At 37.5% G+C, this 69,679-nt stretch overlaps 1 protein-coding gene across 1 annotated transcript; it reads right to left on the bottom strand.

Annotated features, from left to right (window-relative positions):
- Nucleotides 1-9,376: 9,376 nt before the first annotated feature.
- Nucleotides 9,377-60,619, bottom strand: LOC146596193 (cadherin-6). The gene is made up of 11 exons (XM_085304347.1): nucleotides 60,275-60,619; nucleotides 35,202-35,496; nucleotides 32,508-32,627; nucleotides 29,682-29,849; nucleotides 27,954-28,141; nucleotides 26,228-26,481; nucleotides 20,267-20,403; nucleotides 15,637-15,758; nucleotides 14,708-14,825; nucleotides 14,370-14,621; nucleotides 9,377-10,721 (listed from the first exon to the last, which is right to left on the bottom strand). The coding sequence occupies exons 1-11, from the start codon at nucleotides 60,503-60,505 to the stop codon at nucleotides 10,231-10,233; spliced, it is 2,376 nt and encodes a 791-aa protein (XP_085160473.1). The 5' UTR covers nucleotides 60,506-60,619; the 3' UTR covers nucleotides 9,377-10,230.
- Between the last annotated feature and the right edge of the window lie 9,060 nt (nucleotides 60,620-69,679).

The following is a 69,679-nucleotide window of genomic DNA, read 5'->3' as shown; positions in this document are numbered from 1 at the left end:
TGCCCTCCGCTGTGCTTGGCTTCAGTCGTCAGATAGTTAGCAAGGTACGTTGTCTTTTGGGAGTCCCATTTCACTCCTGCCCAGAATCACAGATAAAATTCTGACTGTGTAAGTGATGGTGCCCATGGGCCAGATGGTTATTTGATATCAAAACATTTGAAAGGCTCTTTCTGCAATAAAGAGCTATTGGAAGCATTTGCCGTAAAGAGAAGTACCAGTCTGTATTTTCCAGGGTATTCATAATCAATATTGTATTATAGGTTGATTAAATACTAAGATATTAGAACTGTGAATCTCCAAGTTTAATTTTGACTTTTCTCTGTTACTCTAAAACAACTGTTAAAACTGTTTAGAAAAACATTAGCAATACTAGAAAATAGCAGAATCAAAACAGCATTATAACTGTTATTTCTGAACTTGGCAAAAAGAAAATGCTTATCATTAGATTTGTAACTGGTAAATATAGGTGGGCAGAATATTAGGAAWTGTGGGCTAAATGCTTTGCCTGTTCTCCCTGTATCCAAGTAGACAGTGAAAAGCATGGAATATGCCCAGACTACTAGAGTAGTATTCAGTGTCTACAAAATGTGGGTATCTCTCAAAAAAACTGGTGGCATCCATGGGAAGCCAAATAGAAAATCAGAAATCTGCTTTCTGTATACATATGTAATGAAGGGTGTAGCCAGTGCTGAAACCATTGCTTTGATGCATTTGACCCTGTGAAGAAAAATGAGTAAGGAAGAGAATACAGGTTATGTGCTGAAGAGAAGYGGCTAATCTAGCCATAATGTGGAGCAGTAATAGGCAGTTTGTTCCTCTTGTCACTGCATTCCTCTCTTTTCTTTAGGCTTTCTGTCTTTGGTTATAGGTTAATGCCCGTCTGCACATGACTGAGAAGGGCTGGGGTTGAAGAGAGCAGCAGGAGGCAGAGAGAACTGGGGTCCTTACTCTAGTTACAAAAAGCTGGGTCATTCGAATGCYTGTACAGAGTCGAAGCAGAGATGCCTCTACCTCTGTTCCTAACAGGAATAGCAAGATACATGTGGGAGAAAAGTATATGAAGCAAGAGACGGCATAATCCTTCTACTAGCTCACCCTCTGTGGGCATTTAAAAAGCAGTATTTTAGGGAAGCTGTATCAGAGATTGGGGCAGGCAGACCCCATTTTCTCATTCTGTCACTACACTGGCTCCTACAAAAAAACTCATTCTTTCATTTATCAGAGTTCTTTCATTCAGCAGTCTTAGATGACCTATTACTAAGGTTTGGGCTTGTTAATTGGGGTGTTCCTGGTTTTGTTTTATTTTATTTTATTAAAGGAGGTTTGAGAATTTGTTCTAATAAGCTACAGCTGCAACTGGGAAGTAGATTTAGCTTACTTCCAATTAAGATAGTCAATGTGAAAAACCCAGTTGTGTCCTGTGAGAGAGAGAAATAAGTTCCCCAACTGAGTTGTAAAAGACAACCGCTTTGTCTAACAATGTAGGTAGAAGCAGATGTTTAGAAAAATATGTAAAAGTAATCAGTAGGGGATTTACTGTTTTGTTAATTAAGATGCATGCATGAGCAGACAGCCAGCAGAGTTCTGAGTTAAGAAAAAAGGCAAAATTCCAGCAAGGGGTTTGAAGCTGTATACAGTTGGCTCCTGACCTTTTTACGTGAAGGCGGAACCACCTTGCAGTTTTTTGYAACATTCAGGTCAGCAAGTAACCTTACATATGGTCTTCGTGATTTTCTTCCCCCTTGTTTGAGTAAGCCTCTTCTCTTTTCTTTAAGTAAAGATACACAGTTAGGTCTTAGTAGGCCATAAGTATCCCTTTAGTTAGTAAAATACATGGATTTGTGCGCTTTTTGGCTTGCCAAGGTTAAAAATTGCCTAATGAGTCCTAGAGCAATTCTGATAATAGGTAGTAAGTAACTGATGACTTCAGACAAGCCAGAAGTTCACTTTCTAATTTGTGGAGAATAAGGCAAGTGGGATCAGCTTTTTTGACTGTAGAGACAGAAAAGCTTGGGGACCTGATATGGGAACAGACAGCTGCTGAGAAGTTTGGTTTGTTGCTGTGACTGGTTAGGAGAAGAACAAGAAAACGTAGAGAATGGTTATTTGTTGGATAGCTAGCTATACTAGAAAACAGGGAAAGTAATGTCATACAAGATTAAAGTTAGAGGGATGAACACTGAATTCAGAGCTTTGTTGACACTTGGCCGCTCATGTAAGTGATCATTCCAGCAATTTTTGTACAAGGGTAAACCCTCAGTGAAATGTATTGCCTGTTTCTTTGATTTCCTTGTTTGAGCTGTCCTTGAAAATCGACACTGACTTGTAACACTTTTCAGAGTAAGATACTGTAGGCATTAATGGCTCATCTAGTTAATTTGTCTCTGAAAAAGTGATAACTTTGATAGTATTAATGAAAGATGAATATTGGGAGTTTTGTGATTTATGTGTAGCTTTTTTTTTGGGGGGGGGGAGGGGAGCATTTTATATGAATAAAACTGGTAAATACATGACTGAGAAATGAATGCCTAGCTGAAATTCCAGCCTTTATTTCACTCCTCTGTGTGTTTGAGGTGCTCTCTGATGTAGTAAATCAAATAAGAAGATAAGAACTATATCTGATTCCTCTCTCCTATAAGGAAAAGTGATAGTCCTTGATTTCTATTTCTGGCACTCAGACCCCCTCCCCCCCCCAGCATATGTGGAGAATTAAAGATTCAGGGCTACTTATTGGCAAGTGGCTAATAGGGATTCCTGCTGTGACTAATGTATTTGTTTAGAAGATGAAACACTAAATCTGGCATTTTGTGAGATTTTTTAGGCCTGCTCTAATACAGAAAGCAACAGAACCAAGAACAGGGTAGCTGTGCCCTCTGTGTGCTTGCACCTGCATGTGTGTGTCCTTAGTGTGCGCATGCAAAAATAAATAAATAATAAAAAGTGAATGCTTTTTAATTACTTCTCAGACCTGTGTATTTACAGCATCATGTTCAATTACTGAATGATTAAAAAAACTTTTTTCTTGACATTTTCATACGGATTTCTTCTTGAGGTCCACTAAAGATTGCATGATGCATAGGCTAATTTCTCTAATGAATGACAAAAGTTACTTTGTGGATTTAATTCATAAACTGGTTACTTTTTTTGGTTATTGGTGATTGTTTTTGACAGTACACTGCTTTGCTATGAGTTTTCCCACCTTTTTCTTTGCTGTTGTACTTAGGAAATTCCACAGATATAGATAGATACTTTATTTAGGAAATGTTAAAATGAGTAATTTTCTCTGGAGGTTGTTATCCTTATGTAAACAGATACTGCAAATGACATTTGGAATCTCCATAAGTTAACACACTCCTTAAGTGTGTCCTTTTGGAGATCATGCACTGAAAGACAAATAACTGAATGGTGATGTTATAAATTGTATGATTTTCATATGCCTCAGGGAAGGTGTTCCATATTCTTTACTTAGGCAGAGTTCCTGCTGACTTTCAGGGAAACCTCAGCTAGTCAAAACATGGCTTGTGATCATATATTAATATTGTCCTTAAAGTAAGCATTGCTAAATGATGCCTTCTCAAATTATCACTCTTTTTTAGGAGGCCTCACCAATCTTGGAACACTGATCCTAGTACTCTTACAACATTTTGGAAGCCAAGCATGGCTAAAATGGCATTTGAAAGACAGCCAATTCACATATGTGTCTTAAAGTTACTATGGGATTATTATATATACTTTTTTAAGACTCATCTTTATGTTAGCTTTGTAAATACAAACCATAGATTGAGAGAATTAGGAAAAAAAAAAAGCAAGTTAGAAAAAACAATTTATTAAGTAATATCATATAAATAACTTGTTACAAAAATCAATTTGCAAAAAGGCAAATTCACTCTATCTTTGAGAAATCGTTGTTCAAATTGGTTTCTCATTAAATTCATAAATTTCTTTCTTCCCCTCCCCCACCCCAAAAAAGCCATTACAGTGAACAAGAAGTATAAGGGAGAGAGTGCACACTTTCCATCTGACCATAACAAATTGCCCAGCCACGCTGCAAGAGAGATAATCATTCCAGCATGGATCCCTTTGTAATATATGGAAGCTTCTAGGTGTAAACCTCTTGGGTGACAGAAATCTTATCGCCCACAAATGTTCTTCTATGCTTGCTGGTGACCGGTTCCATCCGATGCTCAGACTCCTTCATAGAACAAGGGGATGGCATTGTGAGAGACTATGCGGCTGGAGTGTGCCAGCAAGTAAATCCTCCCAGGTGGTGGCATCAGTTTCAATTTATGCTTGGAAGTATTTTTAATTAAAAAAAATCAATACCGAAAAGCATTTTAAGGGTTTAAAAATCGCAATTCGCAATAGGAGTTTGCCAGATTGATTTAGCTCAGTAACACAGTTAAGATGCACATAGCATTTATTATAAGGCCTTTTTTTAAGTTTAATTTTCAAAGCAATGAAAGTAGTCACAAAATTAAAACAGTACAGTGATTTTGAAGAGCTTTTGTGTGTCAAAATCCAAGACAATTTCATGTTTTTAGTGTTGTTTCTTTGTTGTTTTTACCTGAATGCTTAATAATTCTATACATTTGTTTCTTTAATAAACACTAAGGTAATAGATCATAGAAAACTAAAAGCTTATAGAAAGTGTCTCCAGGTATATTTACATAAATAGTGCAGTCTTATAGGAAAGGTCAAAAGCCTGTTGGAGTGGAAAGGATTTCTCTGAGTGCTGGACTTGCGCCTTATTTGTCAAATCAACTTAGTGGAAGGGGAGATTTTAAAGTTTGCAGCTCAGGTCTTTTTCTCTTTTTCCCCTTCTCTTTTTAAAGAAAGAATAAGACACATGCAGAAGAAATAAGTGCAGGTTCTGTAACAACTCTTTTGAAATCTAGTAACTGTGCATAATATGACAGCTCTGTGGCTTTTAAGTGTCATGAGCCTGCCTTGTATATGACTAATTACTTTCTGCCCTAAACCCCATGCAATTAATTTTCTTCTCTTTTTCCTGAAACTCCCCATTTTCTGACTATTGAACGCCCTATAACCCCAGACATGGTTTTTAGATACCTAGTGCTGAATTTTATGAACTGTTCATGGCAAACACAATTCTGGGCTGAAGAGTGTAGTATTGTGGAACAATAGGCAGGTTCAAGATTGCATCAGCTGTGCTGAAATAAAATGGCTGAGAGGACAGACGGGCATTAAAATGTGAAAGCATCTTGCTTCCTTTCTCACGTGAATTGACTATTGTGCTTTTCCCCTCCTACCAGGGCAGTGTGTAAGGCTATAGACATTAAATATGTTTTTGTTCTTCTTCTTTCTTAAAAACAGAAATAGTCTCTTAGAAAACAATTCTTTCTAAATATTGAAAAATGCTGTAGTTTTGACATTTATTGGAGAAGGCTGCTGTTTCACAGTTCTAGAGGGGTTGAAAAGAATACTGCCTTTCACAGTTTATGAACTAGAACATACTAGTCAGAAGTAGTGTAATGAAGGGACAGGAGATGGCAGCATCCAGTGGGACAGTGGTCTTTTAAATCTAATACTTCTTATAGCAATGACATAAAGAGGGATTTTAAAACACACTCTGGTAGGAAGAGCTAGTGTGCTGGTGTCCACAGTCACCAGCTCAGAACCACTGGCCATAGTTCACTGAACACTGCTACAGAAGGCTATCAAGATAGACCTGTTGCAAAAAGTTTAACGTGCTTTAGTAATAACCATCAGAAAGTTGCACCAGTTCATCAACTGTGGAGAATTTCTTCCCTAGAGATTTGAATCAAAATAGCCTAGATTTGTTTTGTTTATTCTAAAAAAGGGGATAGTATCTTGCTCTCTATCCATGCAAAACTCCCTCTAGCTGGTCTAGGAATTCTGGAGGTGGTAGAAATGGCTCTGCACTATAGACTCTTCTCAACATGGATAAGTCTGATTTAGAAATGTATCAAGCTGCCAATGTTCATTATATTTTTTTGTTCATACTGTRCATATGCACACACATTTCTATAGCCATTTTTACCTGCTCCGCTTGCTTATAACCATACCACTTTTTATGAGATTACACAAATTCAGTTATTTTTTCTTTTCTTTCTTTAACTGAGAAATAAAAATGTTGTGCCTTGTAATGCAGCTTGCTACTTGCAAAACTTAATAATTTGAAGACTGCCTCTCTCATTCATGTTTAACAGCTGTAAAATACCTTTCTGCACAGTGAAGCAAGACCTGACAGCTAACAAAATATATAAAATCCCTTCTCTTCTTCTGGAATAAAGTGGTCACTTTGGGAGTTAGAGTGGAATAGCTATGCTAGAATCCTTAATCTATTGTAACTGTAGAGATTTTATTGTTCTGCAACAGCAAGACTGGGAATTTCACCCATGTAAACAGGCCCTCATTTCAGGCCCTCATTTCACCTTAACCCCACTGAATTCCTTGGTGTCTTTTAATAGCTCACCTGTTTTTAGATCTGATGCTTTTCCAAATTAAAAGTGAACTGCATTGCTCATCTCCGCCTGGCTTAGCTAAGTCTCTTAACATTGTTTCTTCTTTTCAGATAGATGTTGTTCAAACAGAAGCAGAATTTCTTAACACAACTTTGAAACCCACTTTATAACCCATAATCTGACACTTCTATATCTAAATGACAGTTCTAGTATTGCGTGAAAGCATTGCATAATATGCATTTCTATATTGTCTAGCACTCTGGCATGCAAAACGGTGCACAGAAATACTATAGCAAAGTTTTGTATTCACTGCAATATGGCATTTTAAGTATTTAATATGCAGTACCAATTTTATAAATTGCACTTTGTGGTACTGCCAAGAAAGAAGGAAAGTCAAAATTGAATTCTTACTGTTTGTGAGAGATACTAAATCTACCTAATTTGTGGAAGAAGAAAGAACTCAAAATCTAGGTGTGTAAATAATAATTCAGATGTGAGTTATGCATTTTCCTCTAATTTTTTGTTTGTTTTTAGAAGAACGTTTGCCATTCAGGCACCACATTTGTGATGTCATTACATAATTTATATAAAATATTTACATAACAGGCACAAGTAGCCACTCTCTATTTACTGTGTTACTCATTGGACAAGATAAAATTGGCTGTCAATTAAAAAAAAAAAAAAAAGGCAAAACTTGAGCTTGAACTGTTGCTGTCACTAATTCAGACAAAATCACTGTATGAACATAGCAAAATGGTTGAAAGGAGATCAGTGATCCACCCCCATCTTGTTATTCCACTTGACCAAGGCAAATTTACTTGCAGGTTGGTCCAGTCCTTTCAGGGTTATGGGCAGGCTCCTTGTGTGGAGGTGGGTATAGGGACTGCCTTCAGTCATGTGGCAGTGTCTCTCTCTTCCCTTTGGGCTGGGAATGGCTTGCAGGGCCGAATGCCTGGGCATCCACAGGCTTGGAAGGTCTTACAGCCATCCCCTTGCCATCACCTCCCCTCCCCATACAGATCTGTTTCCTGGGGGCTGGAGGAGGGGAAGGGAGAATTCGCTGACACTGGTCATCTCTGTTGTTCTGAGTTTGAGGCAAGTTGCTGTGGGTTCACTGTACTGCAAAGGGYGAGAAATGGCCACCTTGCAGGGAGCAGTGTGGAGCACTGAAGAGAGGCTCCTGCTTGAAAGAGCCCCCTGAAGGGCACTGTCATCTCTCCACTGACAGTGTGAGGAGACCAGCCCAAAGTGAGGGGCCTGCAGTAGGTGGTGCCAAGCATTTCCTTCTCTACCCATGTTGCTGAAAACCATATTGGAAACATCGTCTGCTTTGTGTGCCAGAACCCAGTCTCAGACAGGCTGCCTTCTGGATGCTCTGATTTCAAGGAAGCCATGGAGGGCTTGATTTTTAAAGGTGTCATCTTAAATTGCAGAGGGATCCTTAAGAGAATGCTAAGAGCCTAGGCGGATCATTGCCCTTGTGATAGGCACAGCATGCTCAGGCACCTATCTCCACTGGAATAAAGCACCCTGGAGAAACCTTAATCAGTGAGACTGGAGGCTCAGCAGCTTTCAAAACTGGGGACTCTCTGCTCTGATGACCTGTGTTACCTATGATGCTGGACAGCTATAAACCACTAGCTACTTTGCTTTAAACTTGTAATTGTGTAATGATATCCACTGCAAAGCAGTTCTTTCTGATCATGGGTGGGCATCTCAATGCAGACTGCTTGTCGTTTTAGCTGTGAGTTGGTTTGCAAAATCTGAAATTATGTTGCTGTGCTCATAAATATTTAATACTCTGGCATCCTACTACTCTCTTTGTTTAACTCTCTCTGAGTAATGAATTCCAGGGATTAATTTTTAATCCATTTTAATTTTTTGTTTATGAACTTTTTTCCTTGTATTTTATTTTTTGAGTAAATTGGAGCTCTTGTTTGGTTTTCAAACTGTTTCACTGAAGATTCTTGCAGRGGATGGAGAGGGGGAGTCAATCCATGCTTGTAATTCTAGTATGAAATACTGTTTCAAAAATTAAATGAATGAGATTATTTATGAGAGGTGTGTGAATGTGTGTATAAACACACACACACGTACGCACATATCTGCCCCTTTCCTTGGTATGGTGTCACAGGCTATGTCCCTGCTGTGGGACTCAGGAGTGCTTTTGGCTCCTGAAACTGAGTGTGCCCCATTGCTGCCCCTCAGGATTTTCTCCAAAAGGCCTCTTCTGAATGGCTGGATTTGAATAGCAGCCACTGCATGTTGTTGACAAATCAGCAGAAGTACTGGGTGGTACACAAGCTATAAAGAAAAGGTTTTGATACAAGTACTGTGGCATTCCCTTTCTCCTTACAATAGCCCAGTCAAAAATTGCTTAACTTTGCAAAGTGAATTAATATACCCATGGAGGATTTCTGTTTAAAATGCTATCTTTTGGTGAAGTATTTAATGTCCCTAGCTTTATTAAAAAGAGAATTATAGTTATAAACCCTACTGTTCAGGCCTCTAGAATGACAATTGATTCTTGTGCACTCAGGGCTTGAAATGGCGGAAAAATCCTAAAAGATGAAGAATTACATCCTAGTGCAGAATGCCAGCATCTTCTCTCTCTAAAGAATTTTGCAAACGACTCATCTAATCCTTGCAACATCCTGATGAGGTAGGCATTGTTTCCCCACTTTACAGATGGCCAAACTGGCCAGAGAGTCAGTCGGGGAGCCACCCTGGACATCCATTCAGGGCATAAAAGTATTCTTTTCCTCCTATGCAGTTACTTCTCTTGCCCCAGTGAGTGGTAGTCACCTTAAAGCAACCACTCCCCTCCTGCACATGTGAACAGGCAGAAGTAGATAGATATGAAAAGCCTGACGCCCACACCCCCAGCACAGTGGCCGGCACCACTGAACTGATGTGCAAGTGAAGCCATCCGAAGTACAAAGAAAAGCTTTTTTTCTGCTCCTTCCTCCAAGTCACGATCTGGACTTAGATTAGATGACATGCTGCATGTCACAAGGCAAGGCTGGGTTAGAACTTGGAAACTGTCTGAGAATTAGATACAGGGGCTACTGACCACAGACACATGCACTCACACAAATTTCTCCAGCAATACTAGGTCAGAAGAATATATACATAGCAGTCAATGAAATATATGTATGTGTTAATATGATTCAGTGCATTGGGGCAATGGCAAGTTCTAGAAAAACACTCAGATCTGAATGACTATTAGGCCTGTCTACCCTCCTCATGAGTAAAATGCATATTTGATGGTTTTTCTCAGCTGACTCTACTTGTGTAATAAACCTCCATTCCACCACCACTACTTTTGACTATAATACATAGGTTAAACTAGGGTACCTCATTACATAAGGATGTGCAATACACAATCAACAGAGCAGTTGTCTGAGCTGAATAATCTGAATACAAGTAAAAAGAGTAAGTGAGCTTAAACAGTAATATACTCCAATTTACAATATAAGCAGAACAAGTAAAAATATTGCTCCCCATCTGATCCTTTTTTCCCCCTTCATTCTACTGCTGTGCCTGTACGATTGACTTGGTAAACAGGTTACACTAAAAAATAATAACTTTGCCTCTTGGAAGCTCATAAAATGATACTAGAAAAAGTTTTCTGACAGTTGAGCCACACAGACTGCAGTCATTAGACAATTAGAACTGGTAGGATAGAGAACCCTTTCACAGAGCTGTGGAGAAATAGAAAGAAATAGCCACTTCACATATCTCAATGCTGTTTTTGAAAATGAAGGAAAAAAAAGGCAACAAATTAGGAGTCTTTGTCACTGTCCATTGCACCATACATATCTGCCAGCTTTTTAAATCGAGGTCCCCAGTCACTGAGGTAATCGTAGTCCTGATCTCCTTCTGTAGTCACTGACTCCAAGGAGCTGAGGGACTCCGCCACAGAACCATTACCTTCATATGCGTAGGTTGCTAACGAGTCATATGGGGGTGCAGTTGGATCTGTATCATTTTCCTTTAACCTTTGGTTAATGAAATCTCTGACATCCGTGTTATCTCGCGCTGTTGCAGTCCGCCGTGGCATGAAAAGTGTTTCTGGCACAATGTCTCTGCGTAATTTATTATCATCTATGGCTTCGGGGTTCCTCAGCGTGCCAATGTCAAATGCCTGGGTATCTTCCTCTCCGCCACCTTCATCATTATAACTGACGATGTTGTCTCTGATATCCTCTTTGGAAATAATCAAAGGCTCTTTTTTCCTTTGCCTTCTCAGTGCTGCAAACAGCACCACTGTAACTGGAAACAAAAAATAACAGAGGAAGAGAAAGGGAAAAGTTAATCCCTTGCTCTGTTAAAATCCACAAGAAGTGCGGCACCACTTAAGTTTTAAAGGATGTTCTGCAAAACTGTAAACATATACTCCAGGTTTTCAGATTGTGCCTTGTCTGCCTGTGTGTACCTTGTGAAATGAGATGGTATGGATATCCACTAGAAGAAAGGAGATGGCAAGCTTGTAAGAAGCTAAAGCAGAGTGTGATTTTTGTCAGAAGTCATTGTTTTACCTAGAGACCTGTTGCTTTGAAAACAGAGCTAGTTTCATTGCAGTTGGGAAGGGAGAAATACCTTCACCAAAATAGGTAATAACATCAGGTGTTAATTACCTTGAACCTCTGGGATGAGATGAAGCTTGTGCTATGGACAAGGTTAGTATCTACTAGGCTATCATGAAAAGTTGGCAAGGCTACATTTCAAGAACGATAAGCGTCTCCTCCTCTGAAAAGAAGTTTGGAACAGGATGGGTTCTGAGCCAGCACAAAGTACAAGTTCAGTTAGTTTTCCAGTATTTTTACAATCACCTTAAAATAGTACCCAGCTTAAATCTTAAAGACTGATAAGATACTGGTATTATTTAATCTACTAAAGACATGAGAGTTCTCAGACAGGTATTTTACGCTATATATCTACATAATATTCTATAATTGTATGTATTATATATTATTATAAAGTATATGTATACTCTAAAGTGTGTATGGATACATACATACATACATACATACATATATATATATATATCCTGAGGGTAGGAATTCGTTCTTAGGCTCTGATCCAGATTTACATATTCACAGTCAATAATGGTCCCTAATACTGTCAGAGAAGTGGGCACAGAAAGGTGGAAGGGGATATATTCAACACTTTATTACCTTTAGAAGCTAATTTCAGGCTTCTTTGGTTGGGTATTTTCTTAAATTGATTGAACTGATTGATTAAATATTTAAAAATGAATAGGGGCAAGGAGCAGGGGTGTATTACTACTTCACTTGCAACTGTGTGGAAGTCAGGATATCCCCAAAACAAAATTTTAGCCCATTGAAACTAATATTCCTTAGTTTCACTTGTCAGACTAAAAGATAAATAAATAAATAAATAAAGTTAACTTAGAGCAAGATCCTCTTTGTAGGTGAGCTTAAGCATGTTCTGGGAAAGGCTCTTGCTCTGTTTCTCTCTGCTGACTATAGAGGAAGACAGGATAAAGTAGGAGAATGCRCTCCTAATTCCTGCGGTGTCTTTGTCACAGACTAGTGTGAGAATATCTGTCGGTATGAGTTGAAAGGAAATCAGTGAAGTGATGAAACTGAAAGAATTAGGAAGGCTCGTTCAGATGGTGAAAGCCTCACTCTCTCACACTAATGATAATTTACTCATGGTGTCACCTAAAGGCCCTAATTTGAATGATGTTTCTTTATACTGCTGTACAAAAGCAAAGTAAGAGAGAAATCCTGTCTTTAAGAGCATAAAGCTGTAAGACTGTTTGGGAAGACTGGGAAAATTCTATATGAGAGAACAGAGGTATCTGAACAAAATCATGGAGAACTTGAAAACCAAAGAGTCAATTTTGAATGGGCTTCTAGAATAGAGACTGACAGAATTATCTGAGAAAGCACAGGAATGGTACAGTTTTCTTTTTACATGGAAGTTTTGCTGAAGTATCCATTAACAAAATGTTACGTAGACTATGCTAGGGTGATTCCTAAAATTGTGAGAGTCAAGGCACAATAACTGTCATTACTTAACTTTCATTAATATTTACGTCACATCCTTGATACTTAGGTTTTCTTAATTTTTGCTGAACTTGAAGACAAAAAAACCCTAGATGTTGGATATTAAAGCACATCACCTTTATTTGGTCCACTTTTAGCAATACTTGAGGCCTCCTAATAAACCACTTGGCCTACTTATACTGCAAATAAAATCAGCATTTTTCAAATAGTTTTTGTTGATACCAAACTTTAAATTTGGGATCAAGTCTACCCAGGACTATTGTTTTTCACTCAGTAGTAGTTTCACATGCAAACCCAGCAACCAGACTGAAAATAKAAAATTATATAGTAGAGTTAATTGAAAATCTGCTTATGGTGCATGACAGCGTGAGCAATAATTGACATAAAGTGCTGCTTAGCAYACAGAATCAATTATTTTCGACTGACATAAAACAGGAAGTTGTTTTAATGACAGATTGATATTAATGAGCACAGTTGTGCTAACTAGTGCAAAGCTATCTGCAGAATCAGATTTCTTTGTCTGATAAGGAATTTGATACAAAGCAGGCTTAGCACTTAGATCCATTCATACCAGTTTTGGGGAAAAAAAAAAAAAAAAAAGTAAATTAAGGGCCCTGGGGATCCTGTCTGCACTTCCTTGTGAGAATACTTTCTGAAAAAGGGATAGCATTTATCTGGGAAAGCTGTGACAATATTGCTGAAGTTGGAGAGTCACTATGTAGTCTTTAACTTGTGACTGGAGAGAAGTATTTTTTGCTAATTGTAAAGATCAAGGTGATTCTCCTCTGGTGCAGGGGGGTTGGACTAGATGATCTCCAGAGGTCCCTTCCAACCTTACTGATTCTATGGTTCTACGATTCTATGGTGATCAGTGTGTCTGAAGGAGATAGGAGTATGGCAGAAACAAGTGAAGGCACTGAGGAAACATTTTTTTCTCTTTTGCTTGACCCTACTGTTGTAAAACTGGTCTGACTCCTTTTTTCCTGGGCAGATGCTAATGGTGACTAATGAAGTCTCCTTGAGAACTGCCTACGTACAATTGTACTGTTCTCATCAGATGACTAGACTGGTTAAAGACTGAAGGGCAGGTTTCTTGTTTGTTGTATGGCACACAAGAGAGGTGGAACCTGGTTGAGAGGAATATGCAGAGAAACATTGCAAACCATCCTTATTTTTCGATTAAAAATGATGACCACCTGTAAGTGCTGTAGCCTACACATCCTTCAAACTCAGGAGATTCCATTTTTTTCGTATCCCTAAGTGCTAGAAATAGAGGACACTAGCTTTTGAGAGAGTGCTTTTATAGTCACTCCCTTTCAGTATCCATCTCCAGCAGAACAAAAGCACTGCATGCGATTCATTTCTCCTCACTGTAGACGTGGAAAGTTAATTATTTAAAGCTAAGTTATCTGACCACCTTCTGTAGTCACTGGAAATAGTCAAACACCTCCAAAGGATGATTTGTGTCATCCACCTCAGATACCAGTAAGAGCATGGGATGGATGGCTCTCTAGAGCTGACTGTCTCCATTGACTGGAGGGCAGAGCCTAGTCATCTCATCAACTTGTATCCACCACATCTGCAGTACCCGTTAGAGAAGGAAATAAAATAATATAAATGCAGAATAAGACATCTGTTATCTCTGCTTTGCTGTTGCCCTAGTCTTGGCATAATCACTTGTACCTATGGAAAATAAGTCACTGTCATCTATGAGAGTGATCATTCTTATCTGGAAGAGTTCTGTCCCTTTGTAACATTTACTTTGAGGAAAGCTAGTTTAATTTGTCTTGCAAGTATTAAGGAAAGAAACTTCCCATGTATTATTTGTGTGAAATGTTCACTTGTAATCCAGCTCTGAAAGGAACAATGTCTCTCTGCCACTTACCTAGTAGTATAATGATACAGAGAAGAATAGCAATGAGAGCCCCAGTGCTAAGACCAGTAGGATGAATCAAAGCTTCTGCATTACAGGACAGCATCTTTCCTCGATGGTCACAAGCACATACTCGAATAGTCACTGTTTCGGTGCTGCTCTGGATAGGGTAGTCATTGTCTGATATTACCACTGGCAAGAGATAGGTACTCATTTCATGCCGGTTATATCTGGTTTTTCGAGTGAAAATCCCTGCTGTGTTGTCTGGAAACACAAAACAAACATTATACGAGTACTCATCTGAGGAGCAAAAGCAAGGATGAGTTAATAAAGTCTTCCTAGAAATTCACCTCTGTTGTCCTGGAGTGTAAAGTTGGAGCTGCTGACTGCCTCGGGAGCTAAGGAGAATGAAAACTGGTGTCCACTGAAAGAGTCATCTTTATCGACGGCACTTAGTGTTTGTATCAGCTGAAAAATAATAATAATAAAAAAAAAAACATTATCTCCAGAGTTATGGGCCTTACTCTTATTTAGCTATACTAGGGTTGTAGAGTGATCTTATTGTATTAACTTCTTTCTTCCACTTTTAGGCAGTTGATGCTGCTACAGTGAGCTTAATAAAAGTGATTCATGTGCTGCTGATGCTGCTTAGGATCACCATGCTATTGTATCCCAGGCTGTCAGCTCAGTAACCTAAAGAATTTGGAGATCAGCAGGAAGATCATGTTGAATTCAAGGGAAGGCTTGGGCTGATGGCACTCCAGCGGGATAGGAAATGTTTGCATTTGACAAGGAATAGAAATAAAAGATGAGACAGTACAAGCTGTCTGTATATTTTTCCACCCAAATGCCATGTCACAGGACTTACTTGGCTGAGTCATCTAAATTATCTGCTGCTTGGAACCATTTAACAGAGGACTAGTGGAGAAAGAGTTATCTGGCAGCACATAGTTATATCACAGACAGGACTTTGTACAGACCTGTAACTCTTTTCTGAAGGAGGCAGTGGAAATGCCTGAATATAACAGAGGATCTCAAAAGGAAAATGCATCAGAGATAACAAGACACAGTACAGAAAGCAACTGTGTAAAACATAGTGTCACATTAGCTACAAGGATGTTAAGTATAATCAGATTCTGTGCAGCCACTCTCTTAATTAAATTTTGCAAAACTAACAGTTTGTTGCAGTGCAAAGTACACCTCTTGATGAGGTGATGCAAGAGTGGTACCGAAACTCGATCCATATGGAATATTTTCATAGTACAAGTAGTCAACACACCTGTTCTGCCTTCGCATTTTCACAGACGAAAGTCTCGTAAAACATAGGAAATTCTGGAGCATTGTCATTTACATCCAAAACCTTAATGAACACTGGAACACGGCTGCTTTGTTTTGGGTTATCTGAAAGGATAAAAACAGAAAGAACAGAGAATTTATTTAGCCCAGCTACTGCCTTAGTGCAGGAAAAGAAAAGGACAGAGTTCGGGGCTCATTGCCTTAAATCTTTACCTGTTCATACTCTCCATAAAAATCAGACTTTGTTGCCGTTACTCTGATTCTATGTAAACTGTTTGGCTGAAACTGGATAGGAATGAGTCCAGGGTTTATAAATTCATTTGAACATTCCAGGTATGCTTACGAATATATGCATAATATATATATAAAATAAAATAATGAAATTAGATGAAATAAATGTCTCACCCTAAATAATATGATTTGGAGAAAACAAAGATGATTGATAGCTTCTGGAACCTATCATCTTCTTGAAGTCTGAAACAGGAGGTCTGAACAGGCATGAAGGTTTATTTACCTCTCCATCTGTTATAGACAATATTCCCTGTCTCTAAAAATCTTGTGCCACATTTAAGTTACTATGACTACCATTACAATATATAAATTGTAACTGCTGTAGCTGTCATAGATCTCATCTAATCTTGTGTGGATTCATTTGGCTGATGTTCTAGAGTTGGTACTCAAAAACATTGGCTGAAGAACTGTAGAGAATCTGCAGATCCCTATATATAAACGTATTATTTCTCCCATAAGGACTATACGAGTACCAAGGGATTGAGGTTGATAAGGATATTCCTCAGCTCAAAATACGTATTAAAATATTGCCATCTTCATCTACAGACGTGGAAACAGTTAAGAATGTATCACGTTGGTATGGGTATATATCACATTCCTCTTCCTGTTGGACTAGTGGACAGATGGACTTTAGTAATAAAGATACCAAAATAAGGAAGGAAGGACAATGGGCAGCACCCTTGCCGAAGAAACATGAAGGATGAAAGAGGCAATATTAAGAGGCAAAAGATCATGTCATAAAAATCAATGACTTCTACAGTGTATAAAAGACTCATCCCAAAACCAGTTTGTCATCACGAATCAAAAGGAACCCAAGAGACATTGCCAGCACTTGATGATCAGTGTCCCTTGTCCTCCATATCACACAAAAGTGATCCTGGACAGACTGGCTAGACATACACAACATAGTGCTTCAGAAAATGTGAATGTAGGCATGTGAGAGAGTGAAATCTATGAGGGAATGGGTGTGACTGAAATCAGCTTTATTTGAAATAAATATCGTCTCCCACTTTTTATGAACTCACAYTGAGTTTTGTTATGTTAATTTCCTACGCATATTATAGTTTGCTATTACACAGCCAACTGTATTTCAAGTGAAAAAAAAAGTTGAATAAGATACAGCAGATCCATATCTCTGTGCTTCTACAAGCATTCATTATAGTCATTTGTTRAGTTAGGCTTCAGTGCAAAGCCTCTTACTGTATTTATCATATTCAATAAATTTAAAAATGCCTTCTTGAAAATTAGCACTGTATATTTGTATTATGGAACTCAGTCATTTGGACAAAATATTATACTTTAAAGCTCTGTAGTCCCACTGAAGTTAATATGATTCCATTTGGCATAGAACTCTCTAATATGAGCTGTTGGGCTAAATTCACTGAGTTTAGTTGCATGTGTGTTCATTTTATGTGTAATATCTGCATTAGCTGAATTCTGTGCTAAAACATCAATACAAATGTTAATTTTTTATAATAGGCAGAAATCAAAGGTACTCATTTGAATTTGGAGGACTCCTTGCAAGATTATTTTGTATAGGCATACCTTTCTAACAAATGCATTCAAATATTTTTCTTTCCTCTAAAAAAAAACTACAATTGTTTTCTTTGTTGCTTTTTGAACCATTAACTACATGTTTTTATTTTACTTTTTCTAGGTGCTTAAGATTCTGAAAAATTTAAAAAAGTATTGTAGCAAATAGAAATTTCATGAAAACATGTGCCCTGGGGACATGAGCCTTTTTCTTCTGATTTCATGGAAGTATAAGTAGAAATATATTCATACAACTCAAGCATTCTTCTTTTTTATTATTTTTTTTTACTTTTTTTTTCCTTTCAAACTATTTTTGTAAATGAACTGATGTAGATTTGGTGGTTTTGTTGTCCTTTAATTACTGCTAAGCTCCAACAAAAAGTTCCACCATACACAACAGATGCACAGAGCTCCTTAAATCTGTTAATCTATATAGCAGTACGTTTTCATTTTAGCTAGCAACCAATCTGAAAACTTAGAAGTTTTTTTCTGAATATGGCCTCAAAGTCTTGCCAGTGATTGATTTATCTTTATATCTTAAGGAAGGAGTATTTGTTTTTAAATACTCTCAGAATTCTCTCAGATGAATCAGCTGTAACTCTGCAGCTGTGATTTGGGAGCCCTGTGTTCTGAGTTGTATTATCAGTTTGTCTTCTGACTATGTCTGGTAAAGTGATCTAGTGTTTCACCAGGTATTTGCTTGCAACACTCAGAGGTTGATTCTTACGGCTGCTGAGGAACTTYGACTCACACTGATGAAACAGAGTCATGAGTAGTGTGTGTTTGGAAAAAAAGCCCCAGGGTGTCTACTTTAGATAATTCAAGGCAAAGCTTCAGTATTTCCAAATATTTTTTTCTGTAAAATGAAATCAACAGTAGTTATCACTGAAAGGTATTTCTATTTATGACTATCTATTTGATTACTTTTTATGTYAAAGGGAGCACCTACCTTTCTGAATGCGTGTTCTGGCTCTAGCTAGACTGGAAATTTGTTTTAGGTCATTTCAGGGATACCTGGAGTTTGATGTGATGGTATGTCACTGAGAGTGATTAATGATCAGCTGAAACTTAGTGGGATGGGGTGTAAGCTAGCCTTGCCTGAAATCAGCTAGGAGTGGTGAGTGGTAGTGTTTTTCGGTAAAGTCACTTAAGACTAAAAATTAGCCTTGCAGCCTGGATCAAACTTGTTTCAACAGTAGCTCCATTTCATCCAAGGAATTGGCTTTGGAAGGCATCTACCCCAATTAAGCCAAATTCAGTCTAGCTTCAATGAAGCACAGCCTGGGAGGTAGCTTGTTGCAGCCTGGAAGGATTCAAATTAAAGAGGAATTATAATTAAGATAAAAACCTGTGTCAGATACAGCAAGTTTAATTTAGAATGCCTTGCCACTTATAAAGTCTGTCCTCGGGAGGAGGCAAGGAATGAAATGTGTATTTCAGATAGACACTAACTTGTTTTTCAGATACTATAGGTATTTTTATAATATATAATAATTTCAGTTCCACTGAGATCAGTACAGGTGTATTTCCTAAATGTTTTTAGCATTCTTTCCTTTCCAGTTGTTTGTCTTTCCTCTCCTCCTCTCCCCAGGAACTCAGGCTGCAGTATACAAGTCTTCATCCTAGATCATTCTTTCAGAGCCGTAACAGAAATACAACCTGACTATGAGTCAAATAGAAGTCAGTGTTTGGTATGCTGAAACCATATACCAACCATAAAAAGGTAAGCTTTCAAGAGAAGGAGAAAATTATTTAAGAAACACTATTCGTGTAGGCATTAGCCCACTGTTGTTTTATGTAACTCTATCTGATTGCCTTAATCATGTTGTATTACACAAAGTAGTTCTCATTTTTAAAAGAACTTTCTACAGAATAAAGAGCTGGAATCAAGACTCCTTAGTTACATTGTTTTCCCATTTCAGCAACTGAGTAAGCTATATATACACAAGAACAAAAGATGAAAAACTAGAGCTTATATTTGTCTCAGATCAAGCTTAAAAAAGAGTGTCATTTAGCTTCTGAATTGCCCAAAGACCTTGGGACAGTTACAGAACAGGTGTTAGTATTAGATCTATCTACCATTCTGCTATGCTTCAAAATCATAGGTAATCCAACTCTAAAGTGAATAGGATTGTGCTTATCTTTGAGTTAATGTATTACAATAAAGAAGACTGTTTATTAAGACTACCTAGCATAACATACCCTCATCTAGATCTCTTGCGTTTTAGTTCCTGATATCAGTGTGACTACTATTACCATAAGGTGACTTCTGAGCAGTCCTAAACTAAACAACAAGGATGGTTTGTAACTATGGATTCCGATTTCAAAGGAGAGTAAGGAAGTTAGAAATAGAAACTGTGTTAAAACTGATTAAGAACTGGGCACCTAGATCAATCCAGCCTCCCTAGGCCTACTTGAAAACACCTAGCCTGTGCTGAATTCAGTTTAGATCAAAACAAATTTGACCATGGAATATAATTTGATTCTAAACCATGCTGTATACCACTTTTCAGAATTCAAYATTTATATTCAAATTTAAAAATGGCTATTACTGATTAGAAAACCCAGAATTGTAACCTTTTCTTCCTGCTCAGCTAAATTGTCTCTTCATGAACTGTGTTCCTAGGAAACAGAAAACTGCAGACTATCTCTTCCAGAGTTTCTGCTGCTGCTTTACTACTGAGTAGGCCTATCCATATAACCTGACATCTCTCCAGCTTTCCACACACTCAGCTAGAAGGCTAAATTCATTACATCAGGGACAGCAGTGGTATCTAAGTTTGACTTACTGATCTCTGCAGCTATTACTGTAATGTTGTGCCACAGCAGCGTTTCCCGGTCAAGGGGTTTTGAAGTAAATATCGAACCATTTCCTGAATTGATGTTGAATATTCTGTCCATATCAGTGTGTCGATCTACAGAATACCTGCAAATACAGATACAGTGGTTAGAATGCTTTCCTTCTAATTTCTATGTCCTTAAAACATTTTCTAAGACTAGAAATCAAACAACTATTAAGTGGGGTTGCTTTTTGTTTTCAGTGCAGGCTTCAGCATCTTTGTGCATTCATAYGAAGAGCTTGTTCTGAGCTGCTAGATAATGACACATTGGAGGTTTGATTTAGAAGGTGGGCACTGTCACTGAATAACTGAATTACTGTGGAATTTTCATACCTCTGAGACTTACCAAAGCTTTGTTTTTAGTGAGAAATGTGAAGTCTATGTCCTGAAAGATATGAAGTTTGTTTTAAGGCTGAGTTGGCTTTCCCATTTTAAACTCTCTTTTTATGGTTTGATATCTCAATTGTTCCAAATCACTTCTGATAGAAAATTTGACAGCTGGAATTCATTTCTTCCTTTCACTTCCCAGTGTTTAAAAAGACTGCCCCCAGAGAATAAGTCAGCAAGAAACGGATTCATTACTACATGGTACATATCATATAAAGGTTTGCTGTAATTCATTAAAACTAAGTTGCTCAGCCCTGGTTGATGGTAAGCTACATGTGAAACTGAATGCTAACGAGCTCTGGAGAGGATCAGAGTCTAAATATAGTTTCAGATTTTCAATATGATCTTTCTTTTTCTGCTGTACTGAATCTAACTTGCAGAAGTTTCCTGTTTATGGGAGAGTTTGTTACTATCCTGATCCAAATACTGTGACTTGATTTCACCTCTTGAGAAAAGAAAATTCTTGTATAAATTATGGAGATTTTGACATAAATATRTTTAATATTACTAAAGCAGGTATACAACTGCATTATTCTGCTCTTGTTTCAACTCTAATGTGTGCAAATATACAACCCAAAGCCTTAGGAAGGCCAGTGAGCTCCCTTGGTCTCCTTGCTGGCCAGAGCAATGGAGGGAAAGCAGCTACTGCTTTCCCTTATGTCTGAGCAAGGATAGAGATATGGCTGAGCCACTATGTAGCTGGATTAAAACTGTGCTAGGAGAATGACAGAGAGGGTATAGTATCACTGTAGACCAGGGGGATGCAAAGGCTAAGGAAAGAAATTTCCATTCTCTGCTCTGCTCTAGGAGCAGCTCTGCAACATGTTGCCCCTTATTCTGCACATATTTCCCAGTTCCTGTGCAGTGTCTCTTAACTTCAGAGAAAAGATCCTTGTATGGAGGAAGAGAATAGAAGAGTCCAGTTCATACCTGTGATTCAGAGGAAAGTTTAAATTAAAGACAAACCTGTTAATTATCTTGTAAATTAATGCTTTTTTTGTTCTTTGCAAGTAAACAGAAATTTCTGTGTAATATCCATAGATATGTAGCCTGACGTTATTCTAAAATGAGAATTTAGTGTACCCTGCCTTCCTAAACAAAATTGTAACAAATACTGATTGCTGAATTACCTTTTTTTTCTCAACGTTGAATTCCACGGATATAATCAAATGAGAATCAAAGGTACTCAGATAGCTAAAGTGTTTGGGAGGATTTGCATATGCATACCTTGCTACTTATTCAGTAGTTGACTTAGTCTACTTTTTGCTGTCACTGGACCAACAGTATAGGAAGTCAGCTAATCTGGTGTCACTAACTTAGTTCATTTACGCAGTATTACGACCCCCCCTGACAGCTTGAAAAGACCATGCAAAAAGGTATGTAATACACAGTGCTGACTGATGGGATAGCTCCAACAGAGTATATAGTTTTGTCCAAATCTAAATATTACATGTGAATTCCTTGACTTAGCTGAAATGGAAGAAAGTTTATACAAACTGGTCTGAATCTCTTATTCTTTAACAACCTAACTATTTGATATGGTAAACATTTTGTTTTAACTTTCATTCATTCAGGCTTTTATGTGATATTATGTTTGTATGTTGTGAATTCAGTTATATTTAAGATATCCTGCATCTTGTTTCCATATCTTTTAGCTGAAATACTTTAGTATTTCCATTTGGCAGTAAATCTAGATTTTTCATTCCCATTTGAAATGAAATATCAGAATTTTCCATAGATTAGCAATTCTAGACAACTATAATAGTATGTTTTAGACTCTTATTCAGCAAGATATTTAAGCAAGTGCCTAGCTTTAGGTATGAGTAGTCCATTTTTTTCTTCAGTTATGCTCTCACTCATACTTCATATGAATGAACTTAAAATATCTTGCTATCTTAGCACATTTTAATGCGTCAGTATATTCTAATTGCTATGATTACTTTATAAAATTTCCTAAATTCAGTTGTGGCTGTGATACAGTATTTGGGAGAAATGAAAAAAAAATCTTTATGGACTCTTATTCAGCTTAACAGAGCTATAACAAGGTTTTTCTCTTCAAGATATTCAGAATTTAAAATACAAGTCTTTGTAGAAACCTTTGTATATTCAAGTCATTTGTAAACTAAAAAAAGCAATAACAGAGAACAGCTTCATGAAATGTTAATTTTATTTCTTCATATTCAAGAGAAAATACATACAAGGTCARTACTGTTAAAATATATTCTAATTATACCATTAACCCTAGCCTAGAAAGATGATTTTAATAAGCTAGACTGTCACTTGTTTCTGAGTTTATATAATCCTGTCTCCTTTGATCAAGCATTCTTAATTATGTCAAACTGATGGCGATTCTGACTTAACGGTTCATAACCTACTAAGAATTAAGCAGACAGCATCAAACTCATTTTTACATTTATTTAATGAAATCATTGGTGCATATTTKTCAGATTTCAGGATTTCACTCCTTTCAAACCTTGAAAAATTGACAAGCTAGGAAGTTAAAAGATACACATACATAGATTCCATTATCTCCTTGAATAAAACAGGATGAAGGGGAGGGAGAAAGAGAGACTTAACACATGCAAATATGTTGTCAGTAAAATACACAAACAAAATTAAGCCTTACATTTGTTTGCAGATCATTTTCATCTGGGATACTTTAGTAAATCAAATCACAGCAGGGAGGCAGTTCCAGTGACTGATGAACTTCATTATGCCTCTGAGGAGTTACTATAGCAAAAAAACTCAACTAGCAATTTGAAAAGATCTAACGTACAGTAGAGCCAGTTGCAGCATTTTTTTTTTCTCAGTATGCAGTGGATAATAATCATTTCTATTTAGATCAAGCACAAGTAGAATGCAAAAATTTTTTTATAGCACAACTGGACAGTGTTAATCAGGAGTTTATTGATGTTCCTATTTATGAATGACTATTTAAAATAAAGATAAACATCTATTGTTATATTTTTGTATTTTCTTAATGTCATGTGGCAGCCAAACTTACGAATAAGAGTTAGGCTGATGAAATGTGGCTCTGCAATGCACAGGTGGTGAATGATGCACTCTAACAACTAGGGCAGGTATCCACTTCATGTTCTGCTGTGCTTCATTATCTTTTTTTACTCAGCGGCTTGCCGGCTAATGCAGCCACGAGTCAGGAAGATTTGTGGGTCAGGAAGAGATATGTGTGTGAATTTTTCATAATGCATTTCATAATGTATTGTGAAGGTTTCCTTTAATGGAAGATCAAAGGATCTTTCATCTAACAGAGTTAGGACTCAGATTGTTTAAAAAGAGAAATCTTCACTTAAGTAGAGGGGAAAATGGATCAAGTGTCTAAAGATTTTATTTTAAAATGTCCAGGAAAATTGACAAGCAAGTGACAAGTCATATATATATAGTCTAATTGCATCTTTCCTGAAGCTCAGAGTGAAAATCAGATTTAGCATCTCCATTGCATGATGGAAAAAAAAAATCGCCTTGTCAAAAGGATACAGACACAACCTGTGCCCCTAAAGTCTAGGAAATACCCGAGATATTAACACCATGGAATCACATCTTATCGCAAGTTTACATCTCACGGGTACTGCTGTCTGTTGATTTCCTTCCCCTCTTCTGATTTTCCTGTTTCTTCCTGCTGTGTTTATTTCTGTTACTTTAACCTCTTTCTCATTGTTCTTTTTTTTCCTCTCCTTTCATCTTCATTGTTACATCTGGTAGTGTACAAGGGAGACAAATTTCGGCTGCTCTGCATGAATTTTGACACTTCTTTTATATTTTGCTCAATAATTACATAATATCTCCTTATCCTAATATGCAGAGTACCTATACAGTATTAAAGAACTGTCCTGTCAAAGACTGGTAACTTCTAGCACATGTATTCAGGAAAAGAGCCAGTAGGCAGCACTCAACAATGTACAGTCTCTACTCAATATTAATAATTTACAATTAGGAGCTGGTGCTTGTATGAAATACAAACAGTTGTAGTTTTCACCACAAAGAAACAGACCCCTGACTTCCCTCACTCTGCAATGCCATTAGATATGAAAAGGAGGTTCATATGAGGACTGGAAGGGGCCAGGTGTCTACCTCAACCCAGTTTTAATTTTCATGCTAGTGTGCCCAAGAGCACATGCTGTAGAAGGTGTTTATTCTGTCCCTGGGCTTCTCTAGAGTTAGCAAAAAACTATGTGGCAGTTTACATTACTATGCTCTGCTAATCCAGAAGTTCATATAATTATTGCATGACATGATATAAGTAAAACTAAATCGTAATTAAACTTAGAATGTTTAATTATTGAACTAGGATTCTTGTGCAAAACACTGCACACAAACTGAAGACAAAGAGGGTTTCTGCCACAAAAGGTTTTTAGATTTAGCTTCGTCATCTAGGAAATTGAGATGATAATATTTATCCATCCCACAAAATGAGCTGAGAGCTTAAAACTCACTCTTGTTTCATAAGCATTGTGAGATATCTCGATGAAAGACAGTTGTTTGCAGAAGTGCAAAGTATCAATGGAGTGGACTTTATTAAACTTGCATTGTTCTATTTTGATCTTAAGGCTACTATTCCAAGATGTCCAACCCAATGACATGCTGAAAATTGACCTGAATTTAATATTGCAATGTTTTTCATTTCCTCGTTTTACTGGCTTCTCAGCAGCAGTGAACTTTAATTAAAGGGCACAGATACTTAAAAGTTCTTTCCTACTCCATCCAACATGATTAAAGTACTGAAATGTGTTTTCAGATGCACTGAAATTTCTAAGTGAGACCTCTGTTTTATAAACCAAYAGTGTACCTGTTAAACAATTTACAGAAAATGAAAGCTTAGGTTTAGCCACTCTGACCTTAAAAGTCTCCTCCACTTCCTCTAAGCAAAGTTTATTGATTCATGGCAAGTGTAATTTATGAAGTCCATGATCCTGATTATTATCTTACTAACCTTACGATGATAGTAGTGAGATCAAAGTCTAGGCATACATGAGCTGCTTCTAAGGCATTTCTGCTTGTAGTTTAGAGAAGGTAAATGTGACCTCAGTTAACTAGGGCTGGAAGGATGGGAGAAGAAAGGGCTGCTGAATCACTCTCCTGTCACACAGCTGAAAGGATGCACTGCACTGGAAAGTGTTAGAGGTGGACAGGGAACACTAACCTCTTTTAGTGCTYTTTTTTGCAGTAAATTTTCCTGTGTAGGTGGTGTCATTGAGAAATAACCACAAATATTAGTTACTGAAGAAGCTAGGGTGTAACTCAATGATGCAAGGGGCATGCGCACACAAAAACACATGGATATATGTGTGTGTGTGTGTGTGTGTATAAATATATATATTTAAATATATGTATGTGTATTTACATACAGGTGCTCTACTGTAAGAGACCATTTCCCATCTACAATACTCTGAATTTAAGCATACCTGAACATTTCGTTGTTAAAGACTTTTTTTCATATGCTGACATAACTACAACAAAATTAAACTTTAAAAAATGTAAGCATGAGGTGAAATAGTCAATGCTTACTTGACAGGGTTCTTGACAGCATCTGGATCCTGAGCTGTTACTGTTCCTATTATGCTGTTTATTGGTACATCTTCTTTCACTTCAATTATATATGCTGGTCTGCTGAACACTGGTGGTTCATCTACATCATCCACCTGAATTCTGACTGTAGCTGAGTCCTTGAATGGCCCCAAGTAGAGGAATCGAGGGTCCACATGAGTGTTGGTAGCTTCCACTTTCAGAATATACAGATTTTTATTTTCAAAATCCAGTGCCTTTGGAAGAGAAAGAAAAGAGTTTGAGAGATCTCTGGGGTCATTTTGGTTTGCAACCAGATGTGCCAAATAAATGGAGGGATGTCAGGGAGAAGCCTGTGCTGTAACAGGAGCCTGAACTAGGATTAAAATGCCAGCAGAAAGGAGCTATATGCCACAAACAGTAAGCTCCACCAAAATGTGCATTTGCAGGAATTTTTTGCCTGGAACTCCTAAACTCCTAGATTAATAATTTCTTCTCAAATCATCTCCACTCTTCGTGATTTTTAGTCTGTTAATTTTGGCATTTAGTTATTTTCTTGTCTGTTCCTTGGCCCTAAGCATAACACACTATAGAGGGAAAGATTTTATAGGAGCTGCTTGTTAGAATACTGGCATTCCATTACTGAAATGCAACAGCATGTCATCTGGTGTCAGAGGAGACTGAGGACCACCTGTCACGGAAAACATGATACTATGATAGGATATGATTATATTATGCTCTGTAAAAAGTGTGAAGGAGAAGCATGTAGGGATGTTTCTTGCAAAGTACCTACTTAGAGGAACTTGGGGAGAGAGGAGTCACCCCATTTTCCATTATGTTGTATGAAATTCCGCAGAAGCCAGGGCTTCCATCAGCAACAGACAGAAATGCAAACAGAATTAGATGGATATCATAATCAGCCCCTGGAAGGCATCTCTTAAAAAAACAAGTAATGACAGGTGTCGTACTGATATCAACAAGCAAAGTGCATGTTCTGAAAATCTACACAGTGTCTATTTAGTAATGACTGAACTTGAACTGATGGAGGATGATATCTGTAACCTTATCAAGCTTGTCCGATATCCCACTGTAAACAATATTTCTCAAATCTTTTCTGACAGCCAATGTATAATCTAGTAGATGATGTCCATTGTAATCCACCAAGGCACAGTGATTTTTTTCTGAAGTAAAAGCACACTGATAGATTTTCTTAATTACATTTTCATAAAATGTGTGTCAAAATAAATTTGTCTGTGTACTTTAATATGCCAAAGCCTATACAATTCAACACCTTCTAATAGTGCAAAGTAGGCAATGTGATACTGATTATTTCTGTGGTCTTAACACAGCACCTTTCTAATAAGTGAGCAAATGCTGTAAGCACAATAGTGACAAAATCACATCCAGAGTGTATTTCTTTGAGTTACTCTGTGAATATGTTCAGAATGTAGAACTTTCTGTCAGGTCTGTTCCATCCCATAGATTATTTACTGTCTTACACCCCTCAAAGTATGTGCATTGGTTTAGTAAAGGAAGGTATAGGAGCAGGGTTCCAAATTCATTGTATAAAAGAAGCTTGGCATAGGGAATGTTGTAGAGAGTCCTAATAAATAGCATTCGAATAAATAAACATATGCTGCACTAGAAAGAAAAAAAAAAAAGAAATAGGCATTAGATAAAGTTTTGATTGCGATTTCAGAGACGGGATTAAGTATGTTAAGATGTGTACCTTCTTGACAGTTACAATTCCTTCCTGCGTGTCCTTGTCTGTGATAATTCCAAACATGTCATATCCGTCCCCTTCAGTAATGCTGTATTCAATCTCTGCATTTTCATCCACATCAGCATCATTAGCTTTTATTCTGCCAATTGGTGAATCAGGTGGAGTAGACTCAGGAGCTCTGAACTGATATGTGCCTACAGYGGACAGAGAAGGAAACTTTTGTCAGTCAGGACTGTGATATTTTGGATACCACTTCTTAGTGCACCATCTGTGTTGGGCGTTCACAGATGAGGTAGTGAGCTGCTGTGTTTTCAGGCCTTCCTTGGGCAAAAACCATCAGCTTCTGCCTTACTTTCATATGGATAAAAATAACTTTTTCTTCTACCTATTCTTCAGTACRAAGGATGGGCATTTTATTTTTTTGCCTATATATATCTTTAGAAACATATATCCCTTTCTAGACACTACCATGATCTCTTTTGGCCATATGAAAATGAAACATGAAAAACTTCCTGCAATCAAACAAAATAAATCAGACAAATAAAATATTTAGACTTGCCAGAGGCAAATAGAACATTGTAACACTAAAAGCAAATCCAGTCCAAACGCCTATTTCTAATGTGCTACACTGAAATCTCTCCTGAGAGAAAGCTACTTGGGGAATATTGGCATTATGAGGCTGTATCTTTGGCTTTTGTATTGAAGACACTTATGTCCAGAGATGTATAATTAACTCATTGGAGGCAGAGTGCTGTATTTCCTCTTAAGTTGTTCTAATTTAAATGGAAAAGGTTTGCCCACAGCTAAAAGCAGACTTTGAACTTAAATGACAAGTTGCTTCCAATAACTTTCCCGGTGATTTAACTGCCAAAGCTTGCTGATTTGTCTGATAGTATCTGCAATTATTTTCTTGAACAACTGCTCTTGACTTGACACATACATAGACACACACAGACACACACACACACACACACACACACACACACACACACACATCAGTAGTGAGCAAAGCAAAAAAGAAATCAGGAAAAGGAAAGAAGAGAGAAGAGAGGAGAAAAGAGAGGAGAGGAATAAAAGCTTTTTGAATCTCTTATGGCCATGAATTAATAGAAATGACTGTGTTTGTAAGAGATGTGACTCAACTGGTTTCTTTAAATCTCATGCAGATACCTGCCAACTGACCTGAGGCAAGGGGGGGGGGGGAACAGGCAGAAATTCCTGGTATGCTTATATATATGTCTTTGTTTCTGTGTGCTATGAATATAGGAAAATCTACTGAAGTAAATGCTTCCTGAATGAATATTCATTTTGATAGAACTGCTTTGGGGATCATTTTACCTATTTAAATAAATATATTTAAAAACCTAAATATATTAGATTGGAACATCCATCTTAAAAATGCAGTCAGCTACAAGGTGCTACAGAAACAATGTTGACCTAGAAATATATCAATCAGTACTATTTCATGAATGGAAAAATAGGAGTTATTTTTGTACGTTAATTCACCTCTCAGACTATCTAATGCAACTGGAGCAAAAATATTAAAGATAYGCTTCCCAACCACTGCAAATAACCTTAGCCTGATGCTACTGCTTGCTTCCTTGTGCTTTTTCTTTCTCAAAGGAAGTCTGATACCCTGTAAGTTARTGACAGCAGAAACAATAACTGAGATAAAAAAATACATCAATTTCTGTCCATTCTACTGTGAAGACATAGAACCTAAGTGTTCCATACTCTGGGGGAAGCGTGGTGGATTGTCGTTTACATCAGTCAGTGTGATGTTCACGGTGGTGGTTCCTGATAACCCGCCCATCTGGCCTCCCATGTCCTTAGCTTGGATGACCACTTGGTATTGTTCCCTGTTTTCACGGTCCATGTTTAGTAAAGCAGTTTTAATAATGCCTGAAATAAAAGAGGAGAAATTCATTAGTAATGTGTTGACTTTGATGAAAATTCATATTAAAAAAAAGAAAAAATGGAACCTAAAGAACAAAACAGTCTCTGTGTAATGAATAAACTTTGCCCAGTACAAATATTTACTGTTATGAGATGGCACATTAAATTACAGACTTGTCATATCATATCTCAGGCTGCTGCCTGCATGACAGATACAATATTAGTAGCATCCCCAGAAATATATGCTATCTGTTTGTGAGCAATGTTACTTAACATAACTATTTACCCCCTTTCTCTTCCATGCTGGAGTCCCTCACTGAACTGGAAGAAGGCTCATTGTTCATTATAATGTGCTCCATCTTTTCTCACTTGTTTGTCAATATTTTTATTTTGATAGGCATGGCCAAAAAAAAAAAAAAAATCAAAACCCTTCAACAAGGCATCTTTAAAGAGGAATTACAACAACATTAGACAAGAGAAGAGAAATTAAGAAAATTGTGAGCATCCAAGCATGCCCAAGTATATATATTTCTATTTATACATTGATAGAAACAATTTTGCCAAGCACGTCTTTCATCAAAGGCACAAGTATCAGTTATGATCCCAATACTTACTGAAATTCAATCATTTAGATTTACTGTGAAACAAAATGTTTGAGTTATTACTGAGTCTCTTAAAGCTAAAAACTGACTCCTCGGTAGGCAAAAGGGGGAAAATTGTAGTACTGAAATCCATGGCAAAATCCATAGCAAATTCAGTGGATACTAACTTCACTCTGGTAGTTTTGTCATCGATTTCAGTGGCAGTAAGGTCAAGCCTGTGGTTTACTTTGCTTCTCCTCCTTCCTCATACCTTCTCACTAAAAAGCCATTACTGCTGAACACTCAGCTATATCGTCCTTACTATATCTCTGAATAGAAGAACACRTAGTGTACTGCCCAACTCAGAAAGAGGGCATCTGTGCAAGAAATCTCTTTCTTGTAGTATCCAAATATCCTTATGCTTGAAACAAAAATTAACCCCCAGATTCCTCTCAGTTCAGAGAGTGTCAGGTCTTTTTGAATCAGAATTAATGTGTTTGGGATCGAAAAGCTGTCTCGGAGGTTTTTTAAAGCATCTCAAGACTGAAGAAAGCCTTGTAATGCTCCTGCTTTTGGGTTTTTGCACATTATCTCAAAAAGTAGATTGTGTCTTGCATTATATTCTGAGAGTTTACTCTGAGAGTAAACTCAGAGTATTACTGAGTAAACTCAGTATTTATTCTGAGAGTAAGTTCTGAGACTAGTGTTTCTGCTAGGCCTTGGGCAGCAAGAGTGTCTTTCCGGCAAAAGTCACGTTTTCTGAATTTCACATAGTGTCTGTTTTGGCTTACAGTTTACCTTCCAACTTCATAAATGTTGATGAATACAAATAAATAAAGTTTTGTAAAGATTTCCAGAACAGGTGACTCTTTCCTGTAAGCATCGTAAGATAAGCTTAGATAACCTTTGGACAACAAATTTAGCATCTTTCCTAACCTCACTTTCCTTATCACTTCAGACCATCATTGAGGGGTTTCTCTTCATATTTCATTTCTGGGTACTAACAGCTTCAAAAAGAATGGAGTTTTCTTCTGAATCGTGTAGTCTGCTCTTYGTTTCTCCAAAAAGCTCCCTTTGATCTTAGCTCTTCCTTTTTTTCAGAGGCATGTACCTTTATCACCTCAGAGATTTTTTTCTGAGACACCTAGCTTCTCCCTCCCTGCCTGAGTCGTTTCAGATTTGGTTAAAACCTGATTAATTTTCTGGGATATTCCATTCCTTTTCTGTGAGGCTGCTGAAGAGAACCAGTTCACTAGCTTCCAGCAACCTATCATGATGTCTGTTTTCATCTAAATAGTTTTTCAAGGTCCTTTTTTTCTTCTAGGAGAAATTTGTTACAAATCTTGGAAAGAGACTGAAGATTTCATATGCAATGAGCTAGTCCAATGATACAGCAGTTTCTTTCAGTTAACTAGAATTCATATATATTACATACGCAGGTTTCAGAGCTGTCTTATCAGCCCATAAGAAATTCCAGTCACTGTATATGACTTAAACATCTTCTAAAAACAGAACTCTGAAGTTCGKGATTCTATTTGTGAACTTCTAATGTAGAGTAACAGCCAATTTTACCTCTTATATCATTATTCTTAATTAAGCATTCTTTCATAAAATTAGCATTAAAGTGATATGTTGCAGATGTATAGAAATTATAATTAAGCAAGTTTTAAAGAAGCAGAGGAAGAAAAAAATGAACAAACTTTCAGTCTTAATTTAGCCATTATGAAGATCTGTGAGGATTAGGCATTTTCTTTCACACCCACCTGCTGCTTCTATTCTTCTAAGAGTCAACTTACTTGGTTTAATTTAAGCATCTACAACAGTCTCTGTACCCACTCTTTGGTGAAAATGATTGAAAATTGGTTTGCATCTAGTTCTAATTTCATTTATTAGACTTGGCTGGTAAGATTAAAATAATGTAGGTGTCATGTTTACAGATGTGTCGCTCTATTAAGTTTGTCAGATTTTACACTGAGTAAGATGTAATCTCTTTGAAGTTTTTATCTAATATGTCCTAGCTTGGCTTAGCATGACATTTTAAATTACAGACATTGTCAGAGAATGACAGATAAGGTCTCCTGACCTGTCTCAGATTCGACAGAGAAATATGGTTGTCCCTGGAGAATGCTGTAGACAACTTTAGCACTGTTCCCGTAAGTAGGATCATCAGCATCGGTTGCAGTGACTTGTACAACAAAGGTGCCTGCAATGATAAAGAAGATAAAAATCCATATTTTTTTTCCATTAACAAGACAGTTTATGGTATAGTTATTTGTACTGTCTAGCCAGTTGGACTTTCTTTAATCATCTGAATCTAGGTATGGATAGGTCTTTATTTTAGCAGCGTTAAAGCAATTTAAATGTCATAACAAATGTTTGTGGGTGAAAAATAGTATTTCCTATCCCTGCTTGTCTATGTGAAGGTTGTATAGAAAGAGTTTGATTGAAATATATGAAGAATGCTGGCATAGAAATACACTAATTGAGAGCACCCGAAAGGCAATACTAGGCTTCTTAAAATTCACATTTCTTTGTGCCCAAGATCCAGCAAGCAATTGAATGAAATTAATCTTTTGCATTAAAGAGAACATCTGAGTTGGTTATTTGGATCATGAGATTCTATGGATGTAGACCTTGTGTTTTCTTTAGGAGTGATGAGCTGGAATAAAATAACCCTTTCTGTGCACTCTGCCTTTCCTTTCCTACCCTGGAAATAGACTGGCCAGGGACTAGGGATGCTTCTGCAGCTGCTTCCTTTGGAAATGCAACTCCATTATAGACTGTATTTGCATTCACTTATTTATTTTTTGTGCAAGGGGAATTCTTTTCCAAGGACATGCAGCCAGTAAGTAGCTGGTGAAACATTAGAGCTGTGTGACCAGGGAACAGTAATGGAGGCTCCATATAAAAGGCCTGTCCCTTCCCTATGATCCATCAAGGTACCTGAGAGCACAGGCACCGTCACCCTAACCCAGGTGTGAGAATGCTGCTAAAAATCCTCTGTGTCCTGAGTGAAAGAAACAATACAAGGCTTCAGAGCCACATCAGAACTTGAAAACAGTGATCAATCTTCCTTCTATTTAAAAATATTTGCAAATAGTCACTTTCCTGTCTGTATTGATAATACAACTGTGTATAAAAGGCAGTGTCTAAATTATAGAKAGGAAAATCTCAGAAAAATCACAGGCTGGATGTTTATTAYGAATAACTGGATATCATAGGCCTGTAAAACATCTCTCAAAATGCATCTAGAATGTATATTTGTGATATTCTTGTACATCTACTTTGAATACAACTAAGGATCAGGGCAGTGTGACAATATGGAATACATATAAGAAAAGTATGTGCTTTTTAAAAGGATTTTTTTAGACAAAATAAGCATAGTTCAGGTTCAATTCAAGTCTTTCACAGCAGTTTAGAGAAATTCTTATTCTGTGTAAGTGTCTCTGCTCCTAAATGACATAGATAAAATAACAAAATGGTAGTTTGCTTCTTCTGAGTCCATCAAAATACACTATTATTGATTAAATATGGAGATTTTTTATTATATTTCCCATGAAGAACTGAGAAATCCCCTCCCCTAGGTACTGAAGGCATTGAAATTTTGAATCTATGTCAAAAATAAAATTTTGCAAATTTATTCATTCTTGTAGCAGGTCAAAATAAAATTTACAATCTGATCAAGCTTAGTCCTGAGGTATTTGACACAGGAATATAAATCTGATTTTTTAATGTACCTTCTAAAAAAAGAAATAGTGTGGAATTCTGGGCAAAATTAACAAATATGAAAAATGAACTCAGGTTTGGGGATTTAAAATGGATTTGCAAACAAAGTATTTACTTCACATATTAAACAGCAAATATTAGAAATATTAGATTCTCTCTTCACCAAGTGAGGTTCCATCCGTGTGAGGAGTCCCATGAATGAGAGGAGAGAGTATGCCCTGCAGTCTTTATTTACCTATTGCTTGAGCTTTATTTTAATCTCTTTCTTGATTATGATTAATTAATGCTTCTCTCTCTGGATATTATTTCAGATTAGAAATGTGCTTCTTGTGGTTCAAGCATCCATCTCTCTCTGACAGAGAAATCAAAATGACCCTCCTAAGAAACAAAGAATCAAAACTTGTCAATTTCTCTGGAAAAGATTCAATCTTAAAATTATATTTGAAAGAAATCCTTTTATTTTCTTTTGTTGATTAATTTRTATAGCTTGATACCTTTTAAATCAGAGGAAAGATTCCAGCTGACATTGATGGACTTTGGGGCTTATTTTTTTGCTTAAAAAGAAACAAAAAGAGCAAAAAAAAAGTCAAAGGAGTTTATTGGTGTAGCTCAGAATCAGTGATGAGTTGATTTGTGTGATACAACTTCCACTTTTTTTTACTATCCTGAACTAAACAAATGTTGCTCAGTAGATTTCAGGATGTGGATGCAGTCAGGTGACCTTGGCTAAACATACTATTTCATGGATGCTAAATCATGATACCACTGGATGTTAAGCTCTTTACAAGTGGCACATAACGTAGTTTAGCTCAACTATTTCACTGTGARCTATGCTAGATTGCGGTAACTTGCATTTGTTGTAGGACAACCCAGGGAGTGGGTGTCACCCAGCTGACTCCTCTGATTTCACTAAACCATTGTCACCATCCTCTCCTAGTTAGATTTTTTTAAGTGGTGTCTGTATTCAATGCCTATAAACTTTTGGTCCTTAAGTAACTCTGTTGAAAGAATCCAGACTAGACATTAAAATCAATTATTAGTTAGCACCTACCAACATCTGACATTTCGGGAATGCTGGCATTGTAAACGTCCTTTGTAAACATTGGCTCATTGTCATTGATGTCATGGATCTTAATGATGAACTCAGATTCTGGTTCCACTGGTCTTCCAGTCCTTCTGTTTATAGCCTGGGCACGAAGTATGTATACAGGCTTTTCTTCCCTGTCTAGTCTCTTTGTGGCCTGGATGTCGCCAGTGTTTTCATTGATAATGAAGAGGTCTCCTGCTCCATCTCCAGAAAGGATATACTTAAGTGATCCATCTCCTTTATCCTGGTCTGAATGCAGCTGGTGGTGAAATGAGAATAAAAAAGAAGGGAAAATACATAATAGATACTTTATCTGTTCACATGATATATGCCTTACTATTATTAATGTCCAGGCAAAAGGCTGCACACTGCTTTGGGGAATGAGATGATACCACAGAAGGAGCAGTGAATTGGTAGAGCTATGTCTTCATGTCAGGACTGAAATCCTGGTTCTGCAACCGTTATAAGAAATTTTCTGAGGAAAACCGTGAGAGAAAGCTGCAGATCACCATCCCAGGCTAAGCATAGATCAATTGGATCTAAATGCTAGTGACTTAGGTGGAATTCTATGAATATGTAGAATACTGAAATCCTACAGCTGGAAAAAGAGTTGATTCAGGAACTGCAGTAATGAAAGAATTAGAAAGGGACCAGATAGTTACTTCTTGAGTTTAAATTCAGGTTGCTCGGCTGTTACTCCCCCTGGATATGATGTAGCATACTGCACAAATGCATAACATAGGWAGAAATGAAATACATACATAAAAAACGGCAAAGTGCGTGCATTCACAGGTGTGGCAAACTAAGAGCTGAGGCATCCTAGAACATTTCAGCATTGGCAATGAAGAGTTCAGTTATCTTTTACAGAGGAAAATAGACCAAACTGGGATATAATAGGGGTTAGGGGAAAGAAGGGAAGGATGGTAGTTAGCATAGAAAGTGTGAGCTGCTCCAACCATCATCATTTTTCCCTAGGAGAATTCCACATCTCTGTTGAAAATCTGCATGCCACACACAAAAGGTACAACTGATTAAATCCTGCTTCAATGGCTGTTCCTTTGATAAGGGCACATCTGTCTCCTTGATCTTAAAGTCAAGGTTAATCAATTACATTTTATTCTGCTGTTATATTAGAGAAAAAAAAAGAAAATATGAAACATTAAAATGACTTTTAAAGTCAGGGTTTGGTGATGAAATTTGTGAAAAAAAATGTAGGAGAYTTCCACAAACACTTAATTCACAGAAAAGATGTATGTTTATGAGTYGAGAGAGATGGACTTTCTGGACCAGCTCTTTACTTTGTCTTTCTGCAAACAAAAGTAGAAAAAAATGCCTAGCTGATTGTCGCAGAAGAGTACTTACTGTTCCTGCGTGGGATGCTCTGTAGAAGAGAGATTTTGGGGTTGGAAGAATATGGTGCACTATGGTCTTCACAAAGATTTATAAAGTGTGGCTATGCCCTTACCATTCTGGAGGGGCAGCCTCTGGCAGGACCATAAGCACAATGTTTGGGACCTCCTCCAACCTTCTGCCCAGATCAGTGCTATGCTGGCAGTTTACTGACAACCCACTTGGCAGCATACTGCCCGGCTGCACATGCCTCTGCCTGTGCTCCCTACAGAAAGTAATCTCCAGGCAATGAATCTGTCTTTAAGGGCAAGACTCTTTGCCTCTATACATAACAAAAGTGTCCAGCAATACAAAATATCAGAACTGTAGCACAGTTAATCATTAGCAGATATGCTGAGGCACTGTTTCTTCATTTTCTCCTTCAGGGAAACGTTCAATGTAATTTTGTACAATGCCCTTTCTCTTGATAATATGAATACCAATAACTGGCTTATATGCAACATTTTTCATCAGCAGATTTCAAAACCCTTCACAAAAATGGTCAATATTATTTGCTCTGTTTTACAGATAACAAAGCATAGAGATTAGCAGCTCCCTGGAAGGCTAGTGCGGGAGCCTGGAATAGCATTCAGCTCTCTTGAGTCTTGCTCAATTGGCCAATCCACTCGGCCACAGGCCTAGAGGAATTACGTGATTTGCTGCATATAAGCTAAGCCTCTGAAGAATATCTGTTAGACCTACTTGTTAAGAAGTTGAACTGGAAGTCTACTGAGGGAAATAATTACAATTAGGACCTTTGAGTCTAATTTTTTCAAAGGCGATCTGCAAAGGAAAAGGCAGCTATGGATCTGAAAAGAATTCTTCTGTCTTTAAAAATGTGTATTTTTTCTGATTTTGTTTCACATTTGAAATTTATTTGCTTTAATATCTTCTTTAATTTTCTCTGCATCATATTACTATGTAAAAWAGCAGCCCTCTGTAACAGCCTATTCCTAATTTATATGAATCATAGAATAGTGTTTTTGTGAGACTTATTATAAGCTGAACTCCCAAACTCATTTTCATCATCATTTTAATTAAGCCTGGTTTTATCCAACAAGGTAGTAAAAAAGGTCAAATTACAAGCGGTGTTGGCACTACTGGGAATTGTGCTCCATAATATTMTTTACGCAGCCTATACAAACTAAAGAGATAACAAAACAAACTTGTCTGAGTTTTCAAATCAATAGTTTATGAAGTTTCCACTCCTTCTCCACATCTAATCTCCCAGTGTAAGAAATGGAGTATGACTTTGAATATCAGGACAACATATATCTCCATGTAATGACTCATTAATGTTGTGAATGATCTCATCTTTATTAAAGCTTCAATGTCCACCTCTTCAGTAAAAGCACCAACTTCTGAAAAAAACAAGATCCTTTTCAGCTTTAATACCTTCAGTTTTACAACTTTCCTAAGACATGAGARATCATGTTGGCAAAGTAGTAACTGGGTTATTTACTGTAAGACTGAGAGGTGGGAGAAGTCATGCTCCATACAACAGCGTGTTGTACAGAGCTATGGCTGGCTGAGTGCCAGCCCTTCAGACTGACAGCTGACGTTACAGCATGTTACCACACACAGCCTCCAGGATCTGATTCACAAAGATTCTATAAAGCTGTGATTACAACCTGCTTGATTTCAGTAAATGAGGATAGTTCTCTAACTCCTAAACATTAGGGTTTTTGAGATATGCTGATATCAATATGCCAGAATCAGCTGAGCCAAAATAGTTTTGATTATGTTCCCTTTTTTTCAGAAAAACATACTGGTTTTATATGTTAGAAAAAAAATAGCTATCTAGAGTTCTTATAGATGATAAATTTGTAACATTCACCTRTGAGGAAAATACCTGAAAAAATGATTTATTATCTTGGATTAGATTATCTGTCTGTGACAGTTTGTTTGGTAGAGAAGATTTATCCAGGCAAAAACAATGTTTTGTTTTGTTTTGTTTTTTAAGGGCCAGGTTATTCTGTAAGGAATATACGACTGTGTAACGTATATAAAGAGGGAAATTACTATTCTAGCTATATAAAACAGAARAAGAAATAAAATTCAAAGGAGAAAAAAATGATGCAATTTTAGCCCAAAAGAAAGGCCTGGAGGAAAGATGCACTTAAAAATACCATTCACAGTTTTGTATATAAAATTTAATACAGTAGTTAGGTTATGAAGATAAAATGAGTAGTAACAACAATGCCATTTCCTTTTAAGCTGAAGTTATTTTTTGCCACCAGAATGTTTGTTGTGATGAGATATGCATATTGAATATACTACAGCATGCTTATAACAAAGCAGGTCCTAGCCCATGTGAGATATTACAGCTCCACTCTGTGTGCAGATTTTACTGAARTTAAAATAACAGACAATAACTATGGATCACCCCATGGGAGACAAAATTACATATACTTCTGACTTCAGTAAAACAGTTTGGATTTTTTATTATCTTTCACTCAGTCAAATTGTAAGATACTAGCTATTCTTTCTTTTCTTCCTTYGCCTTCACCCATTTAAAAGCTTTTGTTGAACACCTTAAGCTCCTAGAGTAGTTAAGAGGACCTGAGAATTGCTAGCACTCCCAGAAAGAGGCTCTATGTACATTTTACCGGAGACAATTTCATTCTAATTGTATTACTCCAGATTTTCCTTTGTAAGTGGAGATCAATCAGTAATAGGATCTCTTTATTCTAGTATGTGTTCCTACTATTCCACTCAACAGCCATCTTTTCTTGAACCCGTTACTGAGGCCTGGACACACTGACCCGATGTTGCAGTGGCAATGTGTATCCCCGCTATGCCAGCAAGCCACGCATGCGGCAGCGCTGAGGGCAGTTCCACGTTCCATGTGGCTGCACTGAGGACCTGAGATGGTTTCTGTGAGGATGCTTTCTGTGACACCCTTAGGATGGAAAATGAGTTCAAGCGCTGCTTGGCTCCACAAGGGGTAAGCCATGTGGCAAAAGTGTCTCTTATCCTCTGCAGAAAGTCAGCCATAGACCACATAAATGAGCCATGGCAGATAGTCATGGGCCAGAATAAAAGGTCTTGGTACACAGTGCTCATCTCAGCTAGGCTGTATCACATTATCATTCCTCACTGTAATGCTTTTTCAGCCAAAGGTTTTTAGGACTCCATTAGCAGCAAAGCTTTTTATTTCCTCAGGAACACCATGCTACTCAATAGCATTCATTTCAGTGGGTGGCTGAATTGAGTAATACCCAAAAGGTAAGCAAAATTGTGTAGAAGTAAGTCTGTGTTGCTGAAATAAAAAGGAAATACCTCAGCAATTATATTGTATTAATATCACAGTAAATTAATTCACTCAGAATTTAATCTGGATACTTTGTGAAATCATCCATCAATCACTGGCTAAGGCTGAGGAGGAATGACAAATTAAAGATTTTACTATGCCTTAGGTGTGCTTTTACTTGTTTTACTTTAATACCACTGTTAAGTTAACCATCTGGCTTACTTCTAATAATTCACAGTTAGAGGAAACTATCCTGCCTTTCTCATTATTCTTCCCTCAGATTGTCCTTGCCAAAAATATTCTAAAACAGGTATTTGAAGATGAGTCCATTATTAAAGGCTTCATTGTTCTAGTAAGAAACAGATTTTTAAATGTAATTGCAGGACTGTAGCATTAAAGTATACTACTTATATTTGACATTCTGCTTGTTATCAAATGGGCATTTTTTTTCAAAGTAGACACAATCTGAAATAGCATTATACTCCAAGATATCACTGGTAATATTTTTCTAAAGCGTATAGAGTAGTGACAATGATGTTAAGAATGCTAGAAAAGAAAAGATGAGTGAAAGSTTTGGTCAAAATATTTGTACTGTAAGCATTTTTTTCTGAATTAAGGTATTTACAGCATTTGTATTCATCTTGAATAGGCACTATTTCTTAACTTGAAACAAAACTTCATAAAAATTTTACTGGAGTTTAAAAAAATAGATTGAAATTAGATAGAAACAAATAGCAATTACTTCAGTAAAATAACTTCAGCAAAGTAAGTGGAAAGAGTTTAAGGAAGTCTCATGCATTTTTGTAATAAGACTGTAAACTGAAATAGCATGAATACAGCAGTTCAAAATAACATTAAGTTGCACAGTTCAATGTTGTCTTTTTTGGTATTCTAAAGTCAGGACCTGGACTCTAAAATGTGAGAAAGACTTAAAAATGAAGCAGTATTATGCTTTCAAGCTTTTTTTTTTTTTGATTTTTTTTTTTTTTTTTATGCTAAAATGCAAAGTGGTATTTTAAAAAATGTCCGAAATCAGCATTGCCAACTCTCTGAACCATTTGAAGTATTTCAGTCCTAGTTGTAGGAATTCTCAGGATAGGGACCTCCCCACTTCACCTTAAGATTATAAATCTTTCTGTGTCTCTATCAGNATTTTTTTTTTTTGATTTTTAACCAGTCCCTGCCCCTACCTGCCCCTTTGAAATCAGCATTGCCAACTCTCTGAAACATTTGAAGTATTTCAGTCCTAGTTGTAGGAATTCTCAGGATAGGGACCTCCCCACTTCACCTTAAGATTATAAATCTTTCTGTGTCTCTATCAGGCCCTATTTTTTTTTCCATCTTTAAGCAGTTTATTATAGTCCCATTGCTCCCAGTCTGGTCTTACTAGCTCCTTGTCTGCTTCTTCTGCATTTCCAGCAGTACTTTCTCTTCCAGGCACAGGGTAGCAGAGGGAGTGACAAGTCTACACCTTCTTCATCCGCTTTTCTGACCCAGTGCTGCAGAGTGGGGAGCAAAAAGGAGACAGGCAGCAAAGAGCCCTTTCCTCAAGAGAGAAAGCGGACTCAGCACAACTTGCCGGGACTTGCAGTTCTGTCCTCCCTGATTCTCTTGTGAAAATTGCTTCTCTCCCCTAACTCTTCTGTCTCCCAAAGTAAGAAGAGAAGAGAGGGGCTAATTGGCTGCTCTTCCAAAAGGCAAAAGAAGACCAGTCAGAAGGCAATTTTCCCTTTAAAATCAGCCTAGCAGTCAAGCATCTGTCAGGACACCATGGGGTTGGTGACTYCCCAAGCTGGGGGCCCCATGTTGGCAGGGACTGCTGGTGGACAGGGCCAGGACTGGTGGAGGGCTTGTGTGACTGGGCAAGGACTGATGGACTCAGGCTGGGCTAAAATGGGGGCTGGGACTGGAGGAGACCAGGGAGGACCCTCAAGGACCTGCRCTCACCTTGCTAAAATCACCTTAACAAGAAATTGTATGAAACAGCAGTAGCAGAACTATACAACAAAAGTGATCCCCTATGTTTTAATAAAGTTAAGATTAAGCTGTAACTTTTTTGTTTATTTAAATGAAATATATTAGAGAGAACCAGCTTTCTAGCACACATATTTGTAGCAATTTGTTTCTGGGAAATGTATTTTTTTATAGTTGTGGTAGTTAAATTCCAAAAAGTTGAAATTGCAGGGTGTGGATATTCTCTACAGTGGAATAACATCTCTCCTCTACCTCACTCTACAACGCTGATTTGAACAGCATAGTTGATCTCATTTATAAAGTGGCTTTAAGTTATGTGAGATGGCTGGAAATTGCGGTTTAGCTTTCACTAATGTCATTTTGTGAGTTATTATGCCTGGGAATTTTGTGAGTGAAATGGTTTCYCATCCATCCGTCCTACAGACCAAGTTCTGTTTCCTATTGTGATCATAACTCCCTGCTCATTGAATTTCAGAGCAGTTACTGAACCTCTGGAAAGATCAGAGTCAATTGACCTTGGGTTGTACACACTGAACCATCAACCTATAATTATCTAGAAATAAGCTGCCTGCTGTGTCTTATTGTTTGTTTGTATTTATAAGAGGAACTTGCTATTCTGGGGATGCTGTGGTTGCATTTTTGTCTCCTAACACAGTAATGAAATAAAGACCAACTACCTGAAATAGTAAATAGGAGTTAGTAGGTAGCTAACAAACAGAATCATTGGTTTACTCTTGGCAGTATTCATRGCACATGATTTCATTGCAAATTGAATAGATCCAAACCACAGAGACCTGTCTAGTAATGTACTAATTCAACTACATGTATTGCTTGAGGTTAAACAGTACAGGGCTACAGCATTCAGAAAAATTAAAGCTCAAAATGACACTACTGTAACATTGCACAGAGTTTCTGTGTCAGGATCATAACCACCTTGTACTCCCTGTCTCTCCTGGCACTCTGTATCCCAAAAGCATTGACCAGCCTCCTCAATTAATATCATAATCAGCACCATTAATATCATTAAATAATCAACACTGAAGTTTTTGSTCCACTTTGGAGATTCTGGGTTAAAAAGAATTTTTTTGTGTATAGGTAATAAATATTTACATATATTTTGTTGAGGTTTAAATACAGACTTACTTCTTTGCTTCCTAATGGGCAAAAAATACCCCCAAAAACTATACATGTTTGTCATATGCATCCATGTTCATACACTAAAACGCATATCATCAGGGCAAATACTTACACAAATATTACATATTTGTAATTACACAAATTCCAAGACATAAAAGAATCTTCCTTTTAAAAGATATTTTACAAGAGCCATAGGAAGATTCATCGTCAATGGAAATGATGATGCTTTATTTCCTACGGATGTGTGTACCGTGTTCCTATGGCCTCCATTGTGCTAACCTCCATTTCTTTTCATTGTCTACATAACATCTGTTTCGGCTTGTCCCCAAGGCAGAACATCTTGCTCTTCCCATATAAGTTAGCCCACTGCACAATATTTTATACTTTCAGCTCCTCCTTATATCTTCAAAACCTCTTGATTGCAAAATACTAAGCTKCTTCTCGTGTCTCCTAAATGCTGGCTGGAGAAGAGACAGGATGTACTGTGGTTTGCTAGTGGATTGAGCACTCTGCTGAYCAAACAGTCAAGGCACAACATAGTTTCGTTTGCCTTGCACAGTTGCTTTTTTTTTCGAAGCTGTGTATGGAATGAATAGGTTTGACCCTTCTATTCCGCTATAAAATTTAATTGAAAATGCTTAATGGACAGAGATAGATGTTAGAACACCGAAGCTAGTAATCTGCTTAAGGTCAGGTATCTAGAAGGCTATGTCAAGACTTGGTTGCTTGCCTTTAGGATCAACTATTTCAAAAATTTAGCCATATATTTCTGCTAAATATAGAAGGATTTATGCTAAAAAAGAATTTGGAAGAGAATAGGAGAAAGATGATACAGTGGTTCCACATTTTCTTAGGAGAAAATAGTGTTCAGAGAAAACCAGAAGCAGCAATTTCTTTCCATTCTTATATAAAAGAAACAAAATGAAATTTTTATGAAGATTTGTATTTCACAGCCTCAGAAGAGAGGAGAGCAGGATCTTGAAGCAAGTTCAAGCACTGTCATTTTCTATAGAATAGAATAGAATAGAATATTAACAAGCTGAAAGAGAAATACAAACAGACAGAAGCTTACCAGAACACAACATGATGATTCCAGATATATGTCTATCAGGAAAAAAAAAAAAAAAAAAAAAAAAAGCTTCCACACAAGGGGCTTTTTGTAAATTGCTGTATGACAGCAATTGCTGCATGACAGGTGCTTAAAATAGGTACCCACTTTTCTACATCGCTTTACCTATCCAGGATGTGTTGTCCTAAGCAATCATTAATCTTGATTGTTCATCATTTTCTTAACCTGACAGATGTTACAGTTTGTAAAATACTTGAAATAATTTATTATAGTAAGTGTTACAGTTTGTAAAATACTTGAAATAATTTATTATAGTAAGTAAACCTGAATATGGATCAGTGTGACTATAGCAATGAGATTGTTACATACAAGAGGTATCTATAGGAAAAAAAAAATCACAGAACCATGTAGTATGATCACAGAAAGGCTTAATATAATCAATGACCCTGTTTAGTCTAAAAGACTGTCCTATTTGGAGCAAAATACCTGGAAGGAATTYGTGAGTGTTCGAGTTTGTTAATGTACACATGCTTTTACCGTGCTAATTGAAGAAGAAGGTACCAAAGGTACAGTATTCCTATTGGAATAAATCATTCCTCTAATGATTAGAAAGAATCTTGTTTCCTAGATTAGATTTGTCCATTGCAACTTTATGCTCATTTGTTCTAGTGTCAGCATTGTTCTTCTGCTTAAGGACCATGTCTTCTTGCAYGTACACATTCTTCCTCACTCAACACTTTTAGATAATAAATATATATATTCTCAGTATTTTCTTTTTGTTAGACTATCAACCTATATCCAATCTTCTTTCATAAAATAGGCACTTTTAAGTCCTCAAAAGAAATCCTGTTTACAATCCTAGTCTCTCATTTTCAAGACTAATGGATTCCAAATAGAGCAAGTGAAGGAAAGGCCAGCTATAAAGGGCTGATAATCCTAGTTAGTCTTTCTCTGTAATTGCTCTATTTCATCTGACCTTCCTTTTATATGAATGAACATAGGGGTCTTTGAAAAGTGATATTAACATTTTCCTATTTCTGTTAGAAATGAGTAGATGCATTTGCCATATCCATCGTCATGTCAAACTAGCTTATTCCTGTCATCCTATGACTGACAAAAGCACTCAGGTCTTTCTCCTCTTGTTATTTCTAATTTATGATCATTGTGTAGTGGATTTTTTTTAATAACTTCCTATTTTATGAACTGTGCATTTTTTTCCTTTTCTATTGCATCTATCGCTAAGATCATCCTTTTCTTCCCGTAAGATACTCTAGCCAGCAATAAACAGTAAGATACATTAAAAAAATATGAAATTATATATGCAAATATTAAATCTATAATAAATTAAAGAAATAGAGCATTGAGGAACTACTGAGATTGTATGAGAATTTTGGGAGATTAGTTTTTTTGGAGCTATTGCAAGATACATTGTGTCTTATTTGTATCATATTTGCTTTTTATTTTTGTCTATAAGTGGTTGTATGACAAATCAAGAAATACTTTAAGTCATTCARCTGTGGAATTAATTTAATAACAGATAATAGTTTGTGATTTTATATAGGTTCATATCTACAAGCTGTTTTTTTTAGGGAAACCTTATCAGTCTTAGTTGCATGGAATGAGGTAGATTCARGTAGAAAACTCAGTAAAACTGAAATTTAAAAAATGCTTTAGAGAATTCAAGAATCCAGTACCTGRAATATCAAAATGCAACTCAAATGTTTTATTAAGACAACTGCTTCAAAGTATAATAAGTAAAGGACAAAACACTAATACCAGGAGCTAAGGGGCCCCTTTAATCTAACTGAGGTTTTTACAAAGGAAATATATTCCATAAGACTCAAGGAGAAAATGTTAAGATTATCCCCAGTGCAAATGGGGGAAAAAGCCAAATGTCAGATAGAAGTGTTCAGTAACAGCAGTATCATTTGCCAAAATGATTATCCTAATTGCAAGGACTACAGGAGGAGTAGAAAACACCTACAAAAAGATCTATTTCTTGAGCATATCAAAATATCATTGATATTTCTCTTTCACTTTCAGAAGTAGCAATGCCAACCCCCAAAATAAATTACATTGAGAGAAGCTTAAAACAGTTTTGTGCTGCTGAACATCATCGGTAAACAAATTCACCAAAGTGCTAAGATTCAGAAGCAACCAGGTAGTCAAAAGGGAAACTGAGAATGAAAGATGACAGCATCTGATTTAAAAACAAACAAACAAAAYATGGAAAAGTCACTATAATGAGAGAATAGGGTGCTTGAGTAAAAAATTGAGTATGAAGTAAAAAAAAACAGAGTATAAAAAGCACTGGAATAAGAGATTGTCATTTGACCAGGGACAAGAGACAATGTGCTTTCACTTAAAACCTTCCAGATTCATACCTGCCAGGCAGGCTGGAAAGCCTTTTCATTCCCTTTTTGTAAAGGCTGTATGGGACTGCATGGCCTGAGATAGACAGGGGCAATAATTTTGCTGATGATGTGATCCTCGGTCACAGTGTGGAAAAGGCTGCCCAAACACTAGCTGGGCTCCTGTTGTTGTTTTAAACATTTGAAGCTATGAATCCATACTTTGGTGTCTCACACCTTTATTATATATCCTTCAAAATCACAAGTGGGTTTTCCGACCTGAAGTGCAAAAATGCCGCAACAGCTAATCAGCTTTCAGGGGTGGGGCAAGAAATCAGTTAGAAGGTGTCAGTCTTCTCAACATTGCCTAGGGCTTWTCCGCTCTCTCTTGGGATCCCCAGCTGCTGCTGCTCTTCATTGTGATTAAACAAGGACAATGACACAAGAGTTTTTGTTCTGCTGTGCAGTGTATAAGACTAGAAAGGTCACTTATTCTGCTGGCCCTTCTCTCTAGGGGCAACTCGTTGTCAGTTCTTAATGAGTATTTAGCAAAGCTGCAAACTAGGTATAAGCGTCTCCGTGTTCTGACCTGAGAGCTTTTTGCAGCTCAATAAAATGTAATGCAGTTTATTTGTTCCTCTTGCTAATATCTCAAAGCACACTTATAACAGGAATTAAAAAAGTTATGAAAGACAAATARCTTTTTAATTTGTAAGGCACAAGACGCAGCTCTGTCAAGTCGAATCTTCTCTATRCATAAGGGCTCATGAATTTCATGTTCTTCCATCAAACTTTTTCTTTGAACTACTATATATCTGTAAGAAAGCCAATCTGACTTTAAAAACTCTAAGGAACTCAAAATCATTATGTTTCTGGTTAATAACTATTTTCCCTCACTTAAAAAAAAAGTTCCTTGATTGTAAACTGAATTTCCCCAGCCTAACTGCAGTTGGGCATCATTATTCCTTTGAAAGATTAACAAGACCTCTCCAACTGAACAGCAGTGATCATAACAAAATAGCATTGTATAGACTTCTAGAATTACCCTCACAAAAGCTTGGAGATCCATTAGTTAGTCATTTCTYAATTTCTTAAGAAAGGCTAAGGCTATTTAAAGAACCTTTTAATGCTTTTTTTGTCCATTTATTTTAATATCTCTAATTTCTTTGTTGCAGTGACTGTCATCCCTTGTTTGCCACTGTTTTTAGATTGTGTGGTACAAACAGTACCCAGGAGTCATGAGGATTAATTTAGTTGAAGCATCARTGTTCACCTACTAGAAAGCATAAAGGACTTAGAAAGCCATTCCAGACTTGTTGTATTAGCTCAAATACTAAGAATTGTCTCTCTTACACATATATCTGAGTAGATGATTAGGAGAAATTGAAAATGATTTTATTACCTATTTTATTTTATTCTATTACACTTCAGTGTTAAGGAATGAAAATTCAAACCTTTGAAGCCTTGAAAGCTGTAAAGAACTGTACAAGTTGTTTTGTTTAGGGAGATAGAATTTCTCATCACTGCAGATTTCCCACCATAACTGAATAATCAATCACAGCATTCAAATGTGAGTCCTAAAGACTAAATGGGAAAATCAGTTTGAGGTATCACTGATCATTTGCTTGGTATCAAAATAAAACACTAAAAAACAAATAAGGAATGAAGCTCATTTATGTATGTCTCTGATAAAACACAGGATATTAGAGGACTGACAGATTTTAACATTGTGTCTGTCACAGTCTTCTTGACTGATCTTAGACAGATCACTTTCTGATGCTTTCACATTTTCCCTGCAGTAAAATACGGGTTGTTAACAATGTCCAATGTTGTATGTAATGATTATAACATGATTTGAGAGCTTTGGGTATAATTTGCTCTATGTTAGTCTGTAGAAAGACTGAGGGTTGTTCAACTGGAGTAAAGATCAGCAAGCAAAATACTGTGGCTTTGGCACAGCTTGTTGCATTTAGAAGGTTGGTGCATGTCCTATTTCTAAACGAGCTGTAGTGCTAGAAAATGTACATGCTCTCCAGTGTTGGTTGTTACTTACCAGCTGAAGGTTACTGTCCCCACAGCTTAGCTGATGGATGGGGAAGTTTCTGCACTATGAGACTGGCTATATTAGGTCAAACAATATCTGAAGGTGTTATAAGACTTATGACTGTGCTAAAGTGAACAGGAGTATATGTGCTTTCTTTTCTGCCAGGTGAACTGTAAGGTTAATAACAGTTAAATGCTTCACTTGTAGGGACTTTCAACAGGAATGCAATGACTCCCTAAAGGAATGCATGCCTCCCTATAAATTTCTTTCCTAAATCTCCATGTGTCTATATGAATTGTGCATACAATTCAAGAACACCTAGTTTCTTTATTGCTTTTTTTCAAATTARAGCAAAATAGTTACAATGTCCTGATGTCATTGTACATCTCAAAAGCAGGTACGTGCATAGGAAGAGATATATACAGCATATTTTATATATCTTCCCTGTTTAAACTTAATAATTCTTCACTATTTAAACTTAATAATTATTAACTRTTAACTATTAAACTTAAAGCTTCTCCTTTTTGTGAGAAAAGGTGCTCACTGAGACAAAAGGCCCAGATWTATATCCCATCTTTTAAAAATTCCACAGAAGAAAAAAATATCAACTGAGCAATTTATGGCAGAATACTTTTGTGGTTCTGATCTAAATATCTGTAAGTAATTTGAAAGTCTCCAACTGACTTTAATGAGACTTCTATCCTATACTGCATTACTCAATGAAAAAGAAACTCATATAGTAGCAGATGACAGCAGGTAAACAGAAGAAAACTTTTTTTTTCCATAAAGGAGTGGTTTAATTTAATACATTCAACAAACATGTACCTTGATAACTAKTTTTTTTTTTAGTGTATACTCTTAATCTCTAGACTATATGATAAGTATAGTTAGTGATATCAGGGTTTTTTATGTATCTAGGTTGGATTACTTTTGGTATCTCAGTGAGTTTACTTGAGAACAGTTGCTTATTGTATATCCACTGTCCAAATTACCCTTGAAATCATTATTTGAAAAAAAAAAATCTTACCTATTTCAATTGTTTTCCTTGGACTCATGAACTAGAACTTTCAAAAATGCCCCCATATAATATGGTGAGCAAACGCAACACCTTATCATATTACATCATCCTAGCAATATCGCATCAGCCCTGATMAATCTCTATGGATTTACCATGGATGCATAAGGTTAGATGAAGCAATACACTTTTAATTCAGTGAGAACATCTGTTCTCTTGGTGAGGGCTGAATATATCTTAAAGATGAACTATAAATAAAAAAGAATACCCTTTGGCCTAATACACAGAAATGTTTTTACTGAGATATGGTTAAATAAAACATCAGGCATCTTCAGCAAGTAACAGCTTCTTACTACTCCCTGATGGATGCACTTGAAAGCAAATTCTCATTCTTTGCTTACTGACAAAGGTGACCTCTCAGTATTCTGAGCACTTGATGCTGACAATCAAATCCAGAGGTATGTGTATGAATTTTGTATGTTATATAAAAGTATGTGTGGCAGGGTGGAAAGTAGAGGGGTGGAGAAGAGAGGATATATTTTTTTGGCACCCAAAGAAATGAGAACCCACATTCAGATTTAAAACCAAGCTTTAACAAGAAAAGAATGAATTCCTATCCACAGGTTTGGTTGAACCTTTAATCTAATTGTGTTCCTCAATCATATAGCCTTACAATTCAGAAGCTGGGGGAAGGAAAAATATCTCCATGCCATCATTTATCCCAACTTTGTTTCTAACCAAAGTTTGTGCCATGAAAACTGAAAATTAAAGGACCTTTTGAGACAACAGATATCATCTGAAAGTCCGTATATAGGAGTTGCACCAAGACCCTCTTGAGGGAGACCAYTCCACTAGGAATATATTTTTGGGAAGTCTAAGCCGAAGGTGCCCTTCAGTCAATTCTTCTTTCAAATGTATATTCCCAAAAATATGTTAGAAAATGATGGGATGGCTTGCATGACTTGAGTGCTGCAACAGAAGGATGTAGGCCCTGGAGGAAAGGCAGACCAGGAAGGCAAGGAGGTGGAGTAATGTAAGATCAGCTTAGATTCATGGAGCTTTGCTTTAGAACAAGTGACAAATCAGTTGAGAACTTCTGGGTAAGATTCAAAGGAAAGATCAACATGAGTGATATCATGGTAGCGATCTGCTACAGACTGCCTGGCRAAAAAGAGAAAGTAAATGAAGCCTTCTTTAGATGGCTGGAGCAAGCCTCTCAGCTGCRGGCCATAGTACTCATGAGGGACTTCAGCTACCCTGATGTCTACTGGAATGAMAGTGTGGCTGGATGCAACCAACCCAGGAGATTTCTGGAGAGTGTTACAAGGAACACTACATGATTTTAGCAAGGCTAAACAGTCTCCCATTGTATCTGTATAGACAAATAAATGGACAAATGAAGTGGGTGGGAAGTTGTGGGGTAGCTGAGCTCAAAGAGCTGTGATCAGTGGTATAAATTCCAACTGGTGGCTGATTACTAGTGATGTTCCTTGAGGGTTGTTATGATACTGGGATCAGTACTRCTTAATGTCTTCATTAATGACTTGAATGTTGGAATGCACCCTTACCGACTTTGTAAATAGTACAAAACTGGAGGTTAGGTGCATGGAGAACTGGCAATATTGGGAGGGTAGGGCTGCTCCCTGGAGGGACCTAAGCAGCCTCAGGAACCTTATGAAGTTCATCATAGACAAATGCAAAGTCCTACATCTGTACTGGAATAACCCCATGCACCAGTACAGGCTGGACAGAAAGCATCTTAAAAGTGAAGTAACTGGAGGTTCTTGTGAGCAGCAAGATGAGCATGAATCAGCAATGTTCCCTTGCAGAGAAGAAAACTAATTATATACTGGTCTGTTTTAGCAAGAGTATAGTCAGCCATTTGAGGGAAGTGATTATTATCCTCCATTCAGCACATGTGGTAATGGAGTACTGCATCTAGTTTAGCCCCTCTGTACAAGAAAATATATTGCAGTGAGAGTAAGGGAGGGTCACCAATAGGGCTAGGGGGCTGGAGCACGTAATGTATGGAGAGAGGAGAAACAGTTTTGTTTAGCTTTGAGAAGGCTAAAGCAGAATCTTCTTGCTGTCTACAACTGTCTAATGGAGGCAGTACAGCAGATGGAGCTAGGTGCYTCTTGGAGGTGCACAGCGATAGGATGAGAGCTAAGGATACAAGTTGCAGCAAGGGAAATTCTGATTATATATTAGGAAGAAAAATTAGAGAAAAGGTGGTTAAGCACTGAAAGAGGTACTCCGTAGAAGTTGTGGAGTCTCTGTCTTTGGAGATACTCAAAACTTGACAGGACAAAGACCTGAGCAATCTGCTCTCATTGAACCTGCTTTGAGCAAGGTGTTGGACGAGATAACCTCAAAGGATATCTTCCAGCCTAAATTATTCTGAATGGCAGGAGTGATATTGGATCCCACGCTCCAAGTAATAGTTTAGGATCCAGTGTTGCATGTCTAGGAACGAGGGTTCATTTTGACTGGAGAGCCTGGAATTTTCAGTGAGTCAACATTTACATCTATGTTCCCTAAATGATATCACATCTAGTATTTGTATAATAAAAATTTTCTCTCTGAAGCACAGAGTAATTGTTGCAATCCAAACAGTCTAAATCACTTAAGAGGAGATTTACTTTTTTTTTTTTTTTTTTTTTTTTTTTTTTTTGGTAAAAAACCCAAATATTTGCATGAGCTAGGTTTACCAGAGTGAGTCGTGTAAGTCCTGAGAAACCTTTTAAGTTGGAAGCAACATCAGCCCCAAGCTCACACCAGCTCACAATCATTTTGGATACACATGTGAGAGTTTTCATGCATAGGGGACTTTACTTTCTGCCCTCAACTCTGTTGGAAGGTGTTATCAGCCATTTGTACAGAGCATTCTGTGAGGAATTTTAGCAGCTGTAAGCAGCATTAACTCTGTGTTAAGCAACTGACCTGAAATGTGTAAAATCACAGAAAGAGCATGAAATGGAAAGAAGCTATGAATGCTCTGACACCTCTGCGTGCATGCCCTTTAAATTCGCTGCTGGTGCTGCATTCAACTTGATTGCAAAGGATGCTACGTAGGAGAAAGCATGTCATAGAGCCAAAGGTATAGTTATTCTGTTAGCTTCTATCTTTTAGGGAGAACTTATTTATTAATGATCACATGATTTGAACACAGAAGTTTTACAAATGGCTTAAGTTGATGTTGCCTTCGAACATGAAGATATAACATGGGCAAAGTTGAAAAAATGTTAAAAAGTCTGAGTGATGATTATGTAAGCTTGTACAGGACAGTAAAAACTTCTTTGTTCCAATAGACATGTAATGGTTAAACAACATTTAATGTTTCATGAAGAAGGAAAGGAAGAACAAGTGCCAGATAGGTGACATCTCTATACAGAGCAGCCACTCCTGCAGGGTTCTTGGTTCATCTTGCTCTGTACAGCGTTGCATATGCAAGTTGGGGATGGAAGGGCTGTGTTCACCCTTGGATGATATGACTCCAAAATAAATAACCCTGAAAAGAMAACAGTGGGAATGGTACTTCCAGGGAAAAAGATTTTCTTAGATGTTTTTCCTCTTCTTCTTTGATTTACATTTTTACCTCTCACTCAGTATGTCTGTCTCTACAATGTTTGTTGCTCCTGGTTTTTTTGTGAGATTAAAAAAAGAGAGAAAGGACTGATAGTCTTCCATCCTCTGATGGCTCATCCTTCCTGAGGGTGATTCTTCCCTTCATCTGCCACCTCAGACTTTCACTATAATCACAAACTTCTCTCAACCCTGAAATACAGGCAAGTGCATGCTGAGGTTTGTTTCAACCCATTAATAGTGAAAGGAAGTCACAGTCTGCATTAGCACATATGGATCAACAGTAGCTATTCATTTCACAACGCATTTTCAGTTCATGTTTTGAAATGTTACGCTGACTGGCCACAGCTCTCAATCTGCTGCTGTCCCACTGTGAACTTATGTTCTCCAATGAGGGAAATAGCAGCAAAAGCAAARGGAGTCACAGAGCATAGGAGTTAAATTTAATAAAGAGATTTCCCTAAGCGTTATAGTTTAATATTTTTAGCAGGCCAAGTGTAAACAACTAGGGATGGAATAACAGTTGTTCTTTGTCTTGACCCTGAAATGAGGGAGTTTGAAGTGTTGCTAGCCTGCATGTTCTGTACTCATGTTGCAGCATTACAGTGAGGACTCTACTGTGCTATACGAACAAGGAAAAGCTTCAAAAACCAGTGACCTAGATAACCCAAAATAAAACATGGACTTCACCTGCAGTCTTACCATGCTTTTGGGGAGAAATATTAATGCATTCAGTTGTTTTTCTATAGCTAGAAATCTCAGGGCACACAGTTCAGGAATATATGCAGATTGCTGGGAAGAGAAGGAAGGATGATCTATATAAAGATGTAGCCCAAAATATAAGCACTGATGTAAATGGTTCGTTAACATATGACAAACAAATTCATTTAATTCAGGGCACAAAAGATGAAAAATCAGAAAAGAATTAACAGAGAGAAATTTTGACATAGGGGTCCCAGTATTTGCTTTTGTTGGTTTCTCTAGGTGTGTTGGAAAGAAGAGGAGGAAGTTATATAACTTTATGCCATAATATGCCATAATATAAGAAACGTGGTTTGTTTGAGACAGATGGTTGTAAGGCTCTACTATTGTGTACTATATTTGGGAACAAGGCTGACGCTAAGTAGATTCACAATTACAAGGATCGTAAATACTGAGCATGCTATGTTTCCTGCCATTTTATTTTCTGAATAACATTTTTGCTTATCCCACCCATTTCTCATTATCTCTTTTCTTAGCCCCCACATGACAGTTAGAAATTTGCAAGCTGTTTCTGGATTCTCTTCCTGGGCCTCTGACCTCTTAACTGTCCCTCATTTCAAAGTTATCTCTATTCCACAGAGACCGGCAGTACAGAGAACTTCTATCAACGCCTGTAAATCTTTCAAAGAGGAATATAAGACAAGTGTGTGTATGTGTGTGCAATTCAATATGGGAATGAAGGGCAGTTGGGAAAGTCAAGTGGTAGAACATAAAATATGGATGATGGATGAGGAATAAAGGAAGTGCAGATGCGCCAGGGCATTTGTTCTACCTTTWACAAGAATGACAAGTATTCAGCTTGTTGAAGCGAAAGGCATGTGGCCTAATCATCTGAACAGGAGGGTATAGGCTAGGAACTATGATTTTTTTTTTTTTAATCTTGATTTCAAAATTTCCAATTTTTAGCTGTGCATAGGCCATTTAAGCTCCTTGTAGATTGATTTCCTCATCCATTAAATGGTGGTAATGCTTCCTTAATACTGGCACACATAAAGAATTATCTCACTTTCCTGCTAGAACAAGAGCGGGAGGGTCACTAATGGTCCACAGAAGCCATACACCATGCTAAGAGAGAAGTGCCTCTGCAGAGGGGTGGCAGGGGCAGCCATCAATGCCCTCCAGGGACCACAGTGCTCTGACACAGATAGTGTGCCAGAGAGAGCCTGCGTCTAGGAAGGTGCAAAGGTTTAGTCCCTCTCCTTCTGTGTGATAAAGGGTATAGAGCTCCTCTGAGAGATACAGCATAAAAACAAATTCTCTGTGCACATTCAGCTGTGCAAGAGGAACAGTGAGGGCTTACTGGGGACAGGAGTCCAAACCCAGACCCCTGTGTCGGCAGTAGGCAGTGCCATGGTCGTAGAGCTGTTCAGACTGACTGGTGTAAGCTAGAGGTGACTGACGGCTCTCTTCGTTTTTTCTGTGAGCTGCTCCAAGCCCAGGAATAGTTCAGGACTGAGAGGCCATACAGTGACTTAAAGGCTGTCTTTTGGGCTGCTAGTTCTCCTGGAAGCAGTATCTAGCCCTAGAGAAGTGATTTTCTGAACATTGAGAGAAATTGAAAACCCTTTTGAACAGACTCACTGAATAAATAGAAGTCACAAATAGAATTTTTAATTTAGGCCTCACTAAGAGAACAAATAGTAACTATATTTGGAATAGGAAATGAAGACATCAGGAGTATATCATAGCACAAAGTACAAGGAAGAGAAAGTAAATACTGAGTGTTTGCCAATAGGATTGCATAAARTATGTTAAAAGGGAAGATGCAAATAGTTTAGTTTGACTTTCCACATCTTGGAGTTTTTTGGGAACAACAGTTTTGATGATAAGGACAGAATGCTAGCCTATGAAATTTCTGAGAGAAAGTGAGGATTTCTCTTGCTTATTATCATGCCATTCAACTAAGATATGATAACTTCTAACCACTGTGTTATGTGACCCATTATTGCCTGAAATGCTGAAAATACATAGACTATATAGTAAAAACTTTTTATTTAATCAGCCCTTTGTGTGTGCTCACAGTCAAGTAGCTTTTCTCTCTCTAAGTGACTTAGTCTCAGCACTTGTAATGGTTTGGAGAGATTCTAGCTTTTGTTTRGATTCTGTTGAAATATCTTGCAGGGAACTGTTCTGCTTGCTTTCAAAACAGCTGTAGCCAGAAGTAGAATCAGTAAAAAAAATCRGAAAAAACAGTACCTGAAAGTATCTTGCAATACCATTCACTTCATCCTCTCCTCACTCAAAGCCTCACGGAGGAGAACCTATGTTTACCAGTGGTTCTTCTGACACCAAAGAAACTAAACAAAAAGATCCTGGTTTTGCCCTGAGTAATGCAGTGTCCTCTCTGCTTTGCCAGGCCACRTATCTTTGGCTTTATCTTCCTTGAAAGATGGAGCTGTCAGCAGAGAATGATTGTTTATGATGGGACGTGCAGGTAGTAACAGCAGACAGCTTACAGGCAAGCACACTGCTTGAATTATATGAACATCAGTAAGACATAGCAAAAATGAAAAGTACCTCTGCAAGTTTTGCTTKTAGTGTCAGACAGACAGAGTGTGACAAAACTGTTCTACTGTTGTCCCTGATGTTATCAGGAAAGCAAGTTGCTTCCTTCYACTGGGGGCTGCCAGAAGCTATTTCTGGGTTAATGAATGAGATTTAAGATTTTTTCAGGCCTTTTTTTAGTCTAAAAGGAAGACACATCCTATCCTTTTATTTAACAATGACTTGCAAGTTTGTGCTCTGATAAGACTACTTGGTGATGGGTGCTAGTACATGGATTTTATGCCACCAATGGGATGGCTATGTAAGACATCAATTGTGTACAAATGGAGAGATGTGGTTACTTGTACTTTTGAATATGCTATTGTAACAGGGTGGATTTTTCCACTCTGTTTTCCAGGTGAATCTGAATACATCTAGGGAACATAGTGTTTATTTCTACATATAGCTGCACTACCACTTCATCATTTACCTGGGATTTAGAGATGCATTCCTCCCCAGCCCCTTAAAGTCCTACTAAACAGGTGCTGGTGCAAGTAGAACTTTTTAGAAATCTAACTCAAATGTTCAAAATTTTTGCTGCACAGTAATGCTGTGCACTTCTTTACTTTGATGACCGTGTAATCCTTTTATTTTATTTTGGAATTGAGTCCCTGCCAAGTGCCATAATTTCTGAACCAGAAGAAAAGATATCTTCAGGTTAAAATGTCACTGTGCCCATCAATCACACTCCAATGAATAGCTGCAGTTCATAAGATATTCAGCAGCACAATGAATAATTCCAATCTAGAACTTTTCTGCAAGTTCCTTATATTGTTATACTTGTGACTAACCAGTTCTAGAGGTGTKACATTCTGTTTTTCTTCTAAGGCTTCATTTCTGGAAATACAGGAATGAAATTTAGTAATACGAGACCTGGATAACAAAATAGTGGATCTGGTGTTAGGATTACTGCATGCAATCAACTTGTGTTGATAACACTGGAAGCTGCTGCTTCTTGTCAGCTGCACATGTGATATAGCAGCATATTTGRTCTGGTGGTAAGATATCCAACATACAAAACTGGGCCACTTTTTAATAGTTTATTAGTTTAATATTTAGGTATCCATGGGTATCAAGCAAGGACTACTTTGTTTCATATGTGGTTAGACAATTAGCTCCTGAAGGACATTCATTGGATATACTTTCTGAAGTACGTTGGACATACAGTACAACAGTGCTCTGGTCCATGACTCAGATACTACTTCAGCACTGTCTTCAGCAGTGTCCTGAAATCTATGGCTCTGATGTATTCAGAGAGATCACGCTGTTTTATTATCTCAAACTTAAATGCATTTCTGTCCTCCCTTCCTCCTATCCTCTCCAAAAATAGTCACAAATTTGTTTTTGTAGTATAAACAGCTACAGGATGTTCCAGTTGTAATTTGGGTGGTTATAGAAATAATGCTGTTGGAATATTTTACAACAGACTTCTTTTTTTCTCAAATTTTGACGCGGTTGATTGAATTAAACGGATGTTAACAAATTAACAAAAGACAAAGTAATTTTTTTTTTATTTTATGACAGCTTTTGTAAAATCATTTCTTACAGCTCTGATGTTAATCCTCACCAGTTTAAACTACTAAACACGAAAACCAAGAGCCAGATCTGACTGCATAAACAATCAGATATAAGCAGAATTCCGTTTTATGTTATATGTTGCTAAAGGTGTTAATCATTTTCTTGTTTACATTTCTTTATGAGAAAACCAAAATATTTTAACGAAATATACTTATCATCGTCAGGTCTTATTTAAGGTTAATATCTTTGAGAGAAAATATGCTTAATAAACATGTTCATTATCCTCATTTGCCCACACCAATCAAGTTTAGTTGTTCAGTTAAATTGCCTGGTTACTTCCATTTTGAGACATCCAGCTATTTCCATCATTTATTCTCACACCAATACTCAACTTTCTGTAATAATAAATGGCTTCTCTTTCATGCCTCTTGGCTAATTGCTCAATTACAAGGGTGTGAGCCGTTCTGGCATTTGAAAGACGTGTGAAAGGCCACTTGTGAATAGCCCAGGGACACAGAATCAATGACATTTATACATTATGTGTCATTTCTATGCTTTGTAACAGTAAGTGTATTAAGGAACCAATAGACGGAAGACTAATTCTTAAAAATAATGTTATAGTCCTCCACATTTTTTCTCTCTCAGTGCCTCCAGTTCAAACTTTCTTGATTTTTCTAATCTAGCTAGACCATTTTTAACTATCTCTCAGAAAATTCATTCTGAAGTAATATTGGCTTTCCCATCAATCCCTCTGAAGACAGTAGCTTCTACTCAAATTCCGCAGTGGAGAGAATAGGGGGGCTGGGATTTGAAAAGGTTGATGTCATAGCATAAATGACAGGCTGTAGAGCTTGTCTCAGCACCCTATGCTTTTTCTTTGGGGAGAGAGCTCCCTGTTCTCCTACCACCCAAGAAATGTGTGAAATCAGAGAGTGGGTGGCAGACTGCTGTCTTTCAGTTTGTATTCTTTTTTTTCCCTAGACTCCATATTTCTCACTTTTTTTTCCCCTCACCATCTTAACTTCTCTTTCTATTGTTCTCTCTTTAGGTAGCCTTTTTCCTGACTTCTATCCTCTGTCCCCATTTGATTTCTCTTTCCACTCCTCTGTCTTGATTCCTCTCTGTGAAGTTTCCTCTCAGTCCACCTCTGTCTTCCTAGTTCTTCCCTCTTACTCTCCCCTGGCTCATTTTCCTACTCACTTATCTTCTCTCCCTACTTCTCCTCTCCGAGGACTCTCCACCTTTGGCTTTTTCCTGTAGATTCATTGGGCTCAATAGTACTCCTCATGAATGCTGATTATCCTGCTTGGAGCTCTGTGAGTATTGTTCGAGCTGAGTAGCTCTTCATTTGAATCATGCCTTGCAGCCATTTAGTAGGAGAAGAGTGTCACATCCAACTTTGACTAACAGCTGATTGGCAGGCAAGCAAAGCAGCTATCATGTCTCATGGGATCGCTCAGAACCTTGCAGAGGGAGAAGAAATGTCAATCCACTGTAATCTTCAGTCTTTGCTTGAAAGATCAAAATAGATCAATCCCATTTTAGTTTGAAAAACTAAGCTTTCTACTTTGAGTGCCATCAATAGCACAATTTCTACATTCTGCAATGCAGAATCCTATAGACTATGGCACCTTGGGCAGTATGGACTCTCTCTGGACTTAACAGCAGCTGTATTAGCTCTGCAGTTCACATAAAGATTGCTGTCTACGTGGGACTATGCTGCTCTGCGACACTGCTGTTCTCAGAGTTGGGGGTTTTTTATATAATAGATCCTTTTTGAACTGTTATCATGCTTCGAGTATAGAAAATTTCAGCCATTTATTGTTTCCTAATGTAAAGTACAGTGTGCTTCAACTTCATGTGCTTCAATTCATGGTCATATTACAGAGTCTTCAGTGGCATTGTAAAACCTCATCAGAGGTATCGACAGTGGGGAATGAGAAATGAGATGGATGAGAGAAACCTCACCAAAATACAAGCAGAGCAACCTCATGAAAATACTGGCACTATGAATCCTAAATATCTTGGACCAAACTCTCTTCTTGTCTATATGGTAGAACTCTACCAAAATTAATGAGCATGAGTGAAAAAGCATATCAGATTTTAAAGCTGGTCGAGAATATCCCCCTATAATTGAATTCAATTATTTCCAGACAAAAATAAAAATAAAATCTTTAAAATAATAGCGTATGATTGGCCAGGGGACTCACAGGTTGAACTAGGAACTTTATCTTCCTCGCTGTTGATTACAATTTGATGCTGAAGAATGCTAATCTTTCTTTGACTGAAGCTGGACAGGACAGAATGAGTAGTAGACATCATTCATATATACTTGTTATTGCTGGATTTCTAATGCTTTTAAAATCAAAATGTACATGTGTCTAAAAGAGTCTTACCTTGCCAACATATTGGTAGTCAGATCCTGTATATTCCTCCAGTAAAAAGAACTGATTCCACATCCAGCTCCTTTTGGAACGACTGAAGTCTTTTCTGCTGTTTCCAGACAATACCAAAACCTTTTCCTTTTCTGGAAAACCACTAGTCCTTTTGGACAACAAAGTTAAGAAACTTTGGTGGGGCTGACCAGCCCAAAACAGCAGCCAGAAGCAATGGTAAGTTCTCATCATGGCAATGCAAGGAGGTGCAAATAATGACTTATTTTCTTGTCCTCAAACTAACCTACTTTACTGCACTGAATCCAGTCTCATGCCTTCTTCTTTCTTTAAATAGTCTTTGCAGTCTCAAAGATATCTGAAAATAAAAATGACAACATTTTAAACGTTTTCAGATGTACTTAATCGTTACAACAAGTAAGTCCCCAAAGTACAAGAGTAATAACGATTGTTGAAAAGCTAGGCTTTCTGGTTCAAAAACGTTGCAAGTGGTCCTTCAAATAATCTAAGTGAATCTGTGCTGAGTAGGAAGAAGTATTCCTGATGCTTATTTTTAACTTTACCTCCGTTTACTTCCATTCCTGGATTAATATGCACTAGATATTTCTCTTTTTATTGCCTAGACATTGGGATATAACTGATTACATGGTGACTGAGGATCTTGATGGGGTTACATTACTACTCTGAGACGGGCTAGCAAGAGTGCAGATTGCTTCCTCTGGAAGTGTAGGTTGCTACAGTTACGGACTGAAAAACCTGGACTTACTTAAATGGCTCTGTGATTTTTACTTCAGATTTAAAAATTTTGCCCTTGACTTCATTTGGAAAAGGACAGGTAAACAGACTAGTGAAATAAATGTGCGTATTTGTCTATATCTTTCACGCTTAAGAATTATTTGATACTGCATAGGACATTAAGTGGACAATTTGGTTTTTTAAGTTACCTACTGCCAGAGTTTTATACTGAGCACTGTATTTTAAACCACATAGTTATATATATAAATATTTTAATTAGTAACTTTTAAAGACAAAACCTTTCAGCTGATTCATCTTTATCTGTGGGTTCTTCCTAGCTACTGTTTCCTGCTATTATTCATATTAAATATCTGGACATATAGAAAATAATTATGAAAATGATCCCAATTTCTGAAGACTTCAAAAATTTCATCATGAACAAAGCTATACAAACAGTATCATAGTGCAGTTTTAATTATTCTGTTAAAAGAAAAAAAAAAGGTTGAAATCTGCCATTCAGGAAGAAGAAATTATGTTATGTGTCTCAAGTGACCAGTCATGCAAAGTGCATCATGAATGACTTTGGAACACTTTAAAGTCTGAAGAAATTAAAATTAGTTTACAGAAACATTCAACAACATATAAGAATATTTTTCACAGATACTTTGTTCGCTTTTTACTCCAAACAGATCCATACTATTAAAGAAGGATCATATGTTTTTGATTTTCATTTTGTTTTGCACAGATGCTCTTTGGAAAAGTGAGATTTTTTTTTTTTTTTAGTATTCTCATCAAAAACCATAAATGATTCTGAAACAGCTCAAAATTCAGTGCAGCAGCTGTCAGTAATAGAAACTGTTGATTTCCAACCAAATCTAAAAGAGAAAATTTTCTCTTTGCTTTCTTTTGTAAACATTTTGCACAATACTATTTGGATCATATTCCATATCAAAGGCCAAATTCTTTGCTATATTTTGTGTCTTTATATTTTTTAAAGATGTAAATCAGGCAGAATTTAGCCTTTGAGCTTCACAGATGGAGTTAAAGCACTTGCAATGCCTCGGGTTAGCCACTCTTCTGGTTGTCATTGTTCTTAGCAATAAATTGTGTAAAATAACCTCAGGTTTCTTACAGTTCCTCTTATTAAATCATTTTCTTTATGAATACCACTTAGCTGTTAGATGGATAGTAGGTGGTGGAACAGGCCTGTTCAAACTATATCATTTTACTGATTTTCAAGGTAAAAAAGGTAACTTCTGGGGAARGGGGAATCCATTTTTTAACATTAAGAGGAAAAGTGGTATAGGCATAGTTCATCCTGAAGCAGTGTAGTCTTCTCTTGAGCAAAGGGAAGGTTTCCAGTTATCTTTCATTAACACCCCGAGCCTTTTGTAGGTAAAAAAAAAAAACAATTTTTTTTCTGTAGCCTGTGGGAACTGATTCATATAAGGCTTTGAGTGCTGTGCGACAGAAAGACACAGATCTGTACGAACACATGCACACGTACCCACATTTGTCGGTATGTATACAAACACACACACACTCATGCACGCACAGATGTAATATAGCAAGCCACTGCCCAGTGTGCTTTTCCCTTAGTAATAAGAAGACCTTCACAGAGGAGAGTGGAATTAAAAATGAAAGGAACAGAAAAAGCCAGAGTGACTGAGCTTTACAACATATACAGCAATTGCAGTCAAGGCGATTAATGGAGTACCAGTAAATAAATGTGCAGGTAGTTAGAGGGGCATATGGGCAGAGTCAGGCACCAGGCTACAGAGAACTGAGCTTGGTTTAACTCTCCAGGTTTTATATTATCTGTTCTCTCTCCTGTATCCTTTGATTCACTTAGGGTCTCCTGGTTCGCGGCTCTGCCGACATCCGCTCTTCTCACCTCCCCGCTCTGACTGCAGTCTCTGCTGGTGGGCACATTCGCTAATGCGATGTGAAAGGAGAGATTATGTCTCGTCCAATATCTTTGACTTTCGTTTTGTTGTCAGGCTGCTTTGGGGCGAGGCTGCAGCCCGCCCAGGTGAGTTAATGAGCGCCCTGGGCAGCGGCGGCCCTGGCGAGCTGCTGCGTAACAGCAGGCTTGGCAGCATATTTGCTCTAAGTGTAGATGTGAGAAGACTGAGAGTAGATGAGGCGTTAGTTCTGGCTGCGTGCACGTGGCTCGCTGTATTGGGGAGGCAGGGTCTGAGGCATGCGAGGCATGCAGGGAGCAGAGCATGCGAACAAACCTATTATTTTGCTGTTAGGGAAGTCTACATGGATCGCAGAAGTGCAAGGGAGCAAAAATCATCACTTGATGAGCACCCCCAGCGTTCATCTCATTACCCCTATGGACAAGCCTGCAGTGGGGCTCCATACCTATGCTCCTGTACATAATGTTTCCTCAGCACTGCTTGGAGCAGAATTCCTTGGAATGGGAGTGTGCCAGCCRTTTAAAGGATCAGTCCTGTAAATGCTGGTGGCCAGGAAACAGTTATTGCTGTGGCGGAATTTTCTGTACTTGAAGTCAGCTATATTTCACAGCTCTGATGTCATGGGAGAGATTTTATAGTGGCTTATGCTGAAATATAGCCTGTGAGAGTGATATCATAGCTGTGAAATACAGCTTTTTATTCTCTTCTGCTGAGACGTGTCCAAAACACTGAACTAAGAGCATGATCCTGAAATATCCTGCTTGCCTGGGTAGTAACTTCTTGCCCCAATAACTTCTGTGCAAGCACTAAGAGAGCAGACACATTTCACAGATGTGAGCTTAAGTGGGCAGTAGAGGTAAGTACGAGCTGAAGTCCAGGATGGTTTTGCCCTATAGGTGCGGAAAGCTATTCTATGGGTCAGAGTGGTACCTTCAGCTGCGTGAATAAAGAGGACGGGAGCACCACACTCTGTGGTAAGCCTTTTGTGAAGTGTGAGCGCTGGTGGTTTTAGCTGCCTTTTTGTGCTCCAGTTCCCGTGGCTCATGCTCCAGAGAGGTCTCTGCAGTGTAGTAATTTCTCTCTTGCAATTGCTGTATTTCCTCCTTTCAGTATTCTGAAAACAATTCATTCACAAGGAAATTTTTTTTCTTTACATGGAGGTGTGTAAAGTATAACTCATGGGACCTTTTGCTTGGTGGGGAGGGATGGGGCTAAAATTTCTTTTTCTTCAAATCATATAAAGATGGGCAATGAGACAAAAGAGTCACTTTAAAAATCTCACTTCTCTCAGTTATCAGCTGGTGGGGGATCTGATTGTGCTAGTGAACTAAAATGTCAAGAGTGAAAACAATCTAACTGTATGACAGTCTCAAACAATTGGCTTTAGTTCTGTCAGCTCAAATATGTAGCAGATCTAGGCTTTTCATGGGAGCAGAAGGAAACTGCAAGCCCAAGTTTAAAAAAATCTCAGTCTAACGTTTGGTATGATGATTCTTAACATAAAAGCAATGTCACTTGTAGTCAAAGAATTGTCTTCAGTGTGACAAGTCATAGATTCAAAGTTTATGATCATGCCTCTCTGAAGGATCAAAACCTCAGACAATTACTTAATCACTGTAAATACCAACTTCAGAATTATTTCCCCTAGGTGATGATATTCATAGTCAACCTTTCAATTCACCCTCTCCCCCAGCATCTTGTATGCTGAATGTTGATGTAGATAATGCCTTAATGCGACCAATGCGAGAATTCAGTGCAGATTTACATGCTTACTGAGAGATACTTAATTATTTCAACCACAAGTCAAAGAAGAAATACCTCTGYTAAAGTCCCCCTGGTTGATCAGGGAGCACTGCTTGGGCATGGCTTTTTCTGCTCAAACTGGCAGGTATCAGGTGCAGATCCTTGAAACAGGGAATTACAAAGAGGTTCTGTCCCAGCTGATACTTAGGGATGTAAYGTTGCCTCCGGATGGTGATTAAATAACACCACCCTAGTAAAGACAATTCCTGTCAGAGCCATCAGGGAGGAGATGGAAAACATTTTTTCTTCATTCCCTTGTGTTCACCTCCCCCCTCAATAGACTCTGAGAGGAGTATGCTTTATAAATCGTCCTACACTTTGGACTTGAGCATCATTTCTTTTCAAATCCCATGCATTCACTTACTTTTCTATATATATTTATGTGCCTCAGACATTACAGGCTGCTGCTGATTTGATTTTGAATATCCTCTAAATACATCAGCAATAATCAGTGTCTCTAAAATTTCTGACATAATCTTTATACAAACAGAAATGCCACTATAATAGATCATTTATTCCCTTGTCATCATTTCATTGTTTGAGGGCTGAGTACAAAGCTTCACATTTTAGGATTAAGGTCCATTAGTGCACTGGAATTAACATTAATTGTATTGCAAGAATCAGTAATCCACAGTTACTGTCACACTGAGAATGCATGAGGAGGTGAAAATTAATTGATGCTATGGCATAGCAATTTAGGAAACAGAGCATGGGAAATGTTTGTTGCTGATATACCCTTGGTGAGTGTAGTTTGGATCTGAACATTCATCTAATATGAATAGATAGTTGTTGTTGTTTTTTTCCTGTTTTATGTGAAACAATAAACAGTATTCCTCCCATTGGAGACTACTTAGGAAAAAAAATAAAAAGAGAACTGACCCTGCTGTTTCATTCAAGCAGTATTACACTATGAATGGATCTGTGYGTATGTCTCTACTGCTCCGAAATTATGCCTGATTTATGATCAGTGGTGGAAAGATGCAGACTGTTTCCTGGCTTCATCAATAACTGCATCATATAAAGTGTCTACCATTGCCTGTGGAAAAGAAGGAGGGTTCTGTCAGGGAGGCTTTAATTTATATTTATTTTTTGTAGAAGATAAAAGATAGGGGAATGCAATAAAAATATTYTGATATCATACCTCCTAGATGCTCTACTCAGATGGCTTTCTTAGCCAGCACCAAGTGAGTTTGCCAGACAAACTGAYCCTGCATAAATCCCCAGCAATTCTACAGAGCACAAGGTAAACCACAGCAGCCTGACTGCAGGCGTTTCAGCATCGTGCTGTCCCCATGCAGGAGRCAGAAGTGCCAGTCCCACAGGGAGAACATGCACATGAGAGCTGCTCTCAGGACTTTTGTGGCTCTGCTGAAAGTACCTTCCCCTGGCTGCAGCATCAGGTTATTCTGTCAAGCCAGAGAGCAAGGAAGGTATCAACACTTTGTTGTCAGTGCCTGAGGAATGAAGGGAAGGGAAAAGAGTTAACAGAGRGGCAGGGGGTGGTATCATAGCAAAATATTGAGTATTAGGTTCAGTGCATGAGATGTGACAGACAGTGATTTCAAATGAAGTATGCTAGACGAGGATGCGGTGCTCATTTGCTTGGATTTTACCTTGCTGCAAAGCCATGTCAGAGAAGCAATGTCTGACTCCCTAAGAGAACTCAAACAACCTGCAGGAGCCAGGACCTTGAGCTGTCCCTGGGTCATGCTCATAAACATGAAGGATGCCATTCTGCTATCCCAAATGCAGATTGTGAGAAAAATCTTAAGACTGCAAGGAAAATCTGAAGAAAAAATTACTTTCTTCCCGTGGAGAAAAGGTTGAAGTAGCAGCAGTTACACAGGGAAAATAAAGTACTCCAGCTAACCTCAAAAATGGAGGCTTCCAAATTTATCATATTCATTTACATTCAATGTTATATTCATATAGCCAAATATATCATATTGATACATTTTGATATGTAATATACAATTTCTTGCTGGATCTTCAGTAATAAATAAGTTTCATTTACTCAGAAGCTGTAATACTGCAGACTTGTCCATAATTGACTTGGACTTAAAAGGCAGTTGTTGAGTTTGAGCTTACTTTACAATTACGTCTCTCTTGTGACCAGTCAGATCTGAAAGTCTCCATCTAATAATTTTCTCAAGTGTGAATTAGCTTTTACAGCTCTGAAATCCAAATGCCTTTTTTCCTCCTTTCTCCATGAGACATTCCTTTGTAAATATCAGTCATAAATAYAAAGAATGTCAATTTCTTTAGAGTAAAGACAGCTGATGACATTTTAATCTTCTGATATTCACTCTTTTTTTGGATATCTTTGTTATTTAAACCCATATGCTCTAGTGATCATTTTTGTAAATACACCTCTCAAATCACAAAACAGAGTAGGGCCAAGAGAGAATTCAAACTAAAATGATTTGTGGTTTTAGACTAGAAGTACTTTCTGAAGACATCAAGCACACAATGTAATTGCAGCCAGCAGTGGTTGATTATAGTGTCTTTCAAAGTCTTTTTTTTATTCAGTTCTCTCAGCATGAAAAAAGGTCCAGAACTGTAAAAAATAACTGAATGCAGCAGAAATGTTAAGATAACTACTACCTCCATCCTGCATTGGGATCTATTAGGATGGCCCTTATGAGCAATGCTGCTGCTTTAACCCTAGAGGACCTGAATGCACACAAACACCAGTCATCACAAAAGCATATACTTACAAAMGAGGGAAAGCAAGAAGTATATCTTTTTATTTAGTGACTGGATACTGGTGGCAAAAGATGACTGTATGACTCTGTAGGATTACTGAGTAGCTGGTGGGTGTACTGATGATTTGGTTTATCTACTCCTATACATTTTTATTTCTTTCACTTGTTATTTGAAAAGAGCCTTACTGTCACTTTTGTTTCTGAGCTGCCCCTCTAAGTGTCTGTATTTAGCAAAACTGGAAATGTATCTTTTATCCACTGTGCATAACAATCTGAAAACACAAGCCGGATGAAGGGCAGAAAAAATGAAATCTTGTTTCCATCGTAGAGTGGTATTAAGTAACTTATTTATGATCCTACAAGAATGTCTGTGTCACAACTTAAATTTCCTGAGTCTAGTGTATTAATCACACAATTATTTTGCATCCTCTTGGATAGTGACATCAATTAAGACATAACATAACAAGCATCTGTGCTTTAATCACCATGATTAACCTTGGCTGCACACACGGGGTAGGGTGCTGCACCTCAGTGTGCCCTGGACGTTGTATGGATGAGCAGTGTTGCAGCAGGAACATCTGGGAAAGGATCTGACATTTCCTAAGTGTGCAGGCAAGGGCAGTGACTCCAGCAGCTTTACGCAGGTGCCACAGGTTATTCATGGTCTCCACAACAAGCTCCATGGAAAAGTGCAGAGGAGGAAGAACAGACACTAGCTCTATCTGATCTATCTTTCTAGTGAGCGAGTTCTGCACAGCATTATCAGGAAGCAGGAGTTGGACTTTTCAAAGGCTTCTAGCTTTTTTGAACTTTTGCAGGTGAGGTGGGGACAGGCCTCCATGGCATATCACAGTCCCCCTACAGAGAGAATCATTCTGCTGATACTGTGTTATAGTCTAAAAATAGAGACTAGCAGGTAATGCYAAAGAATACTGTAAATTACATTATATTGTTCCTCGAGGAAAAGACTAAAATGCTTAAGAAATCAACCACATTTACTAGTAAAACATATTGGTAGCACTTCTACAATTGTGTGTAGCTGGTACACAGGTCTTTTATTCCTAATCAATACCTTGTAGGCAGGGAGTAGCAGATGTGGACCAAATGGAAAACAATTCAATTTACAAGGGTTTGTAGCAGAACCAAAAATATCCTTGAAGCTGTGAAAATGCTGTAGGAAAATCTCGTTGCAGTACTTGGTGGAAACTTGCAGTTTTGCCATCCTGTTGTGAAAGTTACTCTTGTTTTCAGATATATGAGAAGCAACTACGATACTAGCATATGTTTTTAAAAGGTTGGGTTTTTATGTTCTCAAAAAGAGAGAAAGATAGGGAACTGGGGTTCTTTAAAGCAAGAGTATCATCAAAGAAAACACCAAAACATCCGTCTACCTCATGCATYAAAATCTGACCTCTCAAATGGAACCTAGCCTTTTCATACAGTTAATGGAAAGAGGTAGGCTCCTCTGCAGGATGACAGGAAGTGCCTAAGGCATTATGTCTCTCCACTCAGATAGTGTGAATTCCTCTGTTTCTCTGTAGGCTCTGGTGCTCAAAACTCTTATAGAGAGGCTCTTAGAAGTGATCACTGACTTTTGAGGCTGTAATTTTTAAAAGAAAACACAGATCTATTTTTATAAAAGAGTCCATTCTGAGAAAGGTTAGGGTGCTGTCACCCCAAAATCGGTAGTAATAGAACTATTTCAAATCTTTAGACACTTTAAAAAAAAAAAAAAAAAAAACCACTTGACCACCTTCCTCCCCTCCCCCCACATTATGTTCTCCTTAATGCTAGTGAGACTCCATGGTTTGCTTTTTCCATGAACAGTCAGACAACAGTTTATTAGGCACCTGTCTCCATGCCGTCAATGAAGAATCATCCAAAAGCTTCCATATATGAGATGGAGCCATGGACAACAGATCCTTTCTGTGCAGACAAAAAGCCAAGGTGTCCAAGATACTCTCCAAACACAAGAGAAAAATCTGGATTTGCAGTTGTTTTAGAGACATTGCAGTTCTCCCTAAAGGATTGCAGTGTGATAATGAAAGCAGAGGTTATACTGCCACATGCGTAGCCAGGAATAAAACAAAGCAGGAGGTAAAGTTTCTTTTTCAACAGACACCAGTATGTCTTCCTAAGGCTGAGTATTTTTGACTGTAATAATTAGACAGTTCACTAGCAAGCAGACCCAAATAGAAGAACATACTTTGACAAGAATACTTTGGTTGTGCTTTGGGCAG

Source organism: Rhea americana, unplaced genomic scaffold (assembly GCF_003343005.1).
Source record: "Rhea americana isolate MKP2758 unplaced genomic scaffold, rheAme1 scaffold_207, whole genome shotgun sequence".
Taxonomy (NCBI): domain Eukaryota; kingdom Metazoa; phylum Chordata; class Aves; order Rheiformes; family Rheidae; genus Rhea; species Rhea americana.
Note: the sequence above shows the minus strand (reverse complement) of the source record. Positions and strands in the feature narration are given on the sequence as shown.

What these genes read in the sequence shown, in the direction of transcription:
- LOC146596193 (XM_085304347.1), bottom strand. Translation starts at nt 60,505, where the DNA reads ATGATGAGAACTTACCATTGCTTCTGGCTGCTGTTTTGGGCTGGTCAG. An exon ending in TCCCGAAATGTCAGATGTTG is followed by an intron (nt 32,628 to 35,201) that starts GTAGGTGCTAAC and finishes TTATCATTGCAG; the next exon opens with GCACCTTTGTTGTACAAGTC. An exon ending in AAAATGCGAAGGCAGAACAG is followed by an intron (nt 14,826 to 15,636) that starts GTGTGTTGACTA and finishes ATTATTTTTCAG; the next exon opens with CTGATACAAACACTAAGTGC.